This window comes from Dryas octopetala, chromosome 4 (genome assembly GCF_963921425.1).
Source record: "Dryas octopetala chromosome 4, drDryOcto1.1, whole genome shotgun sequence".
NCBI lineage: Eukaryota > Viridiplantae > Streptophyta > Magnoliopsida > Rosales > Rosaceae > Dryas > Dryas octopetala.
In genome coordinates, this window is record NC_141369.1 from 14,685,983 (window position 1) to 14,752,446 (window position 66,464).

Here is a 66,464-nt window from a genome sequence, read left to right on the forward strand (position 1 = left end):
GATGGTTAGATGAGCGGAGAGTTCTCCGCTCTATGGTGAATGAGTGATCATTTATATATATATATATGAATAACGAAACAATTACAAATTTGACAGATATATTACAAAGACGACCTTTAAAGATGGACCTAAAAAATGGACTGTTTCGATCATTAATTTCTTCTTTATTTTGTTGGTGGATAATTAGATAAGCGGATAATTTTTTGCTCTATAGAGCGGGTGATTATATATATATCACCAAACTAACAGTTGTATAACTTTTTGTTTTTGTTAATTAGAGAAAAATTAAGCCGTCTTCACTACTCCTTTTTTTAATTGAGGGAATCAATTATACCGCACTTTGATGGATATCTCTCAATTCTCTACTATAATATAGAGAAGCGTTCTCTTCGATGCTAAGGGTTTCACCAAAATATTTATTGACTAAAATAACCTCAATTAACAAAAATGACTAACACAACATAATTATATTATTAAGGAGTCAATGACCATTTGGTCTAATGGATGACTCTCATTTTTCTTTTGTTGAATGAGGTTTTGAGTTCAATTTCATGGACGATAGTTAAATAATAAAAATAAATAATTACATGTTTGGTCCAATATCTTTTTATTTCATATTTTTCATGTTAGTCTACGGATTTTTTTAAGTGTCAAATGAGTCTATAAATTAATTAAAGTTTACCACTTTAATACATTCCATCAAAATACCTTAAACGAACGTCAATTTTGGTAAAGTCGGGAGCACTTGGAAGTGCAGAAAGGGAGAGCAGGGGACAAAAAATTATATTATTATGCGCAAAATTGTAAAATAAAAAAGTGAAAAAATACAGCAAGGCGGCTAAGCGATCCCCACCTCCTAGCTACCTTGCAGCTATCTTGTAGTAAACTAGTAACCACCCTTAAATTGTAATAATATAATAAAACATTAATAAAATTTAATGATAACATGGGCATTTTTATTTTTTTGGGTGAGCAACTGAGCATCAGGGTTTAATTCCCAAAATCGAAAAACCTACGCAACAGCTCTATCATAACTTGCACCAACAAAGTCCTCAACAAACAAACAAACGCAACACTTGCAGGAGGTGACAAGAAATGAAGCAAAACCAAAAGGTAAGGACAAACCAAACTCCACCATTAATTCTCTCAGTAACCATATTCATCTCTCGATAAACATGGTAGAGAACACACCACCATGGCAATTTCTTCCTCATAATCTAATCTTCTTTTCTTAAATGTACAAAAGAAAAGCCCATTGACCCTAGTTTTTCTTATTCAGAGGTATGCACCCATATTTTTTGTAATTATATATAGATCCCTACACTACAACAATTATGGCTTAAAACCACCTTGAATTGAAACTAGATTGAAGTTAGTGGCAAATGACATTTTTTGAAGTCACCAATTAATATTCTAGTTGCTTTTAAAAATTTTGGTGGAATTAATAGTTGCTTAAGATCCACTAATTTGTATAATAGTTGACTAATAAGTAGCTACACAAAAATGGTAACCAAACTGAAAAATTAGTGAGATTTATTCCTTTCCCGCAACAATTCCAACTGAAAGAGGCAAATGTGGGATTCAAAAGTTGTCTTAGTTATCATTTGCCACTTAAGGTTTAAACTAATTTTAGAATAGTGACACTGCTGTAGTTTATTGTCTGCATACAATAAACATACTCACTGACACACCAAAATGTTCTCATTGCAGATTATGGGGAAGTGTGGAGCAGCACTGGAACACACACTTGCGTGTGAAATGGGAGTATGGGACTTAGAGGTATATGTGTTAATAAATAACTCATCCTTGGACCATTTGGAGGGGCCGCTTCTAAATTGTGAAGGAGTAGATGTCTGAACACCCTTCGGATCTCCCTTTTACCAGATCTCTTGATCTCTTTTTCTTGGTAAAGAAAAAAAGAGAGCTCTTGATCCTTTCATCCCATCTGCTTCAGATCTCTCTCTACACCATCCCAACACCAAATAAATCGGAAAATCTAAACAATAACAAGACCATACTAGAATCGATCGGCATCAAGTCTGTGCGTTCAACTATTTTTTTGTTTTTTGTTTTTTCTATTTTCTCTATGATTTTAGGGGTCTTTATTTTGGGTTTTGATTTGTCATTTCTGGCGTGGATATTTGATTGCTCATGTTTGTTGCCACAGAAGAACCATCAACACCAATGGTGAAGAACAATCACACTGCAATATCAGCAGCAACAGCCACAACCACTTTACACAAACGTTCCTTTTTTTTTAATTTTTTTTTCTCTTAAAGTTAAGGAATTTTCGAATGACAAGAGAGATTAAAGCATTAAGATCTATAAATGTATTTTCTTTCATTGTTTTCTTTTATATCATTATACATTGTATTTCAATTGATTTCAATGTATAAAGGGTTTATAATAATTAATGAATTATTTGCTTTGATTTTCAAATAATGATGTAATGTACTATCATAAAATTGTTAATACTATTATAATATCAGATTGCACACAGACTATGACTAAACCATGGAGGCATTCTTTTAAGTCAAGTTGCTCTTCACCAATATAGCAACTATCTGCAAAACAATGGTGAGCCTCTATTTGCAACTACCTGCAACATTGGTGAAGGTAGAAACTATCAGCAATGTTGGACAGTTCTTGTCTCCAAACTTCACCATTTCAAAATTTTGGGTTGAGTAGCCACTTTGCCACCTTTTTTTCTACAACCAACCGCCTGAAAGTGACTGCAAGGTAGCTATTGATCTTTTAAATAATTAAATCAATCTTTAGTTGCTAATGCATCGATAGATAACATAAATTAATATAAATTTAAGAGGAAAATGGTGTAGTGCTAATGATGATCGAGTATCGTTTGATAGGCATAATGGGCCATTTCAACGACAAAGTAATTGTAGTGTACTTTTTCCACACATATATTGCAGTAACATCCAGTGTCATTGAACTTTTGCAGTTGTACGGTTGTAACAACGTACGTGTCTCTAATAAAAAACTCCAAATCGTAAACCTATCTTATAAATCTTTCAAACCAATAAATTAATCTCATAAACTATACTAAAATTTACTCTCTAACACACCTAAATAAGTCATGATCAACCCAAAAAAAAAAAAACACAAGCTTAAAGAATTCAAAAATACAAAAAAAAAAAAAAAACACATGGTTATACATAACATTCAAGAGAGGCTGGCTTTTATTCATAGTATATAAAGTATCATTCTTAACGGAAAATTCTAATATACAGACAAACATAAGATGCGGGTAGATTTTTTACTCTTGAAATTCGATGGATTTACCTTTTCCCATTTTCGAGAATAGATTTTTGACCATCCAATTTGTCCACATGGAATGCAGACGTCCACACCGAAAAACTATATATCCATTCTTGACCAGAAAATTTTCGAACTTCACATGTTTATGCACGTACAGATATATGTGTGAAGGTACGTATACAGATTCTCATGTCCTATGGCTCCACATGTGTGATTTGATTGTGAGATGATGTATGTCTCTAGCTAACTAGCTAGCTAGAGAGAGGGGTGAGTTTTCACTACAGCTAGCTATCACATCTTCGTAGACGTACGTATATATTTTAGATTCCATTAATTGTTGCTGTAGTTGAGCAAGCAATCGTACGTTTTATATTGAAAGCTAGCTAGCCAGCTCAATTCGAAAATCTCCAAAAGATCGATCAGTTTGAAAGTATTGAATATTCTCGACTAAATTCTGAATTTTGGAACTATCCCACTTTACATAATTGACGTTCAACTCTAAAGTTATGGAAGCAAGATAAATGCTTTTTGTTAGTTTTGTTATGAGTAATGTGGAACAATATCTCACATTGAAAAATTATAGTTTAGCATATATGCTTATAAGTTTTAGGTCTCTTCATCCATTTCTAATTAGTTTTGGGTTGAATGCTCTAATTCTATCATGGTATCAGAGCTGAGTTATCTGTGTGTAAAGCCCAACAGCCACACGTGCTCCCACGTCACCCAATACAAAAGTAATATGGAGTAATGCCCCAATTAGTTTTGGGTTAGTTTTGTTAAGAGTAATGTGGAATAATGTCCCACATCGAAAAACTAGAGCTTAGCATATGTGCTTATTAAGGCTGACATCTTATTTTCTATTATTTGTTAATAAAGTTTTCACTAAATAATGAAAACGGTAGAATTTTTAAGGAGCATACTCCAATAGTCTATTTGTCTTAATAGACATCAGTTAAGTAGTAAGGTACACAGTAAGACAACGCCCTCAAAACATTAAATAATATATAACTAAAGAATTATCATATATATAGTTTGAAAAATTTTCAAGTAAGCATGTCTTTACTTTAAGAAAAGTAAAAATATTCTCTTTGGACCTACAATTTAATGATCGAAATCGTCTATATTTTAAAACAGTATTCAAAGGTCACATTTACAAAAATCAGTCAGATCGAAAACTGTATTTATTTGCACAGTTTAGATGACTAAACAATTATCGATTTAACTGATTTTTTACAAAAATGACCCTTGAGAAGAAACCTAAAAAATGAAAGGTTCTGATCATAAAACTGCATTGTCAAGTGTTACACAGAGAAAATGTTTACTTTTTTTTAAAGTAAGGACATTCTTACTTTAATGGGCTTGTATATAGTTCTCTTATGTGAGATACAACATAGTCACAGAGATATAAACTATTTTTAAAATGAGTTATCCATATATAACGTACATTCATATGGAAAAATAAATAATTTAAGCATTCACATATGGACATGGTTAAAACCAGTTTTTTATCAAATGTCCACTTGTTCATTGTTCATTTTCAATTTAATTTTTCAGGATCGTGTCTTACTTAATTTTGTCCTAAAAATTGAGACCCTCTATTTAATTGGGTTTAACTAAGTAAACATAAAATGGTTTTGCCTTGTGTGGCAAATTTTTCTTTTATCATATGATAATTAATCCATATAGTCGAGTGATGCATCTACACTATTGAGTTGAGTTGAGAGAAAGAGAAGATGGGACTGGTTTGCTACTCCATTAAGACATTTTCACTCCACTAAGTTTCATACATGCACAAAACAGTCATTTTTTTAAACATGCACAAAATAGTCTAACCCCTCAAAAATTGAACAATTTTACTTATTTGAGTGATCTTTAGTGTGTCCACTTTGCATAGTAGTTTAATGTTTGAAATCGAATATTTTTTAAGACTTAATTTATTTAATGATTATCCTTAAAACCAAATTAGACAAACTGAAAACCATACTTAAAATGTCTAATTGTGACTAAATAAAGAGTTCTTCTAAATGAGCACCCCCTATATTTTTACTACACACCCCAATCCCATAAATTTACAACTTTATCTACCTTCTCTCTCCCCACTCCAACGTGGCCTCTCTCACCATCGGAGATGCCACACCCCTGGCCGGCTAGCTCTCCTCCTTCTCTCTCTCTCTCTCTCTCTCTCTCTCTCTCTCTCTCTCTCTCTCTCTCTCTCTCTCTCCCCCAATCAGACTTAAGGGAGGCCGGCAACTCTATGGGCCTTTGGATTAATGGAGGTTGTCCAGAACCTCCCTTAAGTCTGGTGGGGGAAGACTAAAGAGAGAGTGGGAAGAAGTAGAGAGAAAGAGAAAGAAGAAAAAAGAGTGAGTGGGAGCTAGCTGGCTGACCGGTGGGGTGACAGTGCTGGCGATGGAGTGGGGAAGGAGTGGGGGGTTAGGGTTGGGGGTGGCTGTTATTGGATGGGGGTTTGGGTTGGTTTTGTTTTTCTAATTGACTTAGGGTAAAGTTGAAATTAATGGGATTGGGATTTGTAGTGAGCAAATGTAGGTGTTCATTTAAAAAATATGTAAAATAAATAGATAAATACATTGTTTTCAATTAATGCCAAATTGATCACCAATTATCAAATGATTAAACAGTTTTTCAATAAAAAAATGGTTAAACATTTTTGATTATCGAATTTTCTATAAGAATGATAATTAAATAATTATTTCAAAGATAGACGGTTCGAATAATTGAATATATTGTAAAGTGTATCCCACAAGAGATTCCTCAAATAATCTTATTTAAAGGATCTCTTTGTGAAAGCTTTAATTGATAAAATAATTATAGTCTCTCAATTAAAAGAAACATATTTAAAAGCATTAGTTATTAAATGCCATAAGTTTTTTTCCCAATTTTTAGCTAGGTTCATTTGTAGGGAAACAGTGATGAATATTGTCTTAATAACTCATAACCACTAAAGTTCCATTTCCAAATTCAGCTCGTACACTGTAACACGCACATAAATTGGAGAATGTCAAACATATTCAAGGGTTCTTATTCCATTTCTATTATATATAGTCACAATAGTAATTGTTTGTATGACCAAAAAAAGGAAATCAAACAAGACATACACACTGAATCACTGACTGAGCTATCATGGAAGAGGGAGTTGCACGTGTCTTGATTGAGTTGGACCGTCCTAGCTAGTGATCGATCCAAGTAAAATCAATCAAAGGACAACCCCAAGCACAAGGAATATCGTTGACTTTAGTAAAATTGAATAGTCAAATTTATTTCTAAATATGGAATTTGGATCAAGACATCCTCCTTCAATCGGTCAATCAATATATAAATTGATTCATGCGTGCTTGAATGCATAGGTCACGTACATGACAATCACTGTATATTGGACATAGATGGACAGTTGTGTATACGCAAGCCAAGCCGAGTATTAGGAATTTAGGATACTTAAACTTGGTTTAACTTAATTAAATAAACCAAACTAAATTATTTAAAAGTTTCGTTTTTACTATTTTAATTGAGAAGTTAAAACGTATAGGCCTTACGAGTCCATTTGAACGAATGAGCCGAGCTTGAATCTTTTGTGATAAAATTTAAATTGTTAACAACCTCAAGCTTAGTTTGTAGTTTTAATGAGTTTCATATTTCTTTTGATTTAATTTGGATTTTATAAGTGGAGCACGAATGAACTAAAAACGAACTAAACATTATACGAACGTACTCTTCAAGTTATATGGAACCTAGTTATTTGTACCCTACATATGGAAGCAAGTAGCTAGCTAGGTTTGGCTTTATTTCCCTAGTTAAGCAAATGAAAGGAGCCCTATATATTGAACATGATATTAATCACCAACAATGATCAAACCCATTACTATCGCTATTCAAAAAAGGACAACACTTGGGGGTGACCTCCATTTACACCCCACCCCCCTAAAAAAAAAAAAAAATGCTTGTTTGGCAGTGTAGGTTCATGATCGAAATCGTTCATTTTTTAAATTACCTATTAAAGATCAATTCTGTAAAAAATCAACTTCATCGGATATCATTTGGTTATATAACTGTTATCGAATAAATAAAACAAATAGATAGTTTGTATTTAAATAGTACGTGGTTTATTGACCAAATCGTCTATTTATTATATTTATTTGATAACAATTATATAACCAAATGATTTCTGATTAAGTTAATTTTTTGTAAAAATAATTTTTAATAAGTGATCTAAAAAATAAACAGTTATGATCCTAAGTCTGCAGTGCCGAACAAATATTTTTGGGAGATAGGGTGACCTACGCACAGCGCAAGTACCCATAGAGGTGACCCAAACATTGTCCTTTAAAAAAAGACTACTTGGGCTTGTTTTTTTTTTGGCCAAATACAAGTTAGGCTTTATTTGGTAGTTAACGATATGTACGTGAAGGGTCCTACCTAGTGTGATCGAGAAGACAATACTAATTAGGTGTTTCTGGTAAAGTGAATTGTTTACACGTAAATCATACAAGTCAACAAACATGCATGCATGGGTTCAAGTCGTTCTAGAAACTTAATTAAATAATTATGTTATAGAGCTGCAAATCCCTATATTAATCCTCCCCAAAAGAACAAAAAAATTGGAGACTTCAAGTTTTCATCGCCTTTCGTGAGAGCTGCAAACTCTCAAGTGAAAATAAAATAAAATAAATAAATAAATAAGGGTTTATTTGGTGTTCGTTTTACAAATTATTATTTATTTCAGATAAAATAAGAGATAAAATATTTGAAAATAATTCTTGAAGTTCTATTTTTGGCCATTTAAGTCTTGAAGTTCTTAATTAATTAAAAAGTGGAGTTTTAGCCTTTTAGGCTACTCGTTTGGCTTTATCAAGTTCTTTTGTGATGTAAAGCTATTTTGCTGATTTTTGGCATCTATGTTTGAAAAAGGCTAAGGATTTTTGTTGAAAGGTGGAAGTTTGGTGACTTTGGTGAACAACCATGCTATATATAGATACGGATATAGTCATATATATAGGGTTTGTACGCTTCCTAGCTATTATGGGGCAGTGTGCTTAAAAAGGCTTATAATAGCAATGAATATATATTATGCAATCCACGTACGCAAACTATTTGGTTGGACTTATATGTCCTCGTTCACACAAATATATATTTACTATATTAGATTGAGAAACACCTCCCTAGGTATACATCTAGATATGATCGATATTGAATGTGCATGTCACCTCATATTGAATATCAATATATATATAATATATCGGATACGATATGATAGAAATTAGAATCTTGTTAAAATTATGCTTTTTCGATTTAAAATTTAAAAATATAATATGTTAAATATCTATAAAAAATGATTATATATGTATATATATTCTCCTTTTAGAGTTTTAAATCAACAATATATACCACTTGCAAATTTCTTTTTTCATTTTGTTTTGGAAAACAAATCTAAATCTTGCCACAATTCTTTGCCTTATTTTCCATCATGGGAAATTGTGGTTGAGTAAATGTCTGAAAGGCATTTAGCTCTCTCACTTTCTTTTTTAGGTTTTTCATACTAACTTAGCTCTCTCACACTTAAAGTTTGGCTCCATTGGTACAAATTTTTGACCCAGCCAAAGGCCCATAGCGCACTTTTTAGCTAAATAATATTTATATCTCTCTTAATTATGAGCATATACTAATAGTATACATAATATTTTTCTGATTTTAATTTTCTTTCCATACAATATCACTTTCTATCACTTCTGATTTAGATTCTCTGAGTATTAATATTTCTGTATATTTCATCAACGTTGATCATAGCTAGATAATTCATTTTTCACTGACAAGAATTTGAATGGACACTTTTTGGGCACGACATTGTTGAGAGTAATGTAGAGCAATGTCTCACATTAGAAAACTAGAGTTTAGCATATGTGCTTATAAGTCTTGAGCCTCTCCACCCATTGCCAATTGGTTTTGGGATGGATGCCTAGATTCCTTCATGGTATCAGAGCAGGTTATCCACGTGATGCGCCTAACGGCCACACGTGCTCCCACGACACCCAATATAAATTGTCCACGTGTTAGGCTTAAATGACGCCACACGTGCGGGGGCGTGTTGAGAGAAGTCCCACATTGAAGATACGAGGGCCTTGCTAGTGGCTTATAAGGGTTTGGGTTACTCTTCCCAATGCCAATTGGTTTTGGGTTTGATACTCTAATTCTATCATGGTATCAGAGCTTGGTTATCCGCGTGTAAGGCCCAACGGCCACACGTGCTCTCACGTCACCCAATACAATTTGTTCACGTGTAAGACTCAAAATATCGCCACACGTGCGGAGGCGTGTTGACAGTAATGTAGAGCAATGTCTCACATCGAAAAACTAGAGTTTAACATATGTGCTTATAAGTCTTGAGACTCTCCACCCATTGTCAATTAGTTTTGAGATGGATGCCTAGATTTCTTCGTACATGTGATGATAAGTTTTTATATATAGGGTATAGTTTATAACACTAGGGAATTGGGATTGCCTTGCTTTTTCTTTTTTGTTTTCCTACTCATACCCAAACACATGGTGTAGCACCAAACCAATGGAATCACGTAGAAGAAGGCTAAGATAGAATGGAAAGATTAAGACAAGGTGGTTGGCCATTTCTCTTATCCTTTATATCTTTAATAATATAGGGTCACAGTACTTTGACACATCAAACATCATCTTCAGTCTTCCCCACTACATTTGGCACTTAGTGTATAGAAAAAATTATTATTATTATACAGCAAACTTCCACTCTTGACATGTTGCCATATTGGAGTTATGCACGTTGGATTTTTCCTTTTGCATTATAGTGTTGATGTGTTTCTTTTATTTATCATTTTGTAAGGCAATTTCAGCATTCACAATTGCAATGTTATTTATACAGAGGAGTACTACATGCTATATATATAGGAGCTAAAAGCCTGAAGGGTAACTCACATTCATTGCAACTGATTTTCTTCTTTCTCACACACACAAGCACTGAAATGATTATGGATCAACAATTCAGAGCTCAATGGGTAACTCTCATATATTCTGCTTTATGATTTCACTCCATATATCTCATGGTTTAAATTTGTCAATGTTTTGTAATCTAGACTTTGGGTCTATCAATGCTTCTTGTCTGTATTTCACTATTGTGGCAGTATTTTTTTCTGCTTTTTTTCTTTTGAAGGGTCAACACAATTGTGGCAGTAGTGCAGCAGATACCAAATATAGGCAATAATTAGCCCTAGGCCAAGAATATATTTATTTTTGTTTTTTCTTGTCAACTAGCTAATACATATGGGTCGAATAAAATTCGGGTACGTGAATACATGAGGAACTTCAGAAGCCATTATTAATGTTTCGACTTGGAGGACGGAGGACCTAAAGAGAAACAACACAAAAGAGAAAAATGTTCAAGGTCTCACGTGGTAATAAATCTCAAAGGAAAAACAATGAGAGGTAAACCCTAACCGAAACTGTCGCATCACATCCCGGTAGTAATTAAGGATTTAGTCCATACCCAAATATTATCTGGCAATATATATATGACTGCTTATTGTATACAAGAATATCTTCATATATGAAATTTTCTGGTATCGAATATACGATGGTTACCATATATCGCCGGCCGAGGACATTTTGATATAAATTAGATATTATCTATCGCTATATAAAGACCTTTTTTTTTTTTTATATATAAATTGGACATCATGTCTTGTTATATATTATCTGAATTCGGATTAATTCCTCGCAACCCAGGTTTGCACGTGAGAGAAGGACTGCTACATTATAAACTACATATATAACTGTTGATTTGTTGAAATTTTGTATGAAAAGTAAAAGACAATCTGAACCTGAAAATTGATAAAATTAGAGCATTCGATCCAAAACCAATTGGCAATGGTGGTGAGGTTCAAAACTTAATTATAAGCACATATGATAAGCTCTAGTTTTCCGATGTGGGACATTGCTCCACATTATTCTCAACACACACCTGCACGTGTGGCGATATTTTGAACTTTACACGTGAACAAATTGTATTGGATGACGGGAGCACGTGTGGCCGTTGGCCTTATACGCGGATAACCAAGCTCTAATACTATGATAAAATTAAAGCATCCAACCCAAAACCAATTGGCAATGGGTGGAGAGGTCCAAGACTTATAAGCACATATGCTAAGCTCTAGTTTTCCGATGTGAGACATTGCTCTACATTACTCTCATCAAAAATTACAATGGGTGCACAGACATCTGTAAAATCTAAAGCTGCAAAAAATAATTAAGATTCCTATCGAGAGAGATATTATATACAATAAAATGGGGTCCTTTCTCTTCTCTCTCTTCTCCAAATTGATCGGTGGAAACGATTTTCTGGTTTCTTCTAAATTTTAATTTTTAAGCATTTGATAATTACAGGATGGTGAAAAGGAAAGGACCCGGAGTTAGATATATAGGAATGGAAGATAATATTTGGGATACAAGCCTAATAAAAATGGGGATGTCACTGTAGGAGTTGAAGTATTCAACTCCAAACAAATTGATAATGATCAAGTAAAAAATTCCAATACTTTGTAAATCATTATATAAGACTTTTAATTTTTAAAAGTAAATTATGGGATTCTTTCTCTCAACAGTAGTAGTTCCTCAGTTGTTATTATGCCTCATTTTTATTTTATTGATTTATTTTTATCTGCTAGATGGAGGTTTGAATGTGGACATTTGGAGAAAAAATCACCATACCATTATTACATCTTTAATGGTCATTTTGTATTTTTGGGTTTAATTTCTTGTATCTTAAACATGCAGTGAATCAAAAAAACAAAATTTCATTAAATTTGGGATACACAAAGAAGAGAATAACTTACCTATCCCCGTGTTAGAAGGAATAAAATTTCGGGTTTTGAGGAAATTTCTAAGATTTTTAAATGTCGACAAAAATTAGACGGAAACGACGGAAATTGCTATCAAAATATAGAAATTTTGAATGAAACTTTACCATATGTTTATTTAACATATTATCTACTAAATTGATAAAAAAACATTGAAGAAACCAAATTATATAGTAGGTTTCATGTGATATAAGATGAATATAATGCATGCTAGAGACAAATACTATTAAATAAAATTAGTATAATGAATAAATAAAATTAGTATATTATTTATACTCTATAATCTATACACTAAACCCTATATATTTTATAATCTATATTATATATTGTTTAGGATATGGTATATCATATTAAGGTTTAGGCCCTTTAGGGTATTTTAAATTTTTTTTATATATAAATATATTAGAATTTACTAGTTAATGGTTTAAAAACAACTAAACGAAACTTTCAAACGGTCAAGCGAAACCCCAAACCATTTTTTTTCATTATAATTGTCCAAAGGCCCCAAACCCTAATCAACCCTAAACCTTTTTTTTTTTTCTTCTTTTTCTTTCCTTCCTCTCCTTTCCTTTCTTTTCCCCCGAGTCTCCACTGTTTTTTCTTCTTCTTCATCCTCTCTCTCTCTACATCTCCAATCCATCACCAACCCACCCTCACCCTCACCACTTTCTCCCTCATCTTCCCTGCCGTCACCCCCCTATCGCCCCCCTGTCGCCCCCTACTAGCCTCTTTCTCCCTCGATCTCCCCCTTGCTGGCCCCTCCTCTTTCTCCCAAAACCATCTCTTTCTCCCTCGATCTCCCCCCTGCCGCCCCCTGCCACCCCCCCATTTTTCTCCCAAAACCATCTTTTTCTCTTAAAACCCAGCCTCCTCTCCAAAACCCAAAACTAGATCTCACCGCCAAAAATTTTGCCAAAATTTTGACGAAATTATCCCGAAAATTTAACAAATATGGGTTTCGATTTCGACACCCCAAAAAATCGAAATTTCGCCGAAAATTTTGAAATTTAACACCTTGCGTGTTAAGGGATAGGTGGTATCACACAAGAGAGAGAGAGAGAGAGAGAGAGAGAGAGAGAGAGAGAGAGAGAGAGAGAGAGAGAGAGAGAGAGGAGGGGGGAGAGGATAGCAGGTAAGTCCTTCTCCAAAAAGAAAGGTAAGGAATTCAGTCAAACCAAAAAAAAAAAAAGACATGTAAAGAATTCATTTTCATAAAAACATATGCCCAAAGAAAGAAGGAAAATAATTAGTTGCAACTAGAAACAAAAAAATAATAATAGTTTTCCCAAAACGAATTAAATTGGTAAAATTTTAATTTCTTTTCTTTTTGGTACGTCTGATGGTAAAATTTTGATTACATATTAATCGTTACTATGTACGTACGTTTCCATGTAAAAGGTGAACTGGACAAAACAATGGAATTGATGGAGCTAAAAAGATGATAAAAATATCACTCGAAATATATATATATATATATATGGAGAATGATGTATGTCATCTCATATATATTTTTTCATAAATTTTGACACAATATTTAATTAAAAGAAATTGAATAAATTAGAAATTATTTATCTATTAAAATGAAATAATCAACATTAAGATTTATTTCGTTCACCATTTATTTATATATATATAAAATAAAAAGAGTGATTGACCGACAAAAATGGCCACATGAGTTTGCAGTGCCCAAGGCCCCCCCAACCACATGCACATTCTATAAGAACAAATTCTTTTATGGGTTAATTACAATTATATACCTCAACTATACACCACTTTTCAATTTGACACCTCAAACGCTTTCGATCGTAGTTAATGTACCTTAATGTAACTTTTTAAACTTGAGGTACCAAGTTAAAAAGTGGTGTATAGTTAAAGTATATAATTATAATTTACTCTTCTTTTATTTATATGGGATTTATATGACATTGTGCATTTGTGCTGACAAGTAATGGACACAAATGATAAAGCTGCAAAATGTACGGGTCTTCATGCATTAAATGTTCTTTCTTTTTTGGTGCTGCTGATATATTAAATTGTTTTATACTCTAACAACACAAAATTTAATTTTAGGGTAAATTACAATTTAATACCTCAACTTTATCTCGAATTTCAAGTTAGTACCTCAAGTTCAAAAAGTTGCAATTTCATGCCTCAACTTTCATTTTGTTTCAAATTAATACCTTCGTTAGTCTGACCGTCAAAAAGGTCGTTATTTGATGACATAACACACCACTAAAAAGCTTCATTTCAATTTAGTACTTCAACTTTACCATGTTTTTCAAGTTCATACCTCAAGTTAAAACACTTGCAAATAAATAAATATTTTTCAGTTTTTATCTCAATTTCACCCCAACTTCTGACTCATCAAATCTTCACCAAAATCAACAATTTTATAGTCATTTTGAAGCTATGAATCTCCTCTTTATAACCATATAGAAATAATTCAAAAAGAAGCTATGAAACGCGAAAGAAGTAGTCACAAATTAGGCTACCCGAAATTGTCAATTTGTTTGGAAAATTTGGCACTTTCGGGTAGCCAACTTTGTGACCAATTATCTTGGGTTTCATAACTTCTTTTTGCATGATTTTTATGTGGTTGTAAAGAAGAGATTCATAGCTTCAAAATGAGTATAAGATTGATAATTTTGGTAGAGATTTGATGGGTAAAAAACTGGGGTGAAGTTGAGATAAAAATTTAAAAACATTTATTTATTTGCAAGTTTTTGAACTTGAGGTATGAACTTGAAAAATATGATAAAGTTGAGGTACTAAATTGAAATAAAGCCTTTTAGTGGTGTGTCATGTCATCATATAACGGTCTTTTTAACGGCAAGACTAACAGAGGTATTAACTTGAAGCAAAATGAAAGTTGAGGCATGAAATTGCAACTTTTTGAACTTAAGGTACTAACTTAAAATCCGAGGTAAAATTGAGGTATTAAATTGTAATTTACCCTTAATTTTATTACTCTAGTGGTTTATCGATCAAAAAAATATAAGTAGAGAGTAATTTTGATGTATTTCTCCTTCTAAGAAAGTTGAAAGGTGAATTTTAAATTACACCCTCCAGAACCACTCATGTAATTGAGTGATAGATGAAGAATAGAACAATAGTTCTGTTAGTTTCTAGGATTTAATATATTGGCTTTTTCTTTGTCAAAATCATTATATTTATTTTTAATGATTCACTCACAAGCTCTAGGCTAGAATTAAGATTAAGATCACTTGTGTTGAAGAAATCAAGAATGAAGTTGCAATGCAAAAAGATCTAAGGTATAATGATGCACTGCATGCATTTCACGAAAAACATTTTTGTGTCTACTTGACTAGTCATTCACTGATCATAAGAACAATGTTCTTCACGTACAGTGGTTAATACTTAAATGACAGTCACTTCAGTGGGCCATTTCGGGATTTGTTTCTTAAAACCCATTTCAGTTAAAGCCCAATTTCTGTTTTTCTAAACATGCATGTGCACAGCACATGATTTGGTTCCTTCATTGAATCAATCAGATAAGATCTTGCTGCTTATTGCTTTCACGCCACTCACTCACACACCTCAGCACTATTCATCATCTTCCTCATTTCTGAATTTTGCAAAATAAAGAAATATCTAATTTTACAACTCCTCATTCCTATCCTTAGTTGTACTAGGATACCTCTCTAGGACAAAAGGAATATGCCTTCATTTGTCTTTTGTGGACAGCCACTTCTTAGCTTCCATGTGGCACGGGCAGCAGGGGCATGTGTGCGTCGTGAGTATTTGTGGTGTGCTCGGCGTAGGTCTTTGGTTAGAGACATCAATTTTATATGGGCATGCTGGCTGCGTGAGGTGTGTGCGTTTTTGTGGGTGGGTGCTCATCCTTTCAAGCAAAAAAAAATGCTTTGGATTTTCAAATATTAAATGAGTTTTTCTTAACTTGTTTTTTTCTCTAAAATCTGAATGAGTTTGAGTGTGTTCTAAATCTCTTTCACATATTCACAAACGCTATCATTTAAATTTTAGATTAAGGATTCTCCATTAGCCTTTTCATATCTTTTGCTTGAGAAGGCTGATTTTTAAAGAATCCAAATTTGCATATGATGTTCATACATTGAAGAATCTGCTGGGCTTAGTGTGAATTGCTGTCATGGGTTGATGAGCTTGGAGTTGGAGCTGCCTTCTTCATGAATGACCGATTGCCTTGTTTATGGAAGTTGCACAAAGGGGTAAGAACCTGCCACTTAGTTTAGGACTTAGTGATTGAGCTTGTGTACTGTAAGCTCCCTTTGTATTGAACCTTCTCTATAGTGGATTGCCCGATCAGCTGAAAAAGACCCTCAGTTTTTACCCTTTGTGGTTTTTTCTGGGTGAACATCTTGTGTGCATTCGTCTCTATTTTGTGTTGTTATGTTTACTTACTCATTCAACTTTTAAACACAAATCTGCACTGTAGTTATATGCTTGAAATTGCTATATGTCATATGGAACTGTTTAGCTAATCACACACCACTGTAGTTCTGGATAACATTGGGATGCCTACTGTGATGGGTCCTCTGAGTATATAGGATGTCACTTGATTCTTTGGTATGTTTGATTTGTGTTGTTTACAAATGTTATTTTTGATTGAAAAGTTAATATGTGTCTTCAGATTTTAGCCACTGTGTCGTCAGAGTTTTGTCTGCTTGATTAGTCTCTGAGTGATCATATAAAACAAAAATTAAGGTCTGATTACTGACAGTAGTTTTAATCAAGTTAATTAGGTAGATAAATCACCTAATACAAACTTTCAAGTTCACTGATATATCTGTTCATTGTTGTTTATTTTTTATTAGGTGGAACTACAACTTGTAACTTTCATATATTTTTTGTGGGTAAATTACAATTTAATACCTCAACTTTACCTCGAATTTCAAATTAGTATCTCAAGTTCAAAAAGTTACAATTTCATGCCTCAACTTCGAAGTCGTGTCAATTCGATACCTCCGTTAGTCTCACCGTTAGAAAGTCCGTTAAATATTGATGTGACATATTGACTTGACTTTTAAAAATAGCCAGGTGGACATAAATTAATAAAAAAAACCCAATTAAATTTTTAAAATTATTACAAACATAAAAAATAAATAATTGAATAAAAAAAGAAACAAAAAACAAAAAGAAGGTTGAGAGCCTAGCAACCCCGCAGCCCCCAATCATCCTCCATTCGCCTCCCCCGTCGACCACCCAACCTACTAACCTCTTTCCCTCTCTCTGGCCACCGGCCGAGAACCTTCTCCCTCGCCCGAACCACACCTACTCCATCGCCAACCATTCTCAACTATTCTGCGGCCTAGTGGTCCACAACCCCTGCCATCTCGCACAGCAACCCTTGCCATCTTTAGCCCAAACCCGCCTGCAACACAACAAGACCATCTTTAGCAAAACTTGTTTTAGAGATCCAAGAATAAAACCATGAAAACAATACCAATTCACATACTCAAGAATAAAACCAAAATGCCTAGATCTTGACAAAAAAAAAAAAAAAAAAAACCCAGACTTTGGAAGGTATCGTAGCAGCTCAGATGAACAAATTGAAGGTGCCAAGGGACTCGTCGTGCCGAGGGGATGAAAGCCTAGTGAGTTTGACATCGTGACATGGCCGAAAACTGCCCAACGTCGTTGTGATCCTCCACTGCAACCGGCCTTAAAACGCCGACGTGGCTGCGATCCTCCACTGCCCAATGGCGCTGCTATCGTCCATTGCAATCGTCCAATGCAACTAGCCTTAAAACGGTGGCCAAACTCATCGGAGAGAGAGAGAGAGAGTTGGAAAAGCTGGGGAAGAGAAAAGGGAAGGGGTGGGTCAAGTTGGGTTGGGTTGGGGGAGAGGGGAGTGGAGGGAACTGGTTGTTCTGGGTGGGGGAGAGGGGTGAAGAAGATGCTGGTTTAGTTCGGGGTTGCTCGGGTGGGGGGTGCGACGGGGCCGAGATAGGGTGGGGAGTGGCTGACGAGGGGAGGGGAGGGGAGGTGGGGGGAGGTGGACGTGGGGAGTGGTAGGGATGAGGAGGGCTTGGGGGCCGGGGAGAGGGGAGAGAGGGAGGAAGATAGCTGGGGAGAGAAAGTTGCAGAGAGAGTGAGGGAGTTGGGGAGAGAGATGGTGGGTTTGAAGATTTTTGTTTTTGACAAAAAAACAAATTTGTTTAAATGATTTAAAGTTTTTTGAAATAATAAAATATTTTTTTTACATGTGGCAGCTTAGGTGGCTAATTAGAGTTTAAGTGGACAAAATTAGGGTGAAAAGACAAACATATCTTTGCCACGTCATCAAAGATAACAGTTGATTGACAAAAAATATAACGGAGGTATTAATTCGAAACAAAATGAAAGTTAAGGCATGAAATTGTAACTTTTTGAACTTGAGGTATTAACTTGAAATCCGAGATAAAGTTGAGGTATTAATTGTAATTTACCCATTTTTGTTTCTAGCTTTCTTAATTATCAACCAAACATGAGAATAGAAAGTAGGAAAACTTCCATTTAGATCCTTCAATTTAACAATTTACTGAATAAAGTATTATGACTTTTAAAATTCTAACTAAAATCCAATAATACTATAACCATTTCATATTACATAATATTGATCCATTAGTTTCAATTTTTTCACACATACCAGGTGCCAAGTCCTTGACGGTCATTTTCAAGTGTTCGGCAATACATTTTTACTTTTTCTTAAGTCCTGGTTTGTCAGCTTTATATTAGGTTGTTACCTCTTCTCAAACTTAAAATGTCAGAGTTAAAACCTAAAATGCAGTCTCTACAAACCTCATTCTATACCCTAGGAAGGTATGAGGTGAATCCGTACCCTATATCCTCAAAAAATAAAAAAATAATGACATATTTCTTTGACAAGACAATGGTCAAAGGGCTTTATTTAGAAAAAAATAAGAACTTTATTTATAAAAAAAAAATCATAAGATTTTTTTCTAAATAAGAAATCTTAGAAAAACTATATTCTAATTTTCCCTATAAAGTAATCACTTTTTTTTCTTCCCTTCATGTACTATTTCAAACCAAACTAGTCAAGCAAAGAAAATGCTAGCTATTTAAACCTTAGCTTCCTCTTAAAGAATGAATATCACTGTGTCCAAGGTTAAGATGCTTGATTTGGTCGCACTTATCCATTCCAATCATCAAACTATAATTTTTTTTATGGGTAAACTATAATTTTTTTATCTTTTTATATAAAAAGGAAGATTCGAATTTAGAATTCCCCTAATATTATGAAGAAAAGCACAATTAGCTGCTAGTTGGTGAACATACTAAAATTTATAAGGCATATTAAAGGCGGTACGTGCAGTATAGTACTATTGTTTGAGCATAGTGAAGTGTATCAATATCGTATTGGCTTACCTCACAAAACCCAATTAAGTACCATGTATATATGCAAACAAAGACACTTGTATTTATTGGTGATGGTATTAAGATGCTCCATTAATTGCACTACCACTCAGGTAATCTAGTTCAGTTCAGACTATGATCATGAACAGGCCAGGACTTGTTGGAACCACAAAAGCTAGATGACAATTGAAAGTGCAAAATAACAGTAATTAACATGCAATTAATTTTAAACAGCTTATATATATATATATATATATACACGAGGAGTGCTCTAAAACTAACTAGTTAGCAATTTAATACGAAGCTAACCATACTTTTGGGACCACCACATAACTAATCTTATAATCTGAACCGTCAATTATTTAGGTCATACTTCAAAGATCATCATTACAAAAAATCAACTAAATCGGAAATCATTTAGTCATCTAATTGAGATCAAATAAATAGACGATCAGTGTTTTTGATAAAAACATATAAATAGTTGTTGTTATAATCAAATGACTAAATGATTTCCGAATTTGAAGATTTTTTACAGGGATAATCTTTGAAGTAAGGCCTAAAAAATAAACAGTTCGAATTTTGAGATTACATTGTGTGGTGGGCTCAACATGGTGGTTAGCTTTGTATTAATTTACTAACTAGTTAGTTTTAGAGTATTCTTGTATATATTTATATCAGATTCAATCAGATGTGGACGAGCAAACATTTGAACGTACCACCGAACACTCGGTAGCTTCGCCGAGAGTTCGATGAAGATTTTTTAATTTAAATAGACGAGCGCTCTTTCCTTCTCTTGATTTTGAGGGTATAGGTCGATGGGTTCACCTCATCCCCCCTTCTAGAGTATATAGGATAACCTTTGTGGAGGCGTTATGTTAGGGTTTAGCTCCCCAAACTAAACCATAATATAAACGCCGATAAATCAGGTTCGAGTGCTCAGTGTAGAAAATTTTTACACTACCAAGCGAGCAGCCATGGTTATCGAGCGATCCGCATTGAATGGACATATATATATATATATATATTCAGAGCAATATTCCTAGGGCACATGCCTTTGTTCTCTAGTTAAGGAAAGCAACACATGATATAACTGATCATGGCTCTTTGTACTCTCTCTTATATATTCTTTGATCTTTACCTTGTTATTACAACATTTAGGTACTGTGCTAAATCCTGTACACATCTCTTTTCAGGTATAGAAACTTATTTACACAACTACACCCGTATGCGCGTGTAGCATATGATTAATAAATATGAGACATCTGTTGTACAATTGTACAATGAATGTAAATAAGTCTTTCTCATTTGATATTGGATCTTTGAGAGTTTACTAATACATGGAGAGACTAATTAATCAATTGGCTGTAAAACTCTAATTTAATTCAAAATACTTTTATTTACTCCAAAGTTTAAAAAAAAATTAAAGCAAAAAGTGCAGAATTATTAATCAAATTATGGCCATCATGTGAATATATATATATGAGGAAATTATAGATTTGGTCTACTTATTTTATACCTAGTTAAATTTTGGTCCACGATCTTTTTAAGTTCTGTTTTAGTCTACTAATTATTTCATTTGGTCAATAAAGGTCTAGATTTGTGACTTTAAATCCTTTGAGATTTTATTTTTTTCAATTTTAATTGAAATATAAGTTATATTTCATTATTTCTTAGTCATAGGAACCAATCTGGAGTATTAGAATTTAAGAGAATTGAGATTGAGTGAAGTTTAGAAAATCTGAAAAAATTTTGAAAAAAATTGACAGTTTCGGATACCCTACTTTGGGGTCAATTATCTTGAGTTCTAGAACTCCAATTGGAATGATGTTTATATAGTTGTAAAGATGAGATGCATAACTTTAACATAAGTATATGTTTGGTGAATTTGGGTGAGATTTGATAGGGTAAAAGACATGCCAAATTTGAGAAAACAAATTTGGACTTTTATTGAACAATTAGTGGATCAAAACAAAACTTAAAAAAGATCGTGGACCAAAATTGAATTAGCTATAAAATAAGTAGACTAAATCTGTAATTTTCTCATATATATATATATATATATATATGATAGTGTAAATAATTATGGTTGATGTCTAGGTCTCCTCCTATATGTCATGTACTTCCTTTTCAGATCCATGTGAGAAAGGTTGATATTAACAGGATCATGGCCACTGTACCAAAAGAAAGAACAGGATCATGATTAGTTCATGGAGATTCGTAAAGCAATTCACTACCAACCAATATATCACATTAATTTTGGAAAAGAAAATATTATATATATATATGATATACATCAGAAGTAAATTGTACTTGGTTGTCAATAATGGTAATACATGCATACATACATAGGCACATACATAGATGTAGTCATCACTTATGCATATATATGTAAACCTATGTGTATTTATGCAGCCCATTCTCTTGAAAGTTAATCGTGTTGGGTATTCAATATGCATGTACACATCTTTCCCAAGTGCAAAAGCGTCAAAATTATATTTTCTACTGAAAAGAATTTTGAGGAGAAAAAGAAGAGATAAGAAAATCATTGCAAATAAGCTAATGCACATTCCTATCCAACATGTTGATTAAGAGCAAAATCAAAGCAATAGCAAAGATGTTTTCTTTGTCTACCAAAATGAGGTGCCTCTATTGGTCTGGGATCTAGATGAACTTCAGCCCAACAAACTTACCCAACTCAAAAGCTGGGTCAAGGATACATATGAAAGTCACCAAGCAAGACCAGGTAAAAGCCCATTGGCCCAATTGGATTCAAAAGTTAAGAGGATAATATGGTAATATCCTCTAATATTTATCATTTTTCAATTTAAGTGGGTTAGCAAAATATTGTTAAATGTACACCTACATGATATATGATTAATTTTTTGTGAGGTAGGAGAAGCATTTGCTGGGCCTGAAGATACCAATTCTTGCTTCTTGCAATCTGCTCCAAAAGAGCCTAAAAAAGAGGAGAAAGAAAACAAAGTGACTATAAGGATAGCAAAGATTATTGATAAATTCCATCATTGGAAGGTCCCTCTCTCTCTCTCTCTCTCTCTCTCTCTCTCTCTCTTTATTTTTTAGGCCCTACTTCAAAGATCATCCCTGTAAAAAATCTCCACAATCGGAAGTCATTTAGTCATTTGATTATTACAACAACTATTTCTATGATTTTATCAAAAACATTGATCGTCTATTTATTTTATATGAATTAGATGACTACATAATTTCTGATTTAATTGATTTTTTATAATGATGATCTTTGAAGTATGAACTAAAAAATGGACGGTTCGGATTATAAGATTAGTTATATGGTGGGCTCAAAAGCATGGTTAGTTTTGTATTAACTTATTAACTAGTTAATTTTAGAGCACTCCTCTATATATATATATATTTGTTTTTTTATAGTCATAATTAATTATAACTGAGCTTACATGGTTTAAAGCAAGCAAAGCCTGGCAAATCCAACAAGTTCAACGACCCTTCATTGCATTTGCATGTGTACCCAGCTGTCCCATTGGTAACACAGGTTCCATCGCCACACCAAACAAATTCACAACCTGTAAAATGATTTTTTTTTTCTCTAATTTATTATAATGATTCAAACACACACACACACACACATATATATATTAAAAATAAAATAAAGTATATGTACCAAAGTTTTATTTGAAACACATTTACATCTCTCATTATCGACCACAATTTAGAATTGCGGTTAATAATGTAATTTACAAATATTATTAGTGTAGCATTACTCTCTTTTAGTTGTTTAAAAGAAAAAATATGTATGGTAGATCAATAGATAAGTTTTGCTACATCACCTGGTGGCGGAAGCAGAGGAAGTGGTGGAGGTTGTGAGGGAGATCCATCACATTGGAAATTAAGTGTGCCTGAAAATAATATTAAAAAATCAATTATCGTTTTTTGTTTTCTCTAATAAATCACAATGGAAATTCAATTTATATATTTTGTATAAAGATATGTAGAAGAGATAAACTTTATATATGAGTAATAATCTTCTTGTTTTTATAAGATTACAATTTACACACACAAATTACACGTTAATTTATAACATTATAATTCATAAACAACTATTCCATAGATGAAGTACTGAAGAGGTATTTCAATTGAACATGTGATCTCCCCCAATATAATGAAGAAAACCACCACTAAACCAAATGATCTTGGTGGTAATTTTCAGACTGGAATTAACTTCAGCCTAGTTATAAGTTATTGATGATAACATTGTAATTGTAGTGCAAAGCTAGTGTCTGGCTAGTTTGGGTTGTTTAAGTTGGGCTTTGGCCCATCATTTTACCTAAAAAAACAATAAAGTGGAGATTGGAATTGTCTGTCTTTTTTTCTTTTTTTCGTTGGTGCTAAGATTAATTGCACTTTATCTTATTATTAGGAACATGCAAACTTCTTATATAATAGATAGATTATATTTTCATACCACATTAATTGGACAATGATAGACAGTTAATGTATTAATAAACGTTTAGTCATAATAATTAATATAATAAATATATATCAGCTGTCACATCATTTCATCAGATCAAATTTCTCTCCTAGCCTTCTTACCTTATGCACTACTATTGCTTTCTTTAGCTTTGTTAGTACAAAAGAAAGGGGAAAGAGGGTATGATTGCAATAAAACTTGGAACAGAATTTCACTCATTACTTTTGAACTGATGAATTTATTAAACATGTACAAATCGAATGGATGCAAAGATATACATTTATACACATTTGTCTATGTTTGTGTGCATGTGTGTATGAGAGAGAGAGAGAGAGAGAGAGAGAGAGAGAGAGAGAGAGAGAGACTCACAGTTTGGAACACAAGAGGGAATGGGACCAATCTGAATCTTTTTGGAACCAGGATTACAGTCACAGTCAACACCAATCAGTGACTGATTAGAAGCCTTGCATGTTCCTTGCCCACAATTTACCAGTTTACACAAAGCATCTGCCACACAAATTAATACCACCCACATCATACATGATTTACCACCACAACAATATTTATTATCAACCACACCATTAATATTGCTCAATGCCTACATCCAATGCAACCCCAAAAACATACATTGAATTAAACCCTTACTGAGAACCTTGGAAACCCACCAAGCAACAATTAAAGTGAACCAATATTAATATAAATTTCAAGGGAAAATAGGTTGCTATATATGCAATATAGATGCTATAGATGCAATATGTTACCTTGTAGTGAGTCTGATATCAACTGTGTAGAGCTGATTGTAGGATAGAAGCAGGTGAACCACATTTTGCAATAACAGTACATGATGTTATATTGATGTTGCAATAATATACTAGCAATGAACCACATTTTGTTGGGAAGTGATCATATTACCAAAGTGAAATGGCTAAATGATTTTGGTTTTACCAGTGTTTCTCAACAATAATCATTTTATTATTTGATTATTGGAAGAACTAAAAAATTAATTAAACAATTCAAATTATGAGATGACATTGTGAGATAAATCTTTACAGTTGATCCTTAATGTAACTTGAGTTCCGAATTGCTCCTAAATTACAAATTGCACTATTGCTTTCAAGTGGAAAACATTATTCACAAGAGAAAAAATATGATGAAATTTATTCACCTAATAAAAAGATAAAAGAAAAAAAGATGAGTGTATTGATTCAACCTTGGAAGAGTGTTGCAAATAGAATTTGATTCCAAATATCTGGAACACCGGGAAGACACCAGTGGGTGCAGTCAGTGCCACGGCGGCCGCCATAGCCATAAGCTGAAGGGTGGCCATCTTTTCTTAGCTGTGAGAGTGGTGTTATGTTGAGCAAATGAACTGGCTTTGACATTGTGTGCAGCACTTTCTCTAAAACAACTTGTGCTGGATGTGAACCTCCTTGATAATGTGACCCCAGCACTGGTTTTGTTTGGCCCCTACAGTTCTCTGACTTTGTATCACCCCATTCTCTAGGACTATTAGCAGAAATAGAAGGTAATTAATTAAACGGTAATTAGTGTGTGGAAATTAAAAATAATGCTTATGGCTATTTGATATCTATTAGACATGTGATTTTGAGGAGATTAATCCCTAATTTCTAAACAAGAGGCTGGTGGACTCATTATTCCAAGAGTCACTAGAAACAAAAGTTGGTGCAAGTTGTGCAATTGCAACTGCAACTGCACAATTGAAATATTTGATGATGACACAAGTGGGCTCTATTGGGTGATTCTCACATCTAAACATGGTTCAGATGAAATTTTCTAAGAAAATGTTTTATGTCAATCCTTTTTTTTTTTTTTTTGGTAAAAGGGCAGGCCAAAGTTTTATGTCAATCTTATACAAGAAGTTTTCATATGTAAAAAATTCTCATATAAGATTCTAGATTCTTGTATAGAATCTTGTTCGGACAAGTTTTCTGTATAAAATTATTATATAGAATTTATGTACAGGCTTTCGTCTAGACCAAATGTGAATGTGAGAATTTTCTTTACCTATTTAATGACGAAACTAGACATGGCTGATTGGACTTATATAGCCCGGCCCAAGCCTACAAATTTTTTTAGTATATTTGGTCATGGCCCACAACCAACAGCCGCCAAGTAGAGCCCACAAACAACATACCACAGTCCAAATGGGCTGGCCGTTATTTTAGTCCATAGGAGACAAAATTATTACTTTTTGGTTTAGTCCTAGATCGACCCAATTATTACTTACTTCATATGATCTGGGGAAACACCCTGGAAGAAGACCTTAGTTTTAGCAGGATCCACAGTTGAGTCCACCCATCTAGCCCATGTCCTCAAAGCCTTCTCATATGCCACCATGCGATCCATGTCTCTGTGTGTCTGCCTCGCATCAACAACAAAATCCCACCTGCAATTTCATGCCACCAAAACACATTATATGCATATTACTTGTAATCATGTAGCCAAAAGAAAAGGATTAGTCTAACATACGGTTGCTTTCTTCCAGTGTGAAGCCACCAATGCCATGTATTGAACACCAAGACATCAAAAGTACTCCAAAATTTTCCATTCTTAATTGAGTTGAGGCTTAGAATACGCTTCCCACTTCTTTCACGCACAATATCTACTAGAAATGCATTGCGCGATACCATGATCGAAACATCGAATGCCTAAAATTAATTGCAATTCATGTGAATGACCATTTTGATATATACTCCAAATACACTCTCTAATTCAATAATCTGCAAATCCAAGAAAATGCATGCAGAGAAGGAAATTAAGCTAGGTAGGCTTACAGGAAAGTTGAATGTAGAGAGGCCTCCAATCCTGGCTAAGGTGTATTTGGCTTCTGGTACTGATTTGTGAAGCATGCATGTGAGGGACTGCCATTGATTTAAGCTCAATGAGTCACCCACAAACAACATGCGCTTCCCTCTAAATCTTCTTAAAAAATCCCTTCCGCTGAACCTACATATATTAATGTTCCAATATTAATATAGGTGTTTAAGATAATCGATTAACACTTAATTTCATTTAAATTTAACAGTTTTTTTTTTCTTTTAATATTCAAGTTTCAACAATTTTTGTCTTCTTACATGTAAATATGTAATGAATCATTTTTCCTTACAACTCAATTGTCATTAATTATAAAAGAGGAAAAAAGAAAAAGAAATGAATACATGCTACTATATATTCCATTAATTGCTATACAATGTAATTAGCTGGGAAATAGGATCTTCAATATGTTGATCCTCAATCCCCATATGGTGTGAATTTTTTAGTCACACATACGTCCGACATTAGCAAAATTCTGTAGAACTCACCACATATCGAGTGAATCCTACATATTAGTGTCGGACGACGCAGTGCCTCAAACTCAAGAACAAGAGACTACATAGAAGAAGATGAAGAAGTGAAGAAGAGAGAAGAAATTAAGGAGCTTTATACGTACCTTGGTGTGGGGCATGAAGTGGGCTGCCATCTATACTTGAGATACTCATTGTCTGGTCTTCCATTGTTTTGGCAGGTAAACTCCTTCCCAATGAAGGGACAGACTGTTGGATTGTAGAGAGGATAGAAGCTGTCATAAACCCATGTCCCATTAGAAAGGTCACACCCACTACTGTTCACTGCTACATCTTTCCCTTGTATTTGCTGCTGCAAAAGACACAATATCAATACTATTGCTCCAGCAATTATTGTGGAATTAGCACCCATGCCTATGTCAGAAATGAGAGCTGGATAGAGTCTTAGTTCGTTAGAACCTCAAATGTTGCTAGCTACTTCAATTTAAATGGTGGAGAACCATGCGTTTCGAATATTAATTCTAAGTTTGTCTCTATTATTTTTTCTTAAATGACTTATTTAAGGGATTTAAATTAATAAAAGTGAAAATGTTACAACACATGGCCACATACTTTTGTCCAGTCTTTTTTTAAACATTTATTAGAAAACTTTAATAAACACTTATTGGTGACAGTGATTTTGCAACTTGTAAGCTGTGAAAAGTTTCTTTATCTCATATATATTGTGAAATTAATTCAATTGTGGATTTGTTTGCTAAGATGGGGAAGAATAATTGCACCTTAAAGGATTTGGGAGCGGACGTTTTCTTAGGTTGTGTTGGACTGTTGGGTCGATGTTCTAGTAATGTTATGTGGTTAGGGTATTTTAGAGATTGTTGTTGATAAGTTTGCTCTTTGTATAAAACATAATAAAGTTGGAAAACCATTAGCTCGATCTATATTAATTTTGAATTATGTAATGTTATTTTATATAATATTGTATGTTTCACATTTACTATTCAACTATATTAAATTATATTAGCTATATTTACTAATTACCCCTACAATAGAGACTAATATTGTCAAGAAAATACTCCTTAATTGTACCTTAAATACTAGACAATGATTGAGTTTGTTCAAGTGTCAAATTAAGATATTAATTGGCGGAGTGGTTTAGAGGTAGAGGTCCTAGAGGACGTCCTTTGTCTCGTTTGTTGAAACTTATGAGTGGCTTTTGTCCAATCTAAAATGATAAGGTTTGGAGGCTACCAAGCTCCAATTCATCACATTTTTTTTTTTTTTTTTAAATTTGTCATTTGGATTTAGCCTATACAAGCAGTTCAAAATGCATGCATTTATAAAGATTTCATCTTCCAGACAATTCAATTCATGTGACTTCACCTATTTCCACTATTTTAAAAAAAAAATTTAATTCAATCAACTTTTTGCTAATATAAATAATACCTACATGAGAGTATGAGACAAAGTCATACATTTTAGTTTTCCAATGTTGCCTTTTCCCTGTTGGGACTATTAACTTTTTCTTGACGCCTACTCACATAGCCAAACACAAACCAAATATCTACACACTTTTAGTTTGATTTTGCCTTTCATTCAGATAAATTCTAACATTCCAGTTGAAGCATAAAATAAGAATAATGATCCATTCTAGCATATGAACTATGAAAGTAAACTAGTTCTAAAGGATAGGGACTAAAGAAATGTTAATATATGAACTATGAACAAATAATATAAGAGTTAGTAGTCAATTAGGGTTCTAAATTTGGGACTTTTTTATTTTATAAAATGGTGACCAAAGGCCCAAACGGTCAAAACTAACTAAGCAACAATACGGGCTCTAGCAAGCCCAGCATATTCCTCAAATAACCGCAGCATAGAATGCAGGCCTGAGAGAGGCTGCAAGCCCAATCCCGCTCCAGCAGACACTTACAAAGTTACAAGCACCAATCAAGGAGCCAAGGGGAGATTATGAACATCCAACTGCTTAACCAATGACATTCTTTTTTTTTTTTTTTTTTAATAATTCTAGAGATTTTAAATTTGTGTACTGAACTTAAATATTAAATTATGTTGCAGTGTACGTGTCAGTTTTTATTTGTTGTAAATAAATGAGCTTTAAAGTGGACTCATATATGAATCTATAAAATACTGTTATGTAAATTAAAGTTTAAATTTGGTAAACAAATTTAAGATATTAAGCATTACTTCTTTTTTTTTTTTTTTTTTTTTACTATTACACTGACTTTAGGTTCAAATATTTCATATATATGTGGGGCCTAATTTCCGCAGATCAAACTCAATGGCTTTTCTTTGATTGACCTTCTGGACTTCTACCCTGAAGCCCTTATCCAAGGCCCAAGAAGAAAGCGAATTAAAGTCCAAACCACTTAAAACACATGAGCTAATTAAATTTAGAGAAAATTATGCGTTTGGTCCACTTATTATTCCATAAATCTCGTTTTGGTCCATAAATTTTTCTAAGTTTCATATTGGTTCACGAATTGTTTGATGTGTTCTATTTTGGTCCAAAATGGACAATTTTGTCCCTCAAAGTCAACTCATTAGTACAAAACTGAGGGACAAAATTGTCTGGTTTGAACCAAAATGGAACACTTTAGACAATTCGTGAACCAGTATGGAACTTAAAAAAATTTGTGAACCAAAACGGAATTTATGGAATAATAAGTGGACCAAACACATAATTTACTCTTAAATTTATACACATGATCATTTCCTTAGAAAGGATCGTGGGTCACGTCCTTGAAAACCCATGATCTCCTTCAGAATCTCAACCACGTCCAACATGCATGGCGGATCATGGAGACGTGGAGATCAAAACACCCGGAGCATCAGGTAAAACAAACTTTATAATACCAAGATGAGGAGGTATTGAAGGTACAAACTTTTGAATATATCCAATTAACAATCCTACTAAATTGAGAGAATTCTCAATTAGGTATCGAAGTATCATTGCAGGTACACCACCCCCAAGTCCAACATTCAAGATCAAGGAATATTCACCATCACTCCAAAGATTAGATTGCTCGATCATTTTTATTGGTTGATTAATTATTCATTCCGGAGATTTTTAGCATCAACAATATATGTTGTGCCTAAGTTGTGGCCAAGCATTATATTCCTATGTTGTGGTGATAAATAAGATTCAAGTTCCAACTATGCCCCAGGTTGACGAACATCTAAAAGGCACTAGAATTAGAAACATTTTAGGAAAGCTTACATTTTGTAGAAAAAAAAAAAAAAACACAGTAAAAATCTTCTATTTTGTTCAAGTGGGTGGGCGTGGGTAACTAATCAGGAATTATCTTAGCAAAAAAAAAATACCTAGTCAGGAAAATATTAATTTGAACATAGAAATAAACAGAAAATAGTCACTTAAATGTGTACCTTCTTCTGACAAAAAAAAATGTGTTACTTTCTAATTTTCTGTGTGATTGCTAGTACTTAGTAGCGTGGTGCCCAAGTCTGAAATCAATCTCTAATATCAATCAAACCCCACCCGACCGTTGCCTTACAAAAAGGAAGTTAAACCCTAAACCCACACCGTCTTTTGTTGCCTCTTCTTTTTCCTCTGCATTACACTGTACTATTAAACATTATAGCGTCAAAACCCCAAAAGACATTAGTTACTTGTTGTGAAAGAAATGATGAAAAAAGAGGCTGAAGAAGCTGCTTTGGGTCTGTTTTGTGGTGAAGAAAAGCACAGCATCATCAGTCACAGAGCCAACTGGTTGAGAGGAGAGCTGCTTGGCAAAGGCGTCTCCGGGTCTGTTTTTCTTGCCACTACCAAGAGACTCAGAAGGCTGATTCGTGATACGACTCCAGTCATGGTGGTGAAATCGGCCGAGGTCTCTGCTTCAGAGTCCATTCAGCGCGAGGCAGAGGTTTTCAAAGCTATCAAGGGCTGCCCTTTTGTTATTGAGTGCTTTGATGAAGAAATCACATCGTGTGAGAAGAAGGGTGAGGAGGTGGTCTATGACTACAATTTGTTGTTGGAATTCGCCTCCGGAGGCACGCTTGATGATCTAGGGTCCGCGTGGATTGAATGAATCGGATGTTAGGCGGTATACAAAGTCGATTCTTGAAGGAGTTAAGCATATTCATCAATGTGGTTACATTCACTAGTGATTTGAAGCCCCAGAACATTCTGCTTGTGCCTAGTGTAAGTTTCTTTATACATCTTTAGCATACACATCTCATATGTACCAATCAAACATATATATATATATTGTATCCAGTAAATATTCATATATATTAGTAGCAGAACACTTACCTGGTGAACTCATGATAATTGCAGGGGATTGACTATGAATCAAGACGCACACCAACTGCTTGATAAAAGGTCTCAACGCACCAGTCTTCTGGTCTGCACACTATACTTAAGAACTTCACTCAAGATGGGGAAGTGGATGAAAAGCTCGGGGGTTCTTGTGCAGCCAGGGACCAATGCTATATATAGGGTCTTGAGAATATGAGTGTCCTCCCACTAAGGTACCTCATACTCAATCCTAATTTGACTCCTATACAAAGACTTGCTGCAGTCATGCTTAGTTTACAGCATATAGCAGCTGTATCCAAGTTATCCTAGTTCATATAGGTTTAGGATTCCATCTTTATGTGAACTAGTCATGTAGTAGTATTTAGTGAGTACTTCTATTACTTGCTCCTTAAGAATGATCAATTAATTGAATCCGAATAGAACAAGGCTTGCAGTCCATTAGAATCTTACATTCTCCCACTTGGACTAGCATTGTTCTTAATCAATGACTTCACTGATAATTCATCAAGTAAACTGTAATTGCGCTAGAGATATCAACTAAAACTTAACTTAGATCAACTTAGTCAAGACACAGTTGTAAACATCAGACTATGAGAAGTTCTTAGACTATTATTTGTCTAAACAACTCATAATCATTAATGTTCAAACTGCATCTTACCTCAGTCATTTTCCAAGCATGAAATACTAAAAAAAATATGAGCTTACAAAAATCTGTTGGCTTATTCTCAATACTTAACCATTTGTAAACTTGGTCCTACTGTATGAATTGCTAATCTTTAAGCAATTCCTCTTATCTTATTAGCAAGATTACTGTATGTATATATAAAAATTACGGTATGCATGCATATACCAGAAAACATATGTATGTATCTACATATGTACATTAGTCTTAATGAACTGAATAAGTGAATAAACTTTAAATGTTTAAGTTGAACTATTAAGCTGTAATCATGATAAGTATAGTTCAATCTTCAACATAACTGAAACTAAGGAATAATTTGTAAAATTTAACTGAATGACACTGATCTACTTAAACTTCAACTAAAATAGAAATTGTAATAACAAAACCAAAAATACTAGCAGAAAAGATAGACAATTCCCTCTATGCTTAAAGCTCCCACTCAATCGCAGCATCCATACTTTCAACAACTCCCATGTTCTTCACATGTTGTTTGAAGATTCCAACTGGTAAAGCTTTTGTAAAAGGGTCTGCCAATTGGTCTTGAGTGCTAACATACTCGATTTGCAATTCACCTTCTTTGACACTTTCTCTAACCATCAAATATTTGGTTCCAATATGTTTAGATTTAGAAGTCCTCTTGCTGTTCTTAGAGAAACTCACAGCCCCACTATTGTCACAATAGATCTTTATAGGACTGAATACTGACTTTATCATCTTTGTTTCTTGCATAAAATTCTTCAACCAAATAGCATGTACAGAAGCTTCATACACTGCCACATATTCAGCCTGCATTGTAGAGGTTGTTGTTAATGTTTGCTTAACACTTTTCCACGAAACAGCAGCCCCTCCAAACATAAAAACATAACCACTTGTAGACTTTAAACTATCCATACAACCAGCAAAGTCAGAATCAGAATATCCAATTAATTCCTTGGGCTTAGTGTCAATTGGTGTCATGGGTTGATGAGCTTGGAGTTGGAGCTGCCTTCTTCATGAATGACCGATTGCCTTGTTTATGGAAGTTGCACAAAAGGGTAAGAACCTGCCACTTAGTTTAAGACTTAGTGATTGAGCTTGTGTGCTGTATGCTCCCTTTGTATTGAACCTTCTCTATAGTGGATTGCCCGGTCAGCTGAAAAAGACCCTCAGTTTTTACCCTTTGTGGTTTTTTCTGGGTGAACATCTTGTGTGCATTCGTCTCTATTTTGTGTTGTTATGTTTACTTACTCATTCAACTTTTAAACACAAATCTGCACTGTAGTTATATGCTTGAAATTGCTATATGTCATATGGAACTGTTTAGCTAATCACACACCACTGTAGTTGTGGATAACATTGGGATGCCTACTGTGATGGGTCCTCTGAGTGTATAGGATGTCACTTGATCCTTTGATATGTTTGATTTGTGTTGTTTACAAATGTTATTTTTGATTGACAAGTCAATCTGTGTCTTCAGATTTTAGCCACTGTGTCGTCAGAGTTTTGTCTGCTTGATTAGTCTCTGAGTGATCATATAAAACAAAAATTAAGGTCTGATTACTGACAGTGGTTTTAATCAAGTTAATTAGGTAGATAAATTACCTAATACAAACTTTCAAATTCACTGATATATATGTTCATTGTTTATTTTTTATTAGGTGGAACTACAACTTGTAACTTTCATATATTTTTTGTGGGTAAATTACAATTTAATACCTCAACTTTACCTAGAATTTCAAATTAGTATCTCAAGTTCAAAAAGTTACAATTTCATGCCTCAACTTCGAAGTCGTGTCAATTTGATACCTCCGTTAGTCTCACCGTTAGAAAGTCCGTTAAATATTGATGTGACATATTGACTTGACTTTTAAAAATAGCCAGGTGGACATAAATTAATAAAAAAATCCAATTAAACTTTTAAAATTATTAAAAATATAATAAATAAATAATTGAATAAAAAAAAGAAACAAAAAACAAAAAGAAGGTTGAGAGCCTAGCAACCCCGTAGCCCCCAATCCTCCTCCATTCGCCTCCCCAGTCGACCACCCAACCTACTAACCTCTTTCCCCCTCTCTGGCCACCGGCCGAGAACCTCCTCCCTCGCCTGAACCACACCTACTCCATCGCCAACCATTCTCAACTATTCGGCGGCCTAGTGGTCCACAACCCCTGCCATCTCGCACAGCAACCCTTGCCATCTTTAGCCCAAACCCGCCTGCAACACAACAAGACCATCTTTAGCAAAACTTGTTTTAGAGATCCAAGAATAAAACCATGAAAACAATACCAATTCACATACTCAAGAATAAAACCAAAATGCCTAGATCTTGACAAAAAAAAAAAAAAAAAAACCCAAACTTTGGAAGGTGTCGTAGCAGCTCAGATGAACAAATTGAAGGTGCCAAGGGACTCGTCGTGCCGAGGGGATGAAAGCCTAGTGAGTTTGACATCGTGACATGGCCGAAAACTGCCCAACGTCGCTGTGATCCTCCACTGCAACTGGCCTTAAAACGCCGACGTGGCTGCGATCCTCCACTGCCCAATGGCGCTGCTGTCGTCCATTGCAATCGTCCACTGCAACGAGCCTTAAAACGCTGGCCAAACTCACCGGAGAGAGAGAGAGAGTTGTAGAAGCAGGGGAAGAGAAAAGGGAAGGGGTGGGTCAAGTTGGGTTGGGTTGGGGGAGAAGGGAGAGGGGAGTGGAGGGAACTGGTTGTTCTGGGTGGGGGAGAGGGGCATGGAGGGGGTTGGTGGTTCTGGGTGGGGGAAAGGGGTGAAGAAGATGCTGGTTTAGTTCGGGGTTGCTCGGGTGGGGGGTGCGACGGGGCCGAGATAGGGTGGGGAGTGGCTGACGAGGGGAGGGGAGGTGGGGGGAGGTGGACGTGGGGAGTGGTAGGGATGAGGAGGGCTTGGGGGCCAGGGAGAGGGGAGAGAGGGAGGAAGATAGCTGGGGAGAGAAAGTTGCAGAGAGAGTGAGGGAGTTGGGGAGAGAGATGGTGGGTTTGAAGATTTTTGTTTTTGACAAAAAAACAAATTTGTTTAAATGATTTAAAGTTTTTTGAAATATTAAAATAGTTTTTTTTACATGTGGCAGCTTAGATGGCTAATTAGAGTTTAAGTGGACAAAATTAGGGTGAAAAGACAAACATATCTTTGCCACGTCATCAAAGATAACGGTCGATTGAATAAAAAATGTAACGGAGGTATTAATTTGAAACAAAATGAAAGTTGAGGCATGAAATTGTAACTTTTTGAACTTGAGGTACTAACTTGAAATCCGAGATAAAGTTGAGGTATTAATTGTAATTTACCCATTTTTGTTTCTAGCTTTCTTAATTATTATCAACCAAACATGAGAATAGAAAGTAGGAAAACTTCCATTTAGATCCTTTAATTTAACAATTTACTGAATAAAGTATTATGACTTTTAAAATTCTAACTAAAATCCAATAATACTATAATCATTTCATATTACATAATATTGATCCATTAGTTCAATTTTTTCACACATACCAGGTGCCAAGTCCTTGACGGTCATTTTCAAGTGTTCGGCAATGCATTTTTACTTTTTCTTAAGCTCTGGTTTGTCAGCTTTATATTAGGTTGTTACCTCTTCTCAAACTTAAAATGTCAGAGTTAAAACCTAAAATGCAGTCTCTACAAATCTCATTCTATACCGTAGGAAGGTATGAGGTGAATCCGTATCCTATATCCTCAAAAAATAAAAAAATAATGATATATTTCTTTGACAAGACAATGGTCAAAGGGCTTTATTTAGAAAAAAATAAGAACTTTATTTAGAAAAAAAAAAAAGTCATAAGATTTTTTTCTAAATAAGAAATGTTAGAAAAACTATATTCTAATTTTCCCTATAAAGTAATCACTTTTTTTTCTTCCCTTCATGTACTATTTCAAACCAATCTAGTCAAGCAAAGAAAATGCTAGCTATTTAAACCTTAGCTTCCTCTTAAAAATGAATATCACTGTGTCCAAGGTTAAGATGCTTGATTTGGTCGCACTTATCCATTCCAATCATCAAACTATATTTTTTTTTTATGGGTAAACTATAATTTTTTTATCTTTTTATATAAAAAGGAAGATTCGAATTTAGAATTCCCCTAATATTATGAAGAAAAGCACAATTAGCTGCTAGTTGGTGAACATACTAAAATTTATAAGGCATATTAAAGGCGGTACATGTAGTATAGTACTATTGTTTGAGCATAGTGAAGTGTATCAATATCGTATTGGCTTACCTCACAAAACCCAATTAAGTACCATGTATATATGCAAACAAAGGCACTTGTATTTATTGGTGATGGTATTAAGATGCTCCATTAATTGCACTACCACTCAGGTAATCTAGTTCAGTTCAGACTATGATCATGAACAGGCCAGGACTTGTTGGAACCACAAAAGCTAGATGACAATTGAAAGTGCAAAACAACAGTAATTAACATGCAATTAATTTTAAACAGCTTATATATATATATATATACACGAGGAGTGCTCTAAAACTAACTAATTAGCAAGTTAATACGAAGCTAACCATACTTTTGGGACCACCACATAACTAATTTTATAATTTGAACCGTCAATTATTTAGGTCATACTTCAAATATCATCATTACAAAAAATCAACTAAATCGGAAATCATTTAGTCATCTAATTGAGATCAAATAAATAGACGATCAGTGTTTTTGATAAAAACATATAAATAGTTGTTGTTATAATCAAATCACAAAATGATTTCCGAATTTGAAGATTTTTTACAGGGATAATCTTTGAAGTAGGGCCTAAAAAATAGACAGTTCGAATTTTAAGATTACATTGTGTGGTGGGCCCAACATGGTGGTTAGCTTTGTATTAACTTACTAACTAGTTAGTTTTAGAATATTCTTGTATATATTTATATCAGATTCAATCAGATGTGGACGAGCAAACATTCGAACGTGCCACCGAACACTCGGTAGCTTCGCCAAGAGTTCGATGAAGATTTTTTAATTTAAATAGACGAGCGCTCTTTCCTTCTCTTGATTTTGAGGGTATAGGTCGATGAGTTCACCTCATCCCACCTTCTAGAGTATATAGAATAACCTTTGTGGAGGCGTTATGTTAGGGTTTAGCTCCCCAAACTAAACCATAATATAAACGCCGATAAATCAGGTCCGAGTGCTCAGTGCAGAAAATTTTTACACTACCAAGCGAGCAGCCGTGGTTATCGAGCGATCCGCACTGAATGGACCTATATATATATATATATATATTCAGAGCAATATTCCTAGGGCACATGCCTTTGTTCTCTAGTTAAGGAAAGCAACACATGATATAACTGATCATGGCTCTTTGTACTCTCTCTTATATATTCTTTGATCTTTACCTTGTTATTACAACATTTAGGTACTGTGCTAAATCCTGTACACATCTCTTTTCAGGTATAGAAACTTATTTACACAACTACACCCGTATGCGCGTGTAGCATATGATTAATAAATATGAGACATCTGTTGTACAATTGTACAATGAATGTAAATAAGTCTTTCTCATTTGATATTGGATCTTTGAGAGTTTACTAATACATGGAGAGACTAATTAATCAATTGGCTGTAAAACTCAAGTTTAATTCAAAATACTTTTACTTACTCCAAAGTTTAAAAAAAAAATTAAAGCAAAAAGTGCAGAATTATTAATCAAATTATGGCCATCATGTGAATATATATATATATGAGGAAATTATAGATTTGGTCTACTTATTTCATACCTAGTTCAATTTTGGTCTACGATATTTCTAAGTTCTGTTTTAGTCCACTAATTATTTCATTTGGTCAATAAAGGTCTAGATTTGTGACTTTAAATCCTTTGGGATTTTGTTTTTTTCAATTATAATTGAAATATAAGTTATATTTTATTATTTCTTAGTCATAGGAACCAATCTGGAGTATTAGAATTTAAGAGGATTAAGATTGAGTGAAGTTTGAAAAATTTGAAAAATTTTTGAAAAAAATTGACAGTTTCGGATACCCTACTTTGGGGTCAATTATCTTGAGTTCTAAAACTCCAATTGGAATGATTTTTATATAGTTGTAAAGATGAGATGCATAACTTTAACATAAGTATATGTTTGCTAAATTTGGGTGAGATTTGATAGGGTAAAATACATGCCAAATTTGAGAAAACAAATCTGGACTTTTATTGAACAATTAGTAGATCAAAACAAAACTTAAAAAAGATCGTGAACCAAAATTGAACTAGCTATAAAATAAGTAGACTAAATCTGTAATTTTCTCATATATATATATATATATATATGATAGTGTAAATAATCACTACAACAAAAATGTCGATAGATATCAGTCGTGGACTGATATCTATTTGGGTAGCCGTCTGATATAGCGCGTCGTGATATCTAATGTTCACATTTTAGATATCAGTTTTAAACTGATATGTAAACATTGTTTATATATCATTTTTGATATTATTTCTGATATCTATAAAATCCGAATATCAATAATTCTGATCAATACATATCATATTTGAGATAGAATATGATATAAAACCATGATATCAATATCAGGTTTGAGGTATAATATGATTTAAAATCTTGGTATCAATATCAGGTATATGATAAAATCTGATATGTAATCTCGATATCAATATCAAGTATAGAACATACTCTGATATCTAAATATTGTTTATATATCAGGTCTGAGAGAGAATCTGATATCAAAATAACATAACATTTCAATTTTAGACCAAAACTGATATTGTTTATTATTTCAAGTTTTTTAAAAAGATTTGGAATGTATGATATATATTAATTTTTTTTTTCACCTAAAAAGGATATCAATGAATTAAATATACAATTGTGCCTGTAATTTGAAATGGCCTGAAATTTGTGCAAGTATAAAATCTTTCATTCCCATATATTTCATATTTTAAGCACCAATAACATTCAAAGTACCCAAAAAGGGATTACAATATAATATCCAACAAGTAGTTCTATAGTTAAGGAAATACATAATGAATTACTAAGGTATGACTGATAGTACTAATTTGAAAATACAAAAGCTGACAACTTCATCTAGCTAGTGGAGTAGAATCATTCACATCTTAAAGGTGCATGATTGCAATATGCAGAAATACTGCAGACTCTGTCCAAAGCATGATTTGCTTATGAAGGACCAACAAGGTACCATAGGCAAAAAAATTTAAAAAGGAAAAGTGGATACAGCAAACCTCCAAGACATCAATGCTCTTAGTTCTCTTGTGATGGAACTGCCCTTTCCTAATCACCACATGTTTAAGCTTCAACTTACTAAAAGCTCTTTTAAACTGACGTACATGAGCCATCAAATGCTGACTCTAAAAGGTCAGGATGATTGTAGTTCTTCCGAAGCTGGACAAACAAATTGTTAAGCTTTCCTCTCATACCCTGCACTGCAAGTTTAAGAATTTTTAAATAACATGGATAACTGCATAATATACAGAAGAAAAATGAGCATGGGCAGTATTAATATAGCCTACAAATAAATGTAACACTATGAAGCCAAATTTACCATCTCAAATTGCATAGTATATTCAACAAAATTTCTTTTTAATCTGTTCTCTTAGTAAAAATAAGTAAAGTTCATTTTTAGCTTATTTAATATGGTAATGAAGCTTCATACAAGCAAGTTATAAACTTTCTTAAACTATAGGTTATAAACATTCTTAATATACATGTAGGACTACCATAAGATCTTTTAGGATTAAAAATAAAAAAACATAAATACAGAAAGTATGTAGAAAGAAGATATTCTTAAGACATTTCCCATGCAATTCGACCTAAGAACCTAAGGCCTAAGAACGTAATTTTCATTAAGAAAACTCAAAATAAATTAAATTGTAAATTAAATGGTATATAGCAATCTGCAAGTTTCAGTTAAATGGTGATAGAAACATACAAGAACCAAAGAACAGAAAAACAACAAGATAATAAGCTCAACAGTCCGCCAAAGCAACTGGAAACTAATTAGAAAGATGCACAATGTATAAATGAAAGCTTGGAGGTATGAAAAGCCATGCCATTGTCCTGCAATGCTCAAGTATAGTTTTGACTAGGTAAGGGAACTCTTGAGTTCCTCCAGAGAGTACCAAAACTTTCATACTTGTACATTCAAAATTGTCAATTGGTAATGTGATATTATTAATTGGTCAAAACCAAATTTTCAAGCAAAATTTATACACAATGTGGATCTAAAGTCTATAAAAATGATAAAGACTAACAGAAAAGTTTGCAGGCAAGGGTACATATATATATATATATCCTAAATTACTATCAGTAACATAATGTGGACAAACCTGTTCGACATACCACATTGCTACAAGAAACCTTGTCCTAGCTAGTTGATCTCATGCTAGATGCTTTTCCATAAAACAGATCGAACACAGCACTGCTGTAACATTATTAAACTTCAATAACATTAATGTGTTGTTACAGAAGAAATGTGATATAAAAATTAATTATATGTTTTCATAAAATAATATAACAATTGGGAATGAAAACTGTAAACTGTACAATCTCAAGTCTAGAACCATGGATCATGGACAATTATAGAAATCGGTATAAGACTTACTCAATTTCTTTGAATAGTAGATTTCAGACCCTAAAAGCATATATTAATGGCCTTTCAAAGAGAAGAAGACCTTTGCATCGCAGACCCTACAAATAAATGAAGAGACAAAAACCCAAGATGTTGCAAAGTGTTAAATAATTTCACACTAAACTACAAAAGTATAGACAACAAAAGGAAGGAATATACATGCCCAACAAAAAGAAGAAACATAACCAAACATCAGTGTATCAATTACTATAACAACAAATACTAATTTAGCAGAAAATCTTTGTACGGATAGGAATTGAAAATATAGTTTGCTTTAACTTCTACATGTAAAGGAGGAGAGGAGACGGCCTTTAATTTGTGGTTGGAACATGTACGTAAAGGTGGTGCTATACTTTCTATTATAATGAAAATTTACAACTCTAGGCTATTTTATTTAATAGTAAACCAAAATTGCTGCACATGAAATACAGTAAAGAAACTTTGGATCCAAATCAGTTAAACTCATAAGACAAAACAGTTTCACTCATAAGAAGTGTTTTTATGATTTTAATAAAGCAATGCACTTTGGCAAGGGTTTTTTTTTAATGATTTTAAAACATAGGGAATAAATCATCTCAAAACTAAGAAGTAAACATCATTGCAGTAGGTAAATTCATTAAAGAAATGTTTCTCAACCTGTCCAGCAACAACCAGCCCGTCAGCTAGAAGGGATGTTGCCAACCAAATCTGCAAGACCTGAAATGCAGCCATGGTTGTCGGCTCAAGTCGCATGCAAACAATGATGCAGTCAGAGTCACACAGAATGTAAGAGCAATGACTCTAATTAATAATAGAAAACTTGGAGTGAAGAAAGGAGTAATGGGGTATCAACTACACAATGCAATCCATGCTATATATCTTTTAAAAATCAAATTATTTAGAAATATGTAACTTAGAAAGAACTTGCTATTTCAATCATGTTATCAAATACTTCATCAGAGTTTACTCACATGTCCTATGGCAACTGCTGACTAGCTGGTATCTTCACTCTTTGGGTCTCCTAGATAATGTTTACAGTAATTTCACCTTTTTTAAGCTACTTTTCCAAATGTAGCTGCTCACTAAAAGTAAGGCTAAAAGAGTATTGATCCTCAGCTCAAAACAAAAGTGAAGTCTGAGATTGTATATAACTGCAAGAGTCACCATTGCCTCATAAAGTTCTCACCATTTTTTAGAAATCGACCAAATTGGAGATGTTTGAGATCAACCTGAGCCATTAATCTCCACAAGAGTATGATCGATATTAAGCTCTTACAATAACAATATGAGGCATGCTACCACACAATGTAGAGCATTACAGAAAATCACACAAGAGAGGACAAATAACAAGCAGAATTATTGGAGCAGCAGTTAAATTAAACTTACTGAGATAGAACCTGTGCAATTGACACCTCGCCGGAAAACAAATATAAACATTGGATCTAAAATTATATTTGTTACATCTCATGCCACCATATTTAAACAGACAATTAATCAATTAGAACAATTAAGTTGAAGAATATTAATATTATAACTGGTAATAACTCACCAAATGTAAAAAGGCTCACATACCATATTATTTTGCTAATCTCCAAATTTCCAGAGGTACGAATAGTCCCTTTAAGAGCAAAAAGATGTAGAACATGAATAAGTAGAACATTTTCTTAATAGGTAAAGCTAAAAGCAGAGAAAAATTTCAAGAGTAAAAGAATATGAACCTGGGCAAAGTAAATAGCAAGCCAATCGTTAGGAAAAAAAAAAAAAAGCACTGGACATTCTTATCTGCTTAACACTATCACACAAATGAATCACTTCTTACATAGTTACACCTAATTTTGTAATGAACAATCGATCCATTGGGTTCATTGAATGAACAAATAGGGGTAGACCTCAACCATACCTAACAAATTGAAAACTTAATCAATAAAAAAAATTGATCAATAACAAATTAAAGACTTGATAAAAGAACTTCTCAAAAGCCTTTACCCAATGAGACATAAGAGGTGTGGCGGGTCTGGGCTTGAACTCAAAGAGCTGGAGGCTGACGGTCGATAACTCGATGAAGATCTCAGTACATGGGCCAAATCAAACAATCAAACCAAATTGAATCTCTCTGTTTAAGACTTTGAAATCCAAACCCTAACCCCAAAAAATTATACCAACATACTTACCCAAATAGCTTAATCAATGGTGACACTGGCAAGCGATGGAGTGAGAGGTGAGATATGGGTTATTGGGTTAGGCTAAGAGAGTGAGAGTGAGAGTGATAGGGATATTGGGTTAGATCAAATGACGATATCGATCTCTAGGTACTCTCGTGGTGGCGATGGTGATAACGGGTTTCTGGGTTACGATGAGATGATGATGATGGGCTGAGGGAGCAAATTTTCAATTGGCGTCCTGGGATCGATGGTGGTTAAAGCGATTTGTGAGAGAGTGAGAGTGAGATCGGGACAAAGAGATTGAGAGATAGAAGCGTAAAAAAAAAAAAAAAAACAGCAGCAAAAAGGAAAAGCATTGTTACCATAGTAGCCTTTCATCTGGGCTTATTTGTGTCTTTTAAGTGTTGGGAGCTAGGTAGGACAAAAAAATTTAAGTGGGAAAAAAAATATTACATATCAGGTGTGTTTGGGTGTTTGGACAAAAAAATTTTAAGTAGTGTGTTAAGATATCACTTCACAATTTAGACTAATATCTTTATAAATTCTTAGAAAAAAGGAAATATTATATATCAGTTGAAAAAAATCATATGATTTCTAATAGAGTTTAGAAATCAGCTAAAAAATTATCTGATATTATAATTTTTACAATATCAGTAGATTTCATATCTGATATAAAATGGGTGATATCTATTGACAATATTCTTGTAGTGAATTATGGTTGATGTCTAGGTCTCCTCCTATATGTCATGTACTTCCTTTTCAGATCCATGTGAGAAAGGTTGATATTAACAGGATCATGGCCACTGTACCAAAAGAAAGAACAGGATCATGATTAGTTCATGGAGATTCGTAAAGCAATTCACTACCAACCAATATATCACATTAATTTTGGAAAAGAAAATATTATATATATATATGATATACATCAGAAATAAATTGTACTTGGTTGTCAATAATGGTAATACATGCATACATACATAGGCACATACATAGATGTAGTCATCACTGATGCATATATATGTAAACCTATGTGTATTTATGCAGCCCATTCTCTTGAAAGTTAATCGTGTTGGGTATTCAATATGCATGTACACATCTTTCCCAAATGCAAAAGCGTCAAAATTATATTTTCTACTGAAAATAATTTTGAGGAGAAAAAGAAAAGATAAGAAAATCATTGCAAACAAGCTAATGCACATTCCTATCCAACATGTTGATTAAGAGCAAAATCAAAGCAATAGCAAAGATGTTTTCTTTGTCTACCAAAATGAGGTGCCTCTACTGGTCTGGGATCTAGATGAACTTCAGCCCAACAAACTTACCCAACTCAAAAGCTGGGTCAAGGATACATATGAAAGTCACCAAGCAAGACAAGGTAAAAGCCCATTGGCCCAATTGGATTCAAAAGTTAGAGAATAATATGGTAATATCCTCTAATATTTATCATTTTTCAATTTAAGTGGGTTAGCAAAATATTGTTAAATGTACACCTACATGATATATGATTAATTTTTTGTGAGATAGGAGAAGCATTTGCTGGGCCTGAAGATACCAATTCTTGCTTCTTGCAATCTGCTCCAAAAGAGCCTAAAAAATAGGGGAAAGAAAAACAAAATTAAGAAAACAAAGTGACTATAAGGATAGCAAAGATTATTGATAAATTCCATCATTGGAAGGTCTCTCTCTCTCTCTCTCTCTCTCTCTCTCTCTCTCTCTCTCTCTCTCTCTCTCTCTCTCTCTCTCTCTCTCTCTCTCTCTCTCTCTCTCTCTCTCTCTCTCTCTCTCTCTCTCTCTCTCTCTCTCTCTATATATATATATATAAATGCTCTAAACTTGTTAGTAAATTAATACAAAATTAATTATCATGTTGGGCCTATTGCACAATATAATCTTAAAATCCGAACCGTCTATTTTTTAGGCCCTACTTCAAAGATCATCCCTGTAAAAAATCTCCACAATCGGAAGTCATTTAGTCATTTGATTATTACAACAACTATTTCTATGATTTTATCAAAAACACTGATCGTCTATTTATTTTATATGAATTAGATGACTACATAATTTCTGATTTAATTGATTTTTTATAATGATGATCTTTGAAGTATGAACTAAAAAATGGACGGTTCGGATTATAAGATTAGTTATATGGTGGGCTCAAAAGCATGGTTAGTTTTGTATTAACTTACTAACTAGTTAATTTTAGAGCACTCCTCTATATATATATATATATATATTTGTTTTTTTATAGTCATAATTAATTATAACTGAGCTTACATGGTTTAAAGCAAGGAAAGGCTGGCAAATCCAACAAGTTCAACGACCCTTCATTGCATTTGCATGTGTACCCAGCTGTCCCATTGGTAACACAGGTTCCATCGCCACACCAAACAAATTCACAACCTGTAAAATGATTTTTTTTCTCTAATTTATTATAATGATTCAAACACACACATACACACACACATATATATATATTAAAAATAAAATAAAGTATATGTACCAAAGTTTTATTTGAAACACATTTACATATCTCATTATCGACCACAATTTAGAATTGCGGTTAATAATGTAATTTACAAATATTATTAGTGTAGCATTACTCTCTTTTAGTTGTTTAAAAGAAAAAATATGTATGGTAGATCAATAGATAAGTTTTGCTACATCACCTGGTGGCGGAAGCAGAGGAAGTGGTGGAGGTTGTGAGGGAGATCCATCACATTGGAAATTAAGTGTGCCTGAAAATAATATTAAAAAATCAATTATCGTTTTTTGTTTTCTCTAATAAATCACAATGGAAATTCAATTTATATATTTTGTATAAAGATATGTAGAAGAGATAAACTTTATATATGAGTAATAATCTTCTTGTTTTTATAAGATTACAATTTACACACACAAGTTACACGTTAATTTATAACATTATAATTCATAAACAACTATTCCATAGATGAAGTACTGAAGAGGTATTTCAATTGAACATGTGATCTCCCCCGATATAATGAAGAAAACCACCACTAAACCAAATGATCTTGGTGGTAATTTTCAGACTGGAATTAACTTCAGCCTAGTTATAAGTTATTGATGATAACATTGTAATTGTAGTGCAAAGCTAGTGTCTGGCTAGTTTGGGTTGTTTAAGTTGGGCTTTGGCCCATCATTTTACCTAAAAAAACAATAAAGTGGAGATTGGAATTGTCTGTCTTTTTTTCTTTTTTTCGTTGGTGCTAAGATTAATTGCACTTTATCTTATTATTAGGAACATGCAAACTTCTTATATAATAGATAGATTATATTTTCATACCACATTAATTGGACAATGATAGACAGTTAATGTATTAATAAACGTTTAGTCATAATAATTAATATAATAAATATATATCAGCTGTCACATCATTTCATCAGATCAAATTTCTCTCCTAGCCTTCTTACCTTATGCACTACTATTGCTTTCTTTAGCTTTGTTAGTACAAAAGAAAGGGGAAAGAGGGTATGATTGCAATAAAACTTGGAACAGAATTTCACTCATTACTTTTGAACTGATGAATTTATTAAACATGTACAAATCGAATGGATGCAAAGATATACATTTATACACATTTGTCTATGTTTGTGTGCATGTGTGTATGAGAGAGAGAGAGAGAGAGAGAGAGAGAGAGAGAGAGAGAGAGAGAGAGAGAGACTCACAGTTTGGAACACAAGAGGGAATGGGACCAATCTGAATCTTTTTGGAACCAGGATTACAGTCACAGTCAACACCAATCAGTGACTGATTAGAAGCCTTGCATGTTCCTTGCCCACAATTTACCAGTTTACACAAAGCATCTGCCACACAAATTAATACCACCCACATCATACATGATTTACCACCACAACAATATATATTATCAACCACACCATTAATATTGCTCAATGCCTAAATCCAATGCAACCCCAAAAACATACATTGAATTAAACCCTTACTGAGAACCTTGGAAACCCACCAAGCAACAATTAAAGTGAACCAATATTAATATAAATTTCAAGGGAAAATAGGTTGCTATATATGCAATATAGATGCTATAGATGCAATATGTTACCTTGTAGTGAGTCTGATATCAACTGTGTAGAGCTGATTGTAGGATAGAAGCCGGTGAAGAGGGTAAGGAGAAGAAGATGAAAACAAATGACACTGAACTTCAAACTGAAGCTTTCCATGGTCTTTGGTGTGAGACAAGGTGTTGGTGGATGGAACAACTTAATTAGAGAGATTGAGATTATTTATTATTAGTATGGTATTGGTGGCTATATGCTCTCTAAAATTGCACCACAATTGCCGCCTTTTTTCTGTTTCACTCTCTTTCTTGTTCTTTTTTTTTTTTTTTAATGAAAGCTACCTTGTTGGGGTACAATACAAAGATCACTGAAGAACTTTTGTTTTTTTTTTTTCTTTTTACTCAATGCTTTTGTTTTAGATTGCATCACAGACACCATCCAGCCAAGAAAACCTCTATTTTTTTTTTTTTTTTGGGGCCAGATAGAAAAACCGTTGGCCAAATAATGGGTTACAGACAATTTAGTATTTAATCGCAAATAAGAAGGTTTTATTTTCTTTCTTTTTTACACATATCCTAACTTTTTATGAAGTCATAATCTAATATAGAAATGGATTATCTACTTCTTGAAAGTGTTTAATTACCTTTGAATAGATCGAGCTAAATTGCTCATTATTTAATCCTACTTAATGGAAATAATAGGCAAACAACTCAATATTAAATTTATTTCGACCTTTTCATTATTCTTGGTCATGTCAATTCCATTATTCCAGCCACAAAACAAATGGTAGATTTTGTTGTCAACACCAATGTTTGGGTTTGAAATTGTTGTTTCAAGCATAGTTCGGCCGATTACATGCCAAGTGGTTAAAATCGTTAGATGGGTTCGAAGAACAGAAGCTCTAAAAAAACAAAACAAAAAAATATAATAATAAAATAACCCTTGATATTTGATCCCATGGTAAAGAAGAGGAGTTGAAATATATGTGTGTATTTGTTTAGCAAATAGCTGGGAAAGAGACATGTTTGTCTGCTGTACAGATTTCTGAGTAGCTCTGCTGTAAGCCATAGTGGCTTGAGAATTGGCCATGGAACATGTTTTGATGCTGACACAGTGACACATACATTCAATCATATAGGTGTTGCATCATTATTTTCACTGAATGTTTAATTATAAATTCATTGAATAAAATTAGGAGCACATTCGTAATGTCAATCAATATGCTAATGTGAATACAATAAGCTCTGCAAAAAGCAGATTATATACACAAACAGTTACAGATACAAAATAGCACAACACTATGACACATTTCCAACACACTTGGAATACACAATTAATTTCCGCCGAAACACAAATGAAAATACCGAGGATAACAAGACACGATCTCTCCAACCCGACTATGCAGAAAAATTTCACTTGCGATATGACTTGATGTTCTCTATGCCGATCCAAATTCTGAAAACCATTTCTCATGTCGTTCAATATCAGCTTGAGAAACACTCCGTTGGACCTTCACCAAGGCTTCTTCAAAGTCACACATGGCAACAGGATCCTTTGAAATCTCATCCTTGGACATGCTCTTAATCTCATCGCGTGTCTTTCCGGCTATTTTGCGCCTCATCCCATTCAAGGAGGCATCCCGGCAAACATTTGTGAGATCATCACCACTATATCCATCTGTTCGGCGAGCCACATCATCAATATCTACGTCAGGGGCCACCTGGTGCCGATAAATAGGAATAATTAGAACGAATTCCAAACAAATGAAAGAAAATATACAAAATATTTGTTATGAGAAACATTTTACTTGCAATTATAGAACATAAATAATGGGAGCTTAAGCAAGAAAAGGCTAACTTCACCTAAAAAGAAAAAGATAACAGTCTAAAGCACAGAACATAAAAATCATTATGATAAACCAATAACCACAGAAAATCAGGGTGTGAAGCCACACTTTTTTCTTCTATTTCATTTTCTAATGGGTATAACAACCTTAATACCAGAGAATATGCCACTTGAACCCCATTTTAAGTTATTAAACCATGACTGAAACACCTATATCCAAAATGAAGAGATTACATTGAAATTATAGAAAGATTAGATATAAGGTCATAATATTGTACTACAATAATATAAATCCAACTCGGATACCATCCTAATAATATATAACCATATAAAATCATGGTAACTGCACTTGATACCTCGACAGTTTTCAAATTTATCCGAATAAGCTCTTTACGGCTCTCAAAATTTGGAAGAGGAATATATATACGCTTCTCCAGCCTCCTCCTGAATGAGTTAAAACACCAGGTAAGATATATGAAGAGCATACCAGCATTGTCAGCATAGTCAAATGGAAAGATCCAGCATACATACAGCCTATCATATAAATTCTTTCCAACTCACAATTGAAAGAGCAAATAGAAGAGTGAAACATATATACAAGTAAGGACCAACCTGAGTGCCTCATCTATGTCCCATGGGAAGTTAGTGGCTGCCAGAACCATCACTATTTTACGAGTACCATCTTCATTTGTGGAAGTATTGCTTACACCATCTACCTGAACTAGAAGTTCAGATTTCACCCTTCTGGATGACTCATGCTCCCCTGATGCTCTAGAGAAATGGAGATTTTAAATTTGGGTCAATGTAAGAAATGATACAACATGCATACTTTCCACTAGAAAATTTAAGAATAGGCAGGTATATAGCCACATTCCAAAGCAAAATATTCACAAATGTAATTTGCTTGCACTAACATATTCATGTAATATTGCGTTAAAATCTTACCCCCGGGAATTGCAGAGAGAATCAATTTCATCAATAAAGATGGTACTCGGTGCATAAGCTCTTGCAAGATCAAATAAGCACCGTACCATACGTTCACTCTCTCCACGCCATTTTGAAGCTAAAGTAGCAGATGAGACATTGAAAAAAGTTGTGCCACACTCAGTTGCAACAGCTTTAGCAAGTAATGTCTTCCCAGTTCCAGGAGGACCAAACATAAGAACACCCTTCCATGGTCTCCTAATTCCCTGCAAACAAAGCAATAAGTTCAATCTCACAAATGGCCCATCTGGAAAGTGATATTTCAGCATGTAGCAAAAGAATTGATTATTTCACTGAAATGCAGGAATGTAAAACTGGTACAAATTAAAGCCTTATTCAAAGTACAGGTGTGACCACAATTTGGGTGATAATAAAGATAACTATTTTCATTTGTAGTCGCTTGTGTCATCAAATAAATTCCATAAAGGACATCCAGATTCAAAAATAGCTTACACCAAATTGAAAGTACAACATCGTAAGAAAACTGCTTGAGGTGTAATACCATATGAAAGATCACATGCCAAAAGCATGTTCCCAACTCTATCAGGTAAACCCTAATCATAATATATTGGTGCCATTATAATATGTTAAAGAGACTAAAACCTGATTCAAGGTACCATTATAATAATTGGTTTCAACCATTCAACAATACCTGAAAATATTCTGGCATCCACAAAGGAAGAACAACGGCTTCCTCCAGAAGTCTTTTTGCTTCAGTCAGGCCCGCAACATCATCCCATCTCACTCCAGGACTGGTTTCCAGCACATCCCTTTCAAGCATTTCAGCCAAATCAGGATCAGGTCCTTCATACTGTACTCTCTTTGACTTTCCATCTTCAGCATCACCATTCTAAAAATTTCAAAAACAAATCAGTAAGTAGGATAATAAAAGATACTAAGACCAAGGATTCAAACTTTGATGTTAACGAATCACAGGTCATAAAATCAGTGCTATGGAAAAAGGCCATAGTTTTCCATGTCACTATTCTTTCAAAAAGGACTAACGAAGTAAATAATTCAGCCAAAAATGTTTAACATGCCATAATTAACTAGTGATAGGTTTAATAGTGAAGATTACCGCTTTACCCTTTAATAGGAATCCGATATTCCAAACAAATTAATAAGCTAAAGTAGTACAGAGAAATATAGAATTAGGCAGAACTTACTGCTGAATCTGCCCTGCTAGATTTTCCAGAACCAGTGCCTTTCTTTCCACTAGAAGATGCTCGGACCCCTGAGCTAACTTTACTTGATCTCTCAGCCTTTGCACCACGGCCAGGTGTGCCTGTTCTTGTTGTAGCACCACGAGCCCAGTTCCCATCTTGTGGTGACTTCCTCATACCAACTTGACCAGCCTTTGCAGGTCTTCTACCTGTAGTGTCCCGACTTGGTGGCCTCCACACATCAGGATCGTCCATGGGTGCACCCGAAGAAGTTGGGTATTCATCTAAGGGTTGAAAAACAAACGATGACTTAGCATGAATTGGAGGCGAAGAAGGGCGTCGGCCCAAGGGAACTTCCTTAAATGCCCTTCTCTCTGCATCTAATTGTTTCACAACCTCTGCTTCCTCAGTAAGTGCCTTCTTTACATTCATCCATTTTGAGCGAATCAACGGGTCATCAAGCGTGTTTAGGTGCCTGGAACCAAATAAGAACTTCAGATCTTTACCAAGTAAACTTAGCCAGGAACAAGAATATAAAAGTAAGGCTCTAAATCCATAATCCAAGAACACATTCAAAACAAACAATAGTGTGGTAAGGACCCATCAAGTTGTTTTGGTAGAAATAGAATATAGCGCCTAGACAATCTTCTAGGAAGAAAAGAAGATAAAGTTTCATTCCTCCCTATTTATCTTTTGATTGCTCTTTGGGAGATTTCATCTCCACTCCAACCCACATATTCAGTAATTCTTGTTAGGGCAATTCAAATACACCCCTTATATTGAGGCCTATTTACATGGGCCCCACCCTATGTTTTTTTTTTTTTTTTTCATTAGGACCGTTCTATGGTTTTCTTGTAAAATCTATGCCCCTTGTGGTTTAAAAGAACAGAATAATGGAATGCATTTGATGGTAGTGATAAAATTAAAATCATGACCTAATAAAGTTAAATTTTTGCTCAATTAAGTTCAATTTACTTGAATTATGACTTTATATAAGTTGTATTTTATTTAGTTCAAATTTAACAAGTTTTAAATTAAAATTTGTTTTTAGAAAAAAATTTTAAAAAAGTATGAGTAAAATCTTCTATGGTATAGTGAACAAGAGGGTAAAATTGTCATTTAAGTAATTTCAATGGTTTTTGTCAATATTAATACCTAAACATAATAGAGTAAACTGCAAGAGGTATAAGTGTCATAAAAAGAGGGGAAAGAACACATGAGCACATAGAGAGGATGTTCAGTGTAATTAGGTCAAACCACATAAGGTGTATTTGAACTTTAGCCTTTTCTAATAAAAAATTACAATAAAAATTGTAAGAGCTGGTGATGTGCATGTGGTGCAATCTCACGGCACGGATTTTAGGCACCATGCCAATAGTACGACACCACTCACAATAACATGAGCAAAGTTGCCCACTAGAGCATTCCTCCAATTATAGTGATCTATATTCTATACTGGTATATATAGGGATCCCTTCATGTCTACTCTTTCTTTTGAAGAAATACCCCTCTTATGCATTAATAATACTTATTTATGAAGACAAGTCTGTGTTCAATATAAATTCAGAAGACCAAAACTACCACCAACCTGCATTATTCACACCCTAAAACCCCACTTCTTCATATAATTACTCCAGTTTCTTATAACTACCTATGCACTTCATCGTTAAAAAGTTCAAAATTTGAAAAGCACATACATAGTGCTAGTACTATAGAAAGAGAATTCCCTCTTCCCATGTCCACACCTTTTTTTTTTCCCTACTAAACTAGAAACTGTTGGTAATTGAAAGCAAACAAGTTTTTTAATAATATTTTTATTGGAAGTCTTAATAGCTTGAAATCCCTCCCAACTACCAACCCCTGCATCCAGTGCATATCTTTTCATTTTCCCTAGGATGCCCTCAAATTCTTTAAGAAATAAAGGTGGATGAGGACAATATTGTTAAAAGCAAGACTCATAAGTAGCACACACATACTAAAAAATGAAACGGCTCTTGCAGTTACATCCAATTACCAATTACTCAACCTACTTCTTCACGATTGTTCTATTCATGACATAGTTTACAACAAAGGATGTTTCCACCAAGAAGGTTATGTCAGGGGCCAATAAACAGAGTTAGTGAGTGTTTTCAGTCGCTATCTATGAGTTGCATCTATATGCCATTGTATTGTTGCATTAGCAGCATGAAGAATTCCCTTTACTGGGTCTTTTGTTCTTTTGAACTAAAGATTCCAACTATATGCATCCTACATTTTAAGAGAAAGTACTAACAATCTGAAAGGCCATGCAACAAACATGAGCTCACACATATGACTACCACAGAATCTCCAATCCATCAAAATTGATGCAGGAGCATCTTCTAGCGTTTCCAGAATTTAGTAACTTTCCAATTTTCAGTTCCTAGTTTGATTAGTAGTCTAGTTTCTTGATAACTAGATGGATTTACCTTTATGCTTTCCTAGTTAACTAAGTTTTATGTTTTCCTAGTAAGTTTAGGTTTATGCTTTCCTAGTCATCTTAGGTTTATGTTTCCCTATATAAGCTAAAGGCTTAAGTTGTAATAGACAGTTTATGCATTATATTTTTCTGATAATTCAGATTTGAGAGTTTCTTTTGGGCTCCTAAACCCTAGAACTCATCTATTCCATCTTTGATTTTATAGCTTAAATCTCTATTTTCTCTACTGTTTGTTGCTGGAAGATCGGTCTATTCTAGACTTTTGCCCTAGTATAGCAGCAAGACAGCAGCCTTTGCTCCTGTCCTGTATCAAAAATGCTAGTAATTGACAAGACTAATCCTTTTCTAGTTTGTTTATTTTCATATAAAAATCTGAAAACGAAATTAAAGAGCCTCTGGCACGCATTACGAAATTAGAATGCCCAAGAAATTCTCTTTCCACCTTCAATGCCCTTCAACTATCTCAATTTTTTTCCATCCGGACAAACAAAATGAACATTTTCCTGGAAAGTTGGTTTTCCATTAAAAAAAACAGAGAAAATGGAACGAGCAAAATCAAATAGTGGGATTCGCATGAATCAAACAGAGACATTGAAATTTCTACACAGTTAAGCAATTCGCCTCAAATTTCAAAAGAATGACCAACCAAAACCTAGAAACTTAGACAAATAGAACTGAAATATAGAAAATTGTAACGAAAATTAAATATAAAAAATAAGAAAGGTACTTGTTGATCTGAGCAATGCCACCATCAAAGAAGATCATGGAGGTGTCGTAGAGGCCTTCCATGGCGTACTCTCTCGCCAGCTTCAAGTGGTCCTGCAGACCCACCAGCGTTGGCCCCACCATTCTCTCTCTCTCTCTCTGTGATTTCTAGGGTTCCGTACAATTAGGGTTCATGTAGAAGAAGCAGCAGCTCTCACTCGCAGTTTCTCTCTCTGGAACTCTCTTGCTCTCTCTCTCCTAGTTTGATGGAACAGCACGGGGAGCTTGACGTCGCCGTTTAAACGGGTTTCAAGGGAGGGGGAGGTGAAGGGGGGGGGGGGGGGGGTGTTGTGAATTGACCCAATTGTCCTTGGTGTCTAGTTTCTAGTTGATATGGACTTATGGAGTGGGCTTATAGCTGTTGGGAATGTGGGGCCCACCTAACTAACGTCTCAAAGCAAAAGCAAAGTTGGCCTAAACAAAGAAAATATGGGCCCCCAATGACCCAACGAAAACCCGTTTCATGATCTCTATTTTCTTTTTGCCTTTTCCTTTTTTTGAAGAGGTAGGGTGGCAAAATTAGCAAATGGCATCTCATTCTACTAATTCAAATTCAGATTTATTTTCTTCTTCTAGCTTCAATGGCAGAACAATTTATCTGTATACTCATAATAAGAGTTCGATTATTGAATTTCAATAACTTTAATCAATAATAGTTACATAATGCTTACAGATTCCGTGGTAGAGTACTTACCTTTACACTTCGAACTAAAGTTCGACTCTCACCTTCCCCTTTTCTAAATTGAAAAAGAAATATGATTCTTAGAGCCACATTTTGGTGGTGGAAGTAGTCCAAGCTATGCAAATTGAGACCGAGCTTCAAACAGACATAATAGATTTGATATTAAGCTCATGCTAGCTTCAATGGTACAACAGCTTATCCGCATATTCATAGTAAAGAGTAATAATGATCATAAGAGACTTACTGCTTCAATGATAGAGTGATTACCTAAAAGTTCAACTCTCACCCTCCCCTCACCTAAATCAAAAAAGAAAAATGAATCTTAAAGCCACCTTTTGGTGGTGGAAGTGGTGCAAGCTGTGCAAATTGAGACTTAGTTTTACATAATGAAATAATCGATTTGATATTGAGCTTAGGCTACGCTTTTCAATTTTCTGTTTTTCATTGTTGGCAAAGCTAGGCTAATCAAGCTAGAATAATTAGACAACAAATTGCAGATGATGAAGTTTGTGTCAGCATGAAGAGTTTGGGGCCTTGGGCCAATGGAGCACGGCAGGACACAGCAAGTCTGTCACTATTTTACACTGTCAAACTTGTACAGAAGCAAAGAATACATGTACAGTAGCAACCAGAGCTGTGGTAGTTTTACTTTCATTCTGGGAATTTTACACAAATTTTCTGAAGATGATTGTTCACATTTCCAAAGTAGAAATGGCCAAAACAAAAGAAAAATACATATATCACAATGAATAATGCTATACTTACCACATTTTTTATACCACATTTTTATACCATCTCACGTGTCATTATTTTATTGGACATAATTTTTCTTTTTATTCTTTAGTATCCAATGTATGAATGCCATGTAAGTTGCCACATAAGGTGGTATAAAATTATGGTATAAAAATGTGGTATATCTAGCAGTACTGATATCACAATATATATATATATTTGTGAACATCTTGAAGCATGTATTGCATGTATTTTCAAGATCAATGTGTATAATAATACAATACAGGCACGTGTCAGAACTTGGAAGTCCTTTTTGGATATACATAACTAAGATTACTCAAATTGCTGACAGAAAAAGGCCCTCCAATTATTTTAAAGAACTAGTTGCAAACTTGTATGGACTGGCAAATGGACTTTCAATTTTTCAATGTTGAATTATATGTAAAGTTTAAAGTTACTGAACCATTCCATCTCTCACAAATTCTTCTAACCCTTTCCTCAGCCTCCCAGCAGCAGCTTTGCAGTCATCCTCTAGCAAGCCACCAAAGGAGATTCTCACATTTCCGGGGCACCCACATGCACTTCCAGGGATCACCACCACCCCATGCCTGTGAGCAAGCCAGTGAACAAATTTAAAGTCATCTACATATTTGTCCGGAAGCTTTGCCCACAGGTATATAGCACCTTCTCCACCTTTAACAGCGTCTTCTCCAAGGGGGGCGAGTGCTTTTAGAACAATTTCTCTGTTCTTTACAAGATCTTTCACGCGTTCAGTGACCCATTCGGGTCCCATTTGCAATGAGTGGAGGGCAAGGTGCTGTGAAATTATTGAAGCACAAATGGGAATGTTATCTTGAACTTTGAGGAGTTGGGTACCAAAGCCCTCGACTTCTGATGGGTATGCTATCTGCAAGGATTCATCAATTAGCTCAAATTAGCAATGTTCACTCATGTATGCCATAAACCGATTTTAATACTATTATGAAATATTCAGCTCTAAGAGAACAGTCTTGACCATTTTGAGATCAATCAAGACTTCTATGACTCAGTTTATCATGCAGAGAAATTTCAAAATAGATACGATGAGTTCTAATAGGTCTTTGATGAGGTGATCACCCACAATGACCTTTTGACTCCTTGATTTATCTGAATTTTTCTCAAAATAAACCACCACAAAAAATTAAGATAATTATCACCAAGCAAGATGCAAATTCTATATACTACTGAAGGAAGCAAAACTTTCATATGTGATTCCAAACAAGATCTATCAGCTTAACAAACATCAGAGATGAAAAGGATCTTACATATCCAACTCGCCATCCCATCATCCCATAAGCTTTCGAGAAGGAAAAAATGTTGACTATGTGATTTCCCTCTATACATGAGTGTTTTAAACCATCATACATAAAATACCTGCAAAATCAAATATTAAGACTCGTATGTAGTTTCATATAATTTTTGAACATATATTCTTGCAAAAGCCATGTCATCGAGTCAAAAAGAAAAATAATGGAATAAGAATATATTATTGTACATTTTTAATTAGATAAAAACTTCATAGACTTACTCGTATGTATTATCCACAACAAGCCATGATCCAGCGTCTCTGCAGAGATCTGAAATCCTCTACTCGCAATGAGAAGAAAGAAGAAAATAAGAAAAACTTATAGAATATCTATGATAAACCAAACAGTTTATTCTCAAGGCTTAATCACCACTATGAACTTTTTTGTACGTATACACAAGCATGTTCACAGGCAAACTGATAGAGAGACAGACCTTAAGAAGAGGCTCCGGAATATAGGTTCCAGTTGGGTTGCCAGGATTGACAACTGTAACTAGTTTTGGATTTGGTTTTGTTTCCAATAACGTTTTCTCCAACCAGTCTGAAAATCAACAAATTAGTATATATGATGTAAAGAAAGAATATTCACTGGAAAATAATGTACATTCATATCAAATTTGGCTTATGTTAAATCCTACAAGCAATTTAATTCTCTCCCCACCCCCCATAATTTGTTAAATTTTAATCTAAGATCGAGCACAACCCCACCCCATTTCTTGGGCATCAATAGAGGATGCAACATTTATATACCTTCATTATGCACAGAACCAATCAGACAGTCCAAGAATAGATCTATGACCAATGGTCCAAGTTGTCTGAATTATCATGCCTGCCACAACATGTCCAAGTTGGACTGTTGGAATGCACCAGTCATCCATCATAATTCATAATTAATGTAGAATATTATAGTGTTTTAGCAAGCTCAAAATGAGTGATTACACAGGGGAACTAAATATATCTAGCAGTTAATGGTACAAGAGCATGAAAACAGTTTAACATGCAATGACAAAAGAAAATTGCTGTCTTTGACTTAATTTGACCAGTGACAAATATTAGACCTAAAGTACCAGAATACTCTTCCTGATACTGTATGGTTATAGTTATATCCAGGCCTAAGGAGTAGAAAAATCATTAAATGGAGGTTCAAAAATTTTATCATCTTTCAAGAAGCTTCTCACCTGCATCTGGGTAAAGTGTCTTCGGGTCACCAGGACCCACAAGTATATTAGTTATGCCAGTCATCTGGAAGGACATGTAGGCATTGAAGTAGTATGGTGCAAACATAACCACAGAGTCTCCGGCATCACACAATGTAAGAACAAGGTTCACAAATGCCTGCATTGAAATTGTTACACAGTTATCCCAGATTTCTTGAAATGAGTGCTAGGCAACTAAAAAGAGTTGCTTAAAAAATCAAATGAGTTCCATAAAACTCATTACATATTGTCATATTCAATATGGCCATCACGTTTGATGTGACTAAAGTTCTGTGTTTGAATCAGATAGTGCTACAGATACAATATTTGAGACAATATGAAATTCATGGGGGGATGCAATTTTCCAGTGAGATTTTATTATACTCTAAGTTGTATCAGGAAGCCAATTTTCTCCTTATTCGGCTGCTACGTTACACAAACTTATAAAGCAGATAATTTGCCTCTCCAAACTCAACTGTGGTATCTTTGTAAATCCAGATATTTGTTTGTTCTGATAGACCTACCAAGGAAACACACAACATAATGCATTGATGATCACCTGATTAGCACCTGCAGTAACCATCACTGAAGATTTGTTCAACTTATTTTCATTACTCAACTGCAAAATGAAGGGAAAAAAATAATTAGTTAACAAAATATGTTTGCCAAATTCAAGTCAATTATAGAAAGCTTCAGTTCATTAAGGGTAGGGTTCAACCAATAGGTTTGGCCTTGAATTGGCCTGAACGCAATCCAACCCATAACGCTGAACAAATTGGATTGGCATAGTCCGTAAAGGGTAATTGTTACAATGACACATAAAAGAGAATATGACTAGCCATATATTATTCAAATACATAATTGAACAGAGAACTTAAGTATCTCAACCTACCAAGAGATTAAAATGAGTCATAATTAGGAGAAACTATGAACTATTTCTAATGATACCTTTTTTATCAATGCCTCCCTGAGTTCAGGTATACCTTCATCAGCACCGTAACGACTAATTGAAGGTTCCCATACAAGCTCTTTCACCTTATCCAATGCTTGTTTGGGTGGTTGCCAATGAACTACTCCCTACAGCACGTTACAACCAAAGAGCAATAAAGGCTATTTGCCAAATGTAACTAAGGAGTCTAAGGGATAGAGAGTAGAGACCACATAAAATAACAGTCCTATGAAATGCAAAATCAGTGATAAGAGAAAATTCCAATCTGATGAACAAATTCATATTAAAAATTAGAACCATCCATTCTGGCATGCATTCATTTGATGTTACCCTCTGTAAAAAAGGGATAAAAAATTCCTAGTAGTCTGGCCAAAATATAGATAAAAAGGTCAGAAATCTGGTGAACTTAGCTTGACATATAACAAAATAGAGTATGTTCATTTCAGCGGAAAGGCCTTAGGTACAGCATGTTTGACAATTGGTATGGACTGGCTCCCATTGGTCATGATTTTAAAGATTTTGTTCTTTGGTTAGTTTTCAACATGGAAGATGCATTTTTTAATTATTAGGAAGTTGGCACAGCAAATACTCTGGCACTCGCACCGGCACACGGCTTATTGAGGTGCAGAGCTTCCGAGATCAAATACTTTTTCTAATATGACTTATAAAATGCTTGTTGTATCAAATTCATCGTTTCCACCAATCAGAAAAAAGAACACCCTTCCCAAAACCAGCACCAAACACGCCCTCACCCTCAAGGAACAAATTTAACTCTTCTCATGTTCCAATAACTTCAGTTTACATTTATCACAATGCCAAAACCAACTAACACTTTGGCATTGGAAGCCCCAAATAAAAAATCTTTCTCATTTCTCAATGCCTCCATTGTTATAGCAACACATAAAACCAAATAAAATGACACTAAGACCTTGGAATAAGAGAAACAAACCTGAGCCAGTGAGACAGCATTTTTAGCTCCTTGGATCAATTGTTGCATCTGCAAAAAGAACTCTCATTTTCACCAAAGCATATATTTTGGAAGTACACCACCACAAACTTCACCAAATACAATTCACACACAAAAATTGAAGCTAAAAACAGATTAATTCGAAAAACCAAACAAAACCCGGATGGAGTTTTGGCCTGAATACCTGAACCATGACTGGCATCTCAGTCTCCACGGCCCTCTTTGCAAGTTTTCCATACGAACCCATCTCTCACTCACCACCAAACCCAACAACCCTCACAAATGATCTCCAATCTATGCACCCAATTCTCGACCCACCTATAAAAACCCAAATTCTGAAACGTCCCCAGAAGCCAATTAATAAAAGTAAACAAAAGGCTTTTTGTTTTTTTGCTTCTAAGGATAAGATCTCCACCTAACCAAAAGAGCTTCAGTTTCACCTTCCAAACGTTTGACAATTCTCAAGAGATTAACAAAGTCGGTGGTAACGTTTATCAGTTAAAAAAACTCACGCCTACCACGCCTGCCCTCAACAACCCACTTGTATTATAATTGCTCACAGCCTCAAAAAGATGAGGCAAAAACACCAACCGCTTTTCTTTTTCTTTTATCTATTTTTTTGCTTTGTTTGTCCACTTTGAAAATACAGGCACTGCTCCTCTTTTTGGTGCGGTTCTTTGACTTGCTTTGTCTCTGTCTGCTTGTTGACGAAAGTTTTTTCACTTTTTTCATTTTTTGTGGTTCCGGAATTTAGGTAAAAATAAATGAAATTTAAATGCTCTTTTTTGTATTTTACTGATAAAAACAGAGTAAACCCAGAAAAAACCCAGATTGATGAGCTCATTTTCTAAATGGAAAATTAAAGAAGAATGTAAATTATTATTGAAGTTATGAAGAATCTCCGAGAATTACGCTTACATTTTGTAATTTTTTATGTTCAATTTGTTTAGTGCAGTTGGGGTGGTCAGTGGTGTACAAAACAGAGCAGCTGAAAAACAGGGGATCTAGAGCTACATAATTCGCCAGGGGTAAAATTCTTGTGATACCCATTTTATGCAACTGAATTTTAAGAGTAATATTAAATTTTAATCTCTAAATTGGTTTAGTTTTTATTATAAACATGATTACACAACAAAGAGAATGTAAATAAACATGTTATTTTGAAATTTGAAGGAGAAGACTTTTTCGAGTCCTCCCAAAATGACAGGGTGGCTATGGATTTTGTCTAAAAAAGATTCCTTTTTCTCTCGGACTCTTACCATCTATTTAAGTGGATCCGGTTGCCAGTGATATTGCAATTTTGCAAATACAGACAAAAATGCTTACCAAAATAATGCAGACAGAAGTGAGCCATGCAAAATGGCCAAATGGGCATCTTGGATTTGTTTCCAGAAAAAAAAAAAAAAAAAAAAAAAAAGTTGGGCATCTTGGATTGTGATCGTGTGAGAGATTAAGTGGCAAACAGACAGAACAAGTTTGATCTGATCTTGTGAAGCTTTTTTCTTTTTTTCATAAATTTTCGGAGAAAAACTTGCAAATCAGCTGTGTATTTGGATCATCTACTAATTTCGTAAGTGTTAATTTTATATTAATCAATTAAAAATTGTATTGTAGTCTCATAAACCGTTCATTTTTATATTACTCTTTAAAGATCATCTCTGTAAATAATTAATAAAATTTAAAATTATTTAGTCATATAATTATTATACAATAAACATACAGGCATACAGCTTTTGTTACAATTTGATTTATTATCTATTTATTCAATGACAGTTAAATAACCAAACAATTTCTAATTTAATTGATTTTTTACAAAAATAATTTTTAAAGGCTAATCTCAATAATGAACTGTTTTGATTATGAGACTGCATTTTAAAATGACAGTTTTAACTTATTAATATAAGATTAGTCACAAATGATAATAGATGATCTAAATCTGTATGTAAATATTTTGTGTGTTTATCTCTTTTGTCACATATTTTTGTCATGTAATAAAAAAAATTGATGACACAAAAGACGAGATTAATAAATTGACTTCTTTATATGTTTATCTGTCAGATCAACTGATAATAAAGATAGACATTTAGGAAAGTTAAGTAATAGAAAAATAGCTAGACACATAAGATATATACGACTAAATGACAAATACGACTAACATAGGTCCAACGAATAGACTTAAAACTGTTTTTTTATTTGACGTTGTAATGCCATTCGAATTCCATGTGATTTTTACTTTGAATTTTTCTTCTAATTTTTTTTTTTTTTTAACTTATTGGGGTTGAATAGAGATTGTTATTGGGTTTATTATAGTAGGGTTGAGTATTATTTTAGTGGTGTTTAGAGAACAAACAACAAATTTTATTATCAAAAGGACAAATGCTTTTGGCTTTACCTTATAGGACAAAAGACATCCATCAACACTATAATTTCAATTGCAATTCATTGTAATTGAAGTTACACTATATACCCTTGATAAAAAACACTAACTTGATATCTTAAACCAATAAATTGCCTTAAACATATTTAAATGCACTAAAAAACCTAATCAACTCCACACCTATTAAGATTCAAGTAGGAAAAAAATTGATCGGAAAATGGTAGCTATAGCTAGAACTATAGTTACCGATCGATCAACGGTCTAAGAATCACATGCAGATGCGAAAATTGTCTTTATTGTTAGGAAATTTAGTTAACTTTGTTCTTGAAGTTAACAAATCAAATGTAGAGTAAGTTCAGGAGCTCTTAAAGCCCTTGAAAGGTAATCCTTGTAGTGTTACATTTGAGATTTATTCAAATAAGACAAAATTGATTGTTTTAGGGTTTTTTTGTTGTAGTTTTAAAGTTTATGGTTTATGATTTAGGGCTTTAAGGGATTAGCTCTAAATTTTATAGACTACATTTTAAGTTCTAATTTCTAAAGGTTGTAGCATTGATATAGAGTTGAGGTAATAGGATTGTATGATTTATGATTTAGAGCTTTAGGGCTTTAGCCATAAGTTATAGAGACGGAACTATTAATTATAAGCAAAGTTTAAGTTGATCAATCGGAGTGACAACCATACATTTATAGCCACAGTCCAAAATTAACATTCAGTAAGAGATTTCTATAAGTTACATGAATAGTTTTCAAAATAAGAAATATTATTTCAAAAGTGTTTTTTATAATCGTATTTGTAGTCTCACTGTCTTATATTTCTCACTTAGCATATTTCAAAACAAAATGATAACTTACAAGAAACTTAAGCAATTTAGAAAAAAAAAAAAAAAAAAAGGCTAATTTTCACTATTGGTTCATGTGTTTGGACTAAGTTTCATTTTCATCCCTGTTGTTTCAATTCTTCTAATTTTGGTCATATACTTATAAAACGTTGCAATTTAAGGAGATGTTAGTATTTTCCTCAATTAATTCGTTAAATTTGTACTTGAATTGCTAACAGTTTATAAAGTACATGATCAAAATCTTAATAGTTTGTAAAGTACATGAAATGATTTAATAAATGAAAATGCTAACGTGTATTGAATTGTAACGATTTGTAAACTATATGACCAAAATCAGAATAATTGAAACTATAAAGACAAAAATGAAACTTACCTTAAACTATAAAAACCAAAGTGAAATTTGGCAAAAAAAAAAAAAATGAGTGTGACAAAGCAAAAAAACCAAACACAACTAGGCATTGGCTATTTATATTTTTGAGCAAATTACAACTTGCACTCTTGAGGTTTGGGAGGTTTCACAACTTGCATCATATCATTTTAATTTTTTCAATTTAGTACTAATGTTTTTATTTATTTACAATTGGCTACATTCGTTTGTCTGACTGTCTAATCAAATGTTAATTGATGACATGGTAATTGCGGGTCCTATATTTTGTTGACTTGTAAGGCCAAACGACATCTCAGACTACCCAAAAGAAGTGCTTCAATTGTTTGATATGGATTTTTAGTTTTTGAATGACCTTCCAAAATCCATATCAAACTTGATATACTGAAAATGCACATATAGAGACCTGCAACTGCTAAGTCATTAATTAACGTATAATTGGACAATCAGAAATATGGCAGTAGTCAATTATAAGGACATCAAAACGTTATGTATCAAATTGAAAAAATTGAAACTATAGGGTGCAAGTTGTGAAATATCTCATACCTCAAGATGTAAATTGTAATTTGCTCTATATTTTTACCCAATAAGGCTAAATTAAAGCAATGCAGGTCTTGTCTTCATCATGGAGCAGAGTTAGCCTTTTCCAACCTCGTTCTACCTAGGGCTGCCCTTTGGTTTGATTTTTACCAAACCGACCGATTACCGACTGAATTTTTTTGGTTTGGTATACCGATTTTCACAATTCGAAAATCGAAAATCCGAAACCGAAAATATCCAAAAAAAGTTGTTTGGTTTTGGTAAAAATCGAAAAAAGTTGGTAAACCGACCGATTACCGAAAATTATTACCGAAAGAAGCCGAATCGATTATTACCGAAAAAACCAAAATATATACAGAAAAAACTGAAACAATTACCGAAATTTAGTTATATATGCTTATATAATACTATTATGTTAGTGGTACAATAAATATTAAACTACTAATATCTTAAATAACTATAAAAAAATATAATTGTATAATGTTATCATATTAATATTATCAAAAGTGTGAGTTAAGATATAAAGTCATTCTCTAATAAAGTAAATGTTATTATTTTTAGGAAAATAAAAATCTCATCATTAGGTAAGTAATGCATATATATATGTATATGTATATATATACACTCATATTTATCAGTATATATACATACTAAATTAATAGGATATGTACTAATATATATTATTAAACTAATTATACTAGTATATATTATTACTAGGGTAAAATACTAGTTACTACACTACCAATACTACTTGTGCAAATATATATTCATCAAACATTATATTTTATGCATTATATTTGATTAAATTTTAATTTATATTGGTATATAATAATTAGTATTATTATAATTAAACTGAAAATGAACCGAAGATATACCGAAGTAAACCGAAAATGAACCGAAGATATATCAAAGTAAATCGAAAATGAACTGAAAATATCCGATACCAAAATTACCGAAATCGAACCGAAAACTAAAATTTACCAAAAATTACCGAACCGAAAAATACAGAAACCGAAAAATACTAAAATCGAAAAATACCAAATTTTTTGGTTTTGGTTTGGTAAGCCCCAATACTGATCCGAACCGTCCGATGGGCAGCCCTAGTTCTACCCAACAAAGCTTGACCAACTTCGACCAAGAAACAAAAAGCTAGCTTGGCCAAGCACTGATGCTGCACAAAATGTGCTAATTTCCCATGAACAGGGGAACTTAAGTGGGCCTTAAGGCCTAGAACTCTGCCAAGGCATAGCTCACCATGGACTAACTTTGCTCACATGGAAAGTTTGGGCTTAGGGCCTAGCTTATAACATCCAGTTAGACAAACCCAAATAACAACAGTGCTTTGCTTCATTGTTTGTTGGTATTCATGCATTTTCTCCTTTTCACATTAAAAAAATAGAAGAGATACAAGTTTAAAGTTTGCTCATTTTGAATTAAGATCTAAGATTGAGCAACCCATTAGTAAAAATTTAGAATCTTTTAGAACATATTCTGGTCCTCTTTCCTTCTTTTTTCTTTTTGCATAAAGAGCATGTCAATTGCAAAGAATAATGGCCAAATTTCAAGTTCTGTGATCTTCCCTTTGTACTTTTGTTTTTGGGTCAAATGACTCAAATCTTCCCTTTGTACTTTGTGGCTTGTGGCTTTGTATACATACATGCTAATTTCTAGTGCAGTACAGCAAAGCAAAGCCCTTTGAAGTGAGATTTTGTAATAATAAAAAAAGACCATGATGTGGGATTTGAATTGAAATGTGAAACCATTAATCCTTGACTTATTAATTGGAATAACATGCATGCTTAATTTAAAATAATAATAATTAAGGGTGCCTAGCTGTTCCCTTCATGTGGGGGTCCAGATCAGCTTTCAACTCTTCAAGGTAATAAATCTGCCATAAAAGCTGCAACATCACGTGTTAATTATAATAAATCACCATCCTTAACCATTCAAATTCTTCCTTTCCATTGTTTCAAAATTCAAAAGCTAGCTACTCTCCTCTCCTCCATTGCTATGCTTCCACTACTCCATAGGCTCGGTTTGGATCTGATCCATAAAGAATGTATACAAAGACTCTGTTTATATAAGAAAGAATAATGATTGACTCATTACATGTAAGAAGTCATCTTGTAAGTCGATCACAGTTTGATGCAAGGTTAACTTATAAGCAAGAA

The 66,464-nt window shown here is 33.8% G+C and overlaps 4 protein-coding genes and 1 long non-coding RNA gene across 12 annotated transcripts; all 5 read right to left on the reverse strand.

Annotated features, from left to right (window-relative positions):
* Positions 1-21,451: 21,451 nt before the first annotated feature.
* Positions 21,452-27,766, reverse strand: LOC147287159 (protein trichome birefringence-like 43). Of its 2 annotated transcripts, XM_086239459.1 has the most exons (10): positions 27,437-27,766; positions 26,781-26,952; positions 26,476-26,654; positions 26,234-26,392; positions 25,196-25,491; positions 24,355-24,492; positions 23,345-23,413; positions 22,955-23,080; positions 22,387-22,479; positions 21,452-21,694 (listed from the first exon to the last, which is right to left on the reverse strand). In XM_086239459.1, exons 1-10 carry the CDS (start codon positions 27,700-27,702, stop codon positions 21,651-21,653), a joined length of 1,542 nt encoding a protein of 513 aa, XP_086095585.1. In that variant the 5' UTR covers positions 27,703-27,766; the 3' UTR covers positions 21,452-21,650. The 2 variants fall into 2 exon arrangements, with proteins under 2 accessions (XP_086095585.1, XP_086095586.1); XM_086239460.1 differs by lacking the exon at positions 22,387-22,479.
* Positions 27,767-38,550: 10,784 nt separating this feature from the next.
* Positions 38,551-47,143, reverse strand: LOC147287160 (uncharacterized). Its single transcript, XM_086242340.1, has 6 exons — positions 46,716-47,143; positions 45,698-45,766; positions 45,306-45,431; positions 44,526-44,618; positions 43,742-43,834; positions 38,551-38,569 (listed from the first exon to the last, which is right to left on the reverse strand). The coding sequence occupies exons 1-5, from the start codon at positions 46,882-46,884 to the stop codon at positions 43,791-43,793; spliced, it is 501 nt and encodes a 166-aa protein (XP_086098466.1). The 5' UTR covers positions 46,885-47,143; the 3' UTR covers positions 38,551-38,569; positions 43,742-43,790.
* LOC147287161 (uncharacterized) lies at positions 39,151-43,323 on the reverse strand. 7 transcript variants are annotated; one of them, XR_015121884.1, is made up of 6 exons: positions 43,041-43,323; positions 42,856-42,936; positions 41,527-42,769; positions 40,864-40,949; positions 40,589-40,683; positions 39,151-39,685 (listed from the first exon to the last, which is right to left on the reverse strand). It is a non-coding gene; the product is annotated as an uncharacterized LOC147287161 (long non-coding RNA). The 7 variants fall into 7 exon arrangements; XR_015121881.1 differs by having other exon boundaries at positions 41,527-42,487; positions 42,689-42,769; positions 42,856-43,323; XR_015121882.1 differs by having other exon boundaries at positions 41,527-41,586; positions 41,841-42,769; positions 42,856-43,323.
* Positions 47,144-48,227: 1,084 nt separating the features above from the next.
* On the reverse strand, positions 48,228-54,514 carry ERH3 (P-loop containing nucleoside triphosphate hydrolases superfamily protein). The gene is made up of 7 exons (XM_086240564.1): positions 54,241-54,514; positions 51,059-51,530; positions 50,545-50,742; positions 49,854-50,098; positions 49,521-49,679; positions 49,265-49,352; positions 48,228-48,783 (listed from the first exon to the last, which is right to left on the reverse strand). Exons 1-7 carry the CDS (start codon positions 54,360-54,362, stop codon positions 48,502-48,504), a joined length of 1,566 nt encoding a protein of 521 aa, XP_086096690.1. The 5' UTR covers positions 54,363-54,514; the 3' UTR covers positions 48,228-48,501.
* Positions 54,515-55,904: 1,390 nt separating this feature from the next.
* Positions 55,905-60,707, reverse strand: LOC147287163 (Pyridoxal phosphate (PLP)-dependent transferases superfamily protein). Its single transcript, XM_086242264.1, has 9 exons — positions 60,334-60,707; positions 60,132-60,179; positions 59,182-59,310; positions 58,793-58,852; positions 58,216-58,372; positions 57,472-57,578; positions 57,260-57,318; positions 56,997-57,105; positions 55,905-56,599 (listed from the first exon to the last, which is right to left on the reverse strand). Exons 1-9 carry the CDS (start codon positions 60,394-60,396, stop codon positions 56,147-56,149), a joined length of 1,185 nt encoding a protein of 394 aa, XP_086098390.1. The 5' UTR covers positions 60,397-60,707; the 3' UTR covers positions 55,905-56,146.
* Between the last annotated feature and the right edge of the window lie 5,757 nt (positions 60,708-66,464).

Coding starts and splice junctions, on each gene's coding strand:
- LOC147287159 (XM_086239459.1), bottom strand. CDS start 27,702: ATGGGTGCTAATTCCACAATAATTGCTGGAGCAATAGTATTGATATTG. Junction 26,953..27,436: donor ACTTCATGCCCCACACCAAG/GTACGTATAAAG, acceptor TAATATATGTAG/GTTCAGCGGAAGGGATTTTT. Junction 26,393..26,475: donor CACACTGGAAGAAAGCAACC/GTATGTTAGACT, acceptor ATGAAATTGCAG/GTGGGATTTTGTTGTTGATG.
- LOC147287160 (XM_086242340.1), bottom strand. CDS start 46,884: ATGATGTGGGTGGTATTAATTTGTGTGGCAGATGCTTTGTGTAAACTG. Junction 45,432..45,697: donor TCCTCTGCTTCCGCCACCAG/GTGATGTAGCAA, acceptor ATCATTTTACAG/GTTGTGAATTTGTTTGGTGT. Junction 43,835..44,525: donor AAAAATTAATCATATATCAT/GTAGGTGTACAT, acceptor CTTTTGGTACAG/TGGCCATGATCCTGTTAATA.
- ERH3 (XM_086240564.1), bottom strand. CDS start 54,362: ATGGTGGGGCCAACGCTGGTGGGTCTGCAGGACCACTTGAAGCTGGCG. Junction 50,099..50,544: donor GGATGCCAGAATATTTTCAG/GTATTGTTGAAT, acceptor CTTTGTTTGCAG/GGAATTAGGAGACCATGGAA. Junction 49,353..49,520: donor GACATAGATGAGGCACTCAG/GTTGGTCCTTAC, acceptor TAACTCATTCAG/GAGGAGGCTGGAGAAGCGTA.
- LOC147287163 (XM_086242264.1), bottom strand. CDS start 60,396: ATGGGTTCGTATGGAAAACTTGCAAAGAGGGCCGTGGAGACTGAGATG. Junction 57,319..57,471: donor TTCCGGAGCCTCTTCTTAAG/GTCTGTCTCTCT, acceptor CATTGCGAGTAG/AGGATTTCAGATCTCTGCAG. Junction 56,600..56,996: donor TGGGATGGCGAGTTGGATAT/GTAAGATCCTTT, acceptor GAATCCTTGCAG/ATAGCATACCCATCAGAAGT.